At 53.7% G+C, this 66,021-nt stretch overlaps 5 protein-coding genes and 1 long non-coding RNA gene across 26 annotated transcripts in view; 3 read left to right on the forward strand and 3 right to left on the reverse strand.

Annotated features, from left to right (window-relative positions):
• Positions 1-2,771: 2,771 nt before the first annotated feature.
• LOC128850292 (methyl-CpG-binding domain protein 2-like) lies at positions 2,772-14,073 on the reverse strand. The gene is made up of 7 exons (XM_054053317.1): positions 13,847-14,073; positions 10,650-10,809; positions 9,347-9,484; positions 7,240-7,330; positions 5,935-6,112; positions 4,363-4,503; positions 2,772-3,085 (listed from the first exon to the last, which is right to left on the reverse strand). The coding sequence occupies exons 1-6, from the start codon at positions 14,056-14,058 to the stop codon at positions 4,374-4,376; spliced, it is 909 nt and encodes a 302-aa protein (XP_053909292.1). The 5' UTR covers positions 14,059-14,073; the 3' UTR covers positions 2,772-3,085; positions 4,363-4,373.
• Positions 14,074-18,108: 4,035 nt separating this feature from the next.
• Positions 18,109-27,135, forward strand: LOC104061415 (DNA polymerase iota). Of its 2 annotated transcripts, XM_054053314.1 has the most exons (10): positions 18,109-18,442; positions 20,691-20,804; positions 21,013-21,177; positions 21,261-21,407; positions 21,764-22,000; positions 22,177-22,355; positions 22,550-22,641; positions 23,129-23,262; positions 23,390-23,577; positions 23,679-25,147. In XM_054053314.1, the coding sequence occupies exons 1-10, from the start codon at positions 18,295-18,297 to the stop codon at positions 24,066-24,068; spliced, it is 1,794 nt and encodes a 597-aa protein (XP_053909289.1). In that variant the 5' UTR covers positions 18,109-18,294; the 3' UTR covers positions 24,069-25,147. The 2 variants fall into 2 exon arrangements, 1 of the variants encoding a protein (XP_053909289.1); XR_008447603.1 differs by lacking the exons at positions 18,109-18,442; positions 20,691-20,804 and adding an exon at positions 26,744-27,135 and having other exon boundaries at positions 21,042-21,177; positions 23,679-24,401.
• Positions 27,136-27,375: 240 nt separating this feature from the next.
• Positions 27,376-29,058, forward strand: LOC128850289 (uncharacterized). The gene is made up of 2 exons (XM_054053313.1): positions 27,376-28,200; positions 28,243-29,058. The coding sequence occupies exons 1-2, from the start codon at positions 27,376-27,378 to the stop codon at positions 29,056-29,058; spliced, it is 1,641 nt and encodes a 546-aa protein (XP_053909288.1).
• A 317-nt stretch (positions 29,059-29,375) lies between these two features.
• On the forward strand, positions 29,376-41,703 carry LOC128850290 (uncharacterized). Of its 2 annotated transcripts, XM_054053315.1 has the most exons (10): positions 29,376-29,515; positions 31,249-31,333; positions 32,869-33,093; positions 33,659-33,865; positions 35,002-35,235; positions 35,319-35,472; positions 38,541-38,650; positions 38,892-39,005; positions 40,155-40,301; positions 41,517-41,702. In XM_054053315.1, exons 2-10 carry the CDS (start codon positions 31,256-31,258, stop codon positions 41,631-41,633), a joined length of 1,386 nt encoding a protein of 461 aa, XP_053909290.1. In that variant the 5' UTR covers positions 29,376-29,515; positions 31,249-31,255; the 3' UTR covers positions 41,634-41,702. The 2 variants fall into 2 exon arrangements, with proteins under 2 accessions (XP_053909290.1, XP_053909291.1); XM_054053316.1 differs by lacking the exon at positions 40,155-40,301 and having other exon boundaries at positions 41,517-41,703.
• Positions 41,704-49,854: 8,151 nt separating this feature from the next.
• Positions 49,855-53,454, reverse strand: LOC128850215 (uncharacterized). Of its 10 annotated transcripts, XR_008447592.1 has the most exons (5): positions 53,036-53,454; positions 52,870-52,915; positions 52,712-52,779; positions 52,567-52,645; positions 50,787-52,465 (listed from the first exon to the last, which is right to left on the reverse strand). It is a non-coding gene; the product is annotated as an uncharacterized LOC128850215 (long non-coding RNA). The 10 variants fall into 10 exon arrangements; XR_008447594.1 differs by adding an exon at positions 49,855-50,773 and having other exon boundaries at positions 50,900-52,465; positions 52,567-52,733; positions 52,870-53,454; XR_008447597.1 differs by having other exon boundaries at positions 52,567-52,733; positions 53,298-53,454.
• A 17-nt stretch (positions 53,455-53,471) lies between these two features.
• The window catches only part of LOC128850214 (transcription factor 4-like), a 79,043-nt gene continuing 66,493 nt past the window's right edge, over positions 53,472-66,021 (reverse strand). For 3 of the 10 annotated variants that reach the window (XM_054053207.1, XM_054053204.1, XM_054053206.1), the window contains 6 exons: positions 65,461-65,637; positions 62,507-62,642; positions 60,802-60,958; positions 57,486-57,715; positions 56,304-56,449; positions 53,474-53,895 (listed from right to left, as the gene is read on the reverse strand). In XM_054053207.1, coding sequence (XP_053909182.1) covers positions 56,313-56,449; positions 57,486-57,715; positions 60,802-60,958; positions 62,507-62,642; positions 65,461-65,637 — 837 coding nt within the window. In that variant the 3' untranslated portion in view covers positions 53,474-53,895; positions 56,304-56,312. Of the gene's footprint in view, positions 53,896-56,303; positions 56,450-57,485; positions 57,716-60,801; positions 60,959-62,506; positions 62,643-65,460; positions 65,638-66,021 lie in introns of all 10 variants that reach the window. The other 7 variants (XM_054053205.1, XM_054053200.1, XM_054053203.1 and 4 more) reach the window with 4 other exon arrangements.

Below are 66,021 nucleotides of genomic sequence, written 5' to 3' on the forward strand. Positions count from 1 at the left end.
GCTCCTCAAGAACCTTTTTGAAGGTCTTCAAGAAGTTCTTGATGTTCCTCAGCCTTTTAATGGCTCTTTTGGAGCTCCTAAAGAACCTTTTGGAGCTCCTCGAGATGTTCCTCAGCCTTTTAATGGCTCTTTTGGAGCTCCTCAAGAATCTTTTGGAGCTCCTGGAGATGTTCTTGAGGCTCCTCAGCCTTTTAAGGGCTTCTTTGGAGCTCCTCAAGAACCTTTTTGAGGCCTTCAAGACCTTCTTGATGCTCCACAACCTTTTAACAGCTACTTTGGAGCTCCTCAAGAACCTTTTGGAGCTCCTCGAGATGTTCCTCAGCCTTTTAATGGCTTTTTTGGAGCTCCTCAAGAACCTTTTTGAGGCCTCCAAGACCTTCTTGATGCTCCACAACCTCTTAACAGCTTCTTTGTTGCTCCTCAAGAACCTTTTGGAGCTCCTCGAGATGTTCCTCAGCCTTTTAATGGCTTTTTTGGAGCTCCACAACAACCTTTTTGAGGCTTTCAAGACCTTCTTGATGCTCCTCAGCCTTTTAATGGCTCTTTTGGAGCTCCTCAAGGACCTTTTGGAGCTCCTGGAGATGTTCTTGACGTCCCTCAGCCTTTTAACGGCTCTTGTGGAGCTCCTCAAGAACCTCTTGGAAGGCCTTCAAGAAGTTCTTGATGTTCCTCAGTCCGTAGCGTCGTAAAACGAAGGAGAAGAACATCGGTGAGAGCTTCACATGGACCTTCCGGTCCAGAAGAAGAGAAGAAGATGTTTCAGGTGGACAACCAGAGACTGTTTCTCCACCGAGAACCATCTCCTCACCTTCGGCTTTGGTCAACCCCTGGAGAGAAGTCCCAGAGTCCTTTTTTTATAGACCTCTTCTCGCGACGGTGCGTTTTTTTGCTTTAATAAAGAACGTTTTGATACAAAAAAAAGAGGTCCTTTTGTCCTTCAAAGGTGGTGGGAACGAAGAGATGGAGAAGTTGGAGGTGGGTTGGAAGGGCCTTGAAGGTCGTGGGATGGGTTTGAAGGACCTTTGAAGGTCATGAGATGGGTTTGAAGGACCTTTGAAGGTCATGAGATGGGTTTAAAGGACCTTTGAAGGACCTTTGGAGGTCATGGGATGGGTTTGAAGGACCTCTGAAGGTCATGAAATGGGTTTGAAGGACCTTTGAAGGTCATGGGATGGGTTTGAAGGACCTTTGAAGGTCATGAGATGGGTTTGAAGGATCTCTGAAGCTCATGGAATGGGTTTGAAGGACCTTTGAAGGTCATGAGATGGGTTTAAAGGACCTTTGAAGGACCTTTGAAGGTCATGGGATGGGTTTGAAGGACCTCTGAAGGTCATGGGATGGGTTTGAAGGACCTTTGAAGGTCATGGGATGGGTTTGAAGGACCTCTGAAGGTCATGGAATGGGTTTGAAGGACCTTTGAAGGTCATGAGATGGGTTTAAAGGACCTTTGAAGGTCATGGGATGGGTTTGAAGGACCTCTGAAGGTCATGGGATGGGTTTGAAGGACCTTTGAAGGTCATAGAATGGGTCTGAAGGACCTTTGAAGGTCGTGAGATGGGTTTGAAGGACCTTTGAAGGACCTCTGAAGGTCATGGGATGGGTTTGAAGGACCTCTGAAGGTCATGGGATGGGTTTGAAGGACCTTTGAAGGTCATGAGATGGGTTTGAAGGACCTTTGAAGGTCATGGGATGGGTTTGAAGGACCTTTGAAGGTCATGAGATGGGTTTGAAGGACCTCTGAAGGTCATGGAATGGGTTTGAAGGACCTTTGAAGGTCATGGGATGGGTTTGAAGGACCTTTGAAGGTCATGGGATGGGTTTGAAGGACCTCTGAAGGTCATGAAATGGGTTTGAAGGACCTTTGAAGGTCATGGGATGGGTTTGAAGGACCTCTGAAGGTCATGAGATGGGTTTGAAGGTCCTTTGAAGGACCTTTGAAAGTCATGGGATGGGTTTGAAGGACCTTTGAAGGTCATGAGATGGGTCTGAAGGACCTTTGAAGGACCTTTGAAGGTCATGGGATGGGTTTGAAGGACCTTTGAAGGTCATGAGATGGGTCTGAAGGACCTCTGAAGGTCATGAGATGGGTTTGAAGAGAAGCTCCAAAGAGGTCTCAGGAGGTTCTCGGCATCTTCTGGTCACCACAAAGACACTTTGGTGAAGTGCTCACAAGAGATTTATTTCTCCTTCCAACCGCGGTGGAAGGACCTCCAGAGGCTTCACCCCCACCACAAGAGTCTCTTTTATAGCCACAGTGCTGAGAAGGTCGAGAAGAAGACATCTGGAGGTCCTCCGACCTCAACATCTTGAGGTCCTCCTCTTTCCCACCCCTAAAACCCCCCCCCATGAAACTCCCATCTTCTTCCCACCAAGAGGACTCCAGAAGGGTTTGGGACCTCAACTTGAGGTCCTCCTGTTCTCACCTCAACATCTGGAGGTCCTCTTCTTCTCCGCCTCAACATCTGGAGGTCCTCTTCTTCTCCACCTCAACATCTGGAGGTCCTCTTCTTCTCCACCTCAACATCTGGAGGTCCTCCAACCTCAACATCTTGAGGTTCTCCTCTTCTCCACCTCAACATCTTGAGGTCCTCCTGTTCTCATCTCAACATCTTGAGGTCCTCCAACCTCACCATCTTGAGGTCCTCTTCTCCACCTCCACATCTTGAGGTCCTCCAACCTCACCATCTTGAGGTCCTCTTCTCCACCTCCACATCTTGAGGTCCTCCAACCTCACCATCTTGAGGTTCTCCTCTTCTCCAGCCCCAAACCCCCCCCCGAAACTCCATCTTCTTCTCCTCAAGAGGACTCCAGAAGGGTTTTAGGACCTCTTCGTGAAGAGCTCAACGTCGGTTGGAAGATGAGAAGGTCCAAAAGATATCAAAAGAGGACTCAGAAGTCCTTTGGAGAGAAAATAAAGTGTCTTCTCGGAGAAGATCTCGACATCAAAAATAGGTCTTCTACAAAAGGCTTTAATGCTAAGTTTGAAGCTCTACAAATGTGCGTTGGGCGGTGTCTTCTCCAAAAGACCCCAAAAGAAAGTGCTGTGGACATCGAGGAGGTTCCTCCACCGATGGATCCAAAGTACCTGCAGAGAAGAACCCAAAAGGTTGAGTTGAGGTTCTCCAGAAGGACCCAATGAGGTCAAACCATGAGTTGAGGTTCTCCAGAAGGACCCAATGAGGTCAAACCATCAGTTGAGGTTCTCCAGAAGAACCCAATGAGGTCAAACCATGAGTTGAGGTTCTCCAGAAGGACCCAATGAGGTCAAACCATCAGTTGAGGTTCTCCAGAAGAACCCAATGAGGTCAAACCATGAGTTGAGGTTCTCCAGAAGGACCCAATGAGGTCAAACTATGAGTTGAGGTTCTCCAGAAGAACCCAATGAGGTCAAACCATCAGTTGAGGTTCTCCAGAAGGACCCAATGGGGTTAAACCATGAGTTGAGGTTCTCCAGAAGGACCCAATGGGGTTAAACCATGGGTTGAGGTTCTCCAGAAGGCCCCAATGGGGTCAAACCATGAGTTGAGGTTCTCCAGAAGGCCCCAATGAGGTCAAACCATCAGTTGAGGTTCTCCAGAAGGACCCAATGGGGTTAAACCATGAGTTGAGGTTCTCCAGAAGGACCCAATGAGGTCAAACCATCAGTTGAGGTTCTCCAGAAGAACCCAATGAGGTCAAATGACGAATTGAGGTTCTCCAGAAGGACCCAATGAGGTCAAACCATGAGTTGAGGTTCTCCAGAAGGACCCAATGAGGTCAAACCATGAGTTGAGGTTCTCCAGAAGAACCCAATGAGGTCAAACCATGAGTTGAGGTTCTCCAGAAGGCCCCAATGAGGTCAAACCATGAGTTGAGGTTCTCCAGAAGGACCCAATGAGGTCAAACCATGAGTTGAGGTTCTCCAGGAGGACCCAATGAGGTCAAACCATGAGTTGAGGTTCTCCAGAAGGACCCAATGAGGTCAAACCATGAGTTGAGGTTCTCCAGAAGGACTCAATGAGGTCAAACCATGAGTTGAGGTTCTCCAGAAGAACCCAATGAGGTCAAATGACGAATTGAGGTTCTCCAGAAGGACCCAATGAGGTCAAACCATGAGTTGAGGTTCTCCAGAAGGACCCAATGAGGTCAAACCATGAGTTGAGGTTCTCCAGAAGGCCCCAATGAGGTCAAACCATGAGTTGAGGTTCTCCAGAAGGCCCCAATGATGATGAGAAAGAGGGAATGGGATGAGTTGAAGGACCTTAAAAGGTCACAGATGGCTCAAAAAGCCCATTAAGGACCACGAAAGGAACCTGTGGAGAACCTTAAGCCATAGTCCAACCCCAGAAGGACCTTCTGGAGGCCCTCCAGGAGTTGACTCACCTGATTTCTCTTCATGCTTCATCTCCGTTGTCCATGTCCACCTCGAGGTCTCTGGTGGTATCGGCCGCTCGGGACAATATGTCGGCCATAAGTGCTTCTTCCAGTTTCTTCCGGACTTGTTGAACGCGTTCTTCTTGTTTTCTGGAGGACAGAAGAAAGGAGAGAACATGGACTTCATGTTGGAGGAAGCTCCAAAGCCAACCAGAAGCTCAAGACCATCACGAGGAGCAAAGGAGCCTCTTGAGGTCCTCCAGAACCCCCTTTGGTCCTCCAGGACCCTCTTGAGGACCTCCAGAACCCACTTGAGGTCCTCCAGAACCCCCTTTGGTCCTCCAGAACCCTCTTAAGTTCCCCCAGAAGCCTCTTGAGGTCCTCCAGGACCACCTTTAGATCCACCGGACCCTCTTGAAATCCTCAAGGACCCTCTTTAGGGCCTCCAGAACCCTCTTGAGAGCCTCCAGACCCTCTAGAGGACCTCCAGAACCCTCTTTGGGTCCTCCAGGACGATCTTTAGGTCCTCCAGACCCTCTTGAGATCCTCCAGAACCATCTTTAGGTCCTCCAGACCCTCTTGAGATCCTCCAGGACCTTCTTTAGGTCCTCCAGGACCATCTTTTAAGTCCTTCAGGGCCCTCTTGAGGTCCTCCAGGACCATCTTTTAAGTCCTTCAGGGCCCTCTTGAGGTCCTCCAGAACCTTCTTGAGGTCCTCCAGGAGCCTCTTGAGGTCCTCCAGGAGCCTCTTGAGGTCCTCCAGAACCTTCCTGAGGTCCTCCAGAAGCCTCTTTGGGTCCTCCAGAACCCTCTTGAGGTCCCCCAGGACCATCTTTAGATCCACCAGACCCTCTTGAAATCCTCAAGGACCCTCTTTAGTTCCCCCAGAACCCTCTTTTGGTCCTCCAGAACCCTCTCAAGGTCCTCCAGAACCCTCTCAAGGTCCTCCAGAACCCTCTTTGGGTCCTCCAGGCCCCCCTTTGGTCCTCCAGAACCCTCTTTAGGTCCTCCAGGGACCCCTTTGGTCCTCCAGGACCCTCTTTAGGTCCTCCAGGGACCCCTTTGGTCCTCCAGAACACTCTTGAGGTCCTCCAGGAGCCTTCTGAGGTCCTCCAGGAGCCTTCTGAGGTCCCCCAGAAGCCTCTTCAGGTCCTCCAGAACCCTCTTCAGGTCCTCCAGAACCCTCTTTCAGTCCTCTAGAAGCTTATTGAGGTCCTCCAGAACCCCCTTTGGTCCTCCAGAACCCTCTTTTGGTCCTCCAGAACCCTCTCAAGGTACTCCAGGCCCCCCTTTGGTCCTCCAGGACCCTCTTTAGGTCCTCCAGAACCTTCTTCAGGTCCTCCAGAACCCACTTTAGGTCCTCCAAGACCCTCTTTAAGTCCCTCAGGACCCTCTCGAGGTCCTCCAAAACCCTCTCGAGGTCCTCCAGAACCCTCTCGAGGTCCTCCAGAACCCTCTCGAGGTCCTCCAGAACCCTCTCGAGGTCCTCCAGAACCCTCTCGAGGTCCTCCAGAACCCTCTCGAGGTCCTCCAGGACCTTTTTGAGGCCGCAGGTGGTGTGGTGACCCCTCCAGAAGATACCTGATGTCCTCATCGGTGACGATGAAGGCCCTACAGAGCGGCTGCGCCGTATTGAGCCAAACCGCCGGGTTCTTCTCCACCGCCGCCGAGAGTTGTCCGGTGATGGGCGCCGAACTGGTGTGTAAAGCACTGGCGACGGCGGACAATAAAGTGTCATCGTTGTTCCCCGGACCAACTCCTGGAAGAAAGGAGAAGAAAGAGGTCCACCACGAGTCGGAGAAACCATCAGGAGGTGGAGGACTTCTCGGTGGAGGACGAAGAACGAAGAGGAAGTGGGAAAGGAGAAGAGAAAAAGATCTGCTGGAGGTTGGGATGGACTTCAAGAGAGCCAAAGGGGGGGGGAAGGATGAGGTGGAAGGACTTTGGAGGTCATGGGGTGGGTTGGAGGACCTTGAAGGTCATGAGATGGTTGGGTTGGAGGACTTTGGAGGTCGTGGAATGGGTTGGAAGGACCTCAAAGAAGATGGAATTACGGACTGAGATTGGGTGGAAGGACCTTGAAGGTCATGGGATGGTTGGGTTGGAGGACTTCGGAGGTCATGGGATGGGTTGGAGGACCTTTGAAGGTCATCAAATGGGTTGGAAGGACCTTAAAGGTCGTGAAATGGTTGGGTTGGAGGACCTTGAAGGTCATGGGATGGGTTGGAAGGACCTTAAAGGTTGTGGAATGGTTGGGTTGGAGGACTTTGGAGGTCATGGGATGGGTCAGAAGGACCTTGAAGGTCATAGAATGGGTTGGAAGGACCATAAAGGTTGTGGAATGGTTGGGTTGGAGGACCTTGGAGGTCATGGGATGGGTTGGAAGGACCTTAAAGGTTGTGGAATGGTTGGGTTGGAGGACTTAGGAGATCATGGAATGGGTCAGAAGGACCTTGAAGGTTGTGGAATGGTTGGGTTGGAGGACCTTGAAGGTCATGGGATGGGTTGGAAGGACCTTAAAGGTCATGGAATGGTTGGATTGGAGGACCTTGAAGGTCATGTGATGGGTTGGAAGGACCTTAAAGGTTGTGGAATGGTTGGGTTGGAGGACTTTGGAGGTCATGGGATGGGTTGGAAGGACCTTGAAGGTCATGGGACGGTTGGGTTGGAAGGGATCTCCAAGGCCAAACAGCCCCACGAGGATGAGGAGGTGCAGATGGCCCAGAGAAGTGGTTGACTCCTCCCTGGAGATCTTGAAGGCCACCTGAGATGGAGCTCAGAGGCCCTGAGGCGCAGGAGGTGGCCCTGTGTGTGGATTTGGGTGGACGCGGAGGTCCTTCTCGAGCCACGGTGGTGGAAACGGAGGAGAAAGAGAAGCTGAAGTACCTTGAAGACCTTTGGGGAGCTCCATGGACTTGATGATCTGCTCGGTGACGTCGGAGGCGCTCAGTCCTTGGAGCCTCTTCTCCCAGAAGAGCTGCAAAGAGGTGAGAAGATGTTGTTCCAACCACCAGGAGATGCGAGACTCATGGAGAACCACCCAAAACGGAGCTTGGAGCAACCGCTGGTGGACCTCCATAAGCTTTGAGGTTCTCCTCAACTCCTTAAATCCATCGTTTCTAAACTGGGGTTCACCTCAACCCATTCCAGGAGGTTCGAAGCTTCTCGAGAACCTTCTCAAAGAGCTTCTCAGATGGAATCCCACCAGGAGTTGAGGTTCTACCACGTGTGAGGAGAAATGGTGGGAAAGGAGCTCCTTCCTGAGGAGAAATGGTGGGAAAGGAGCTCCTTCCTGAGGAGCAATGGCGGGAAAGGAGCTCCTTCCTGAGGAGAAATGGCGGGAAAGGAGCTCCTTCATGAGGAGAAATGGCGGGAAAGGAGCTCCTTCCTGAGGAGAAATGGTGGGAAAGGAGCTCCTTCCTGAGGAGAAATGGCGGGAAAGGAGCTCCTTCCTGAGGAGAAATGGCGGGAAAGGAGCTCCTTCATCCCTCACTGAGGAGAAATGGTGGGAACGGAGCTCCATGAGGAGAAATGGCGGGAAAGGAGCTCCTTCCTGAGGAGAAATGGTGGGAAAGGAGCTCCATGAGGAGAAATGGTGGGAAAGGAGCTCCTTCCTGAGGAGAAATGGCGGGAAAGGAGCTCCATGAGGAGAAATGGTGGGAAAGGAGCTCCTTCGTGAGGAGAAATGGTGGGAAAGGAGCTCCTTCCTGAGGAGAAATGGTGGGAAAGGAGCTCCTTCCTGAGGAGAAATGGCGGGAAAGGAGCTCCATGAGGAGAAATGGTGGGAAAGGAGCTCCTTCCTGAGGAGAAATGGTGGGAAAGGAGCTCCTTCCTGAGGAGAAATTGGCGGGAAAGGAGCTCCTTCCTGAGGAGAAATGGCGGGAAAGGAGCTCCTTCCTGAGGAGAAATGGCGGGAAAGGAGCTCCTTCCTGAGGAGAAATGGCGGGAAAGGAGCTCCTTCCTGAGGAGAAATGGCGGGAAAGGAGCTCCTTCCTGAGGAGAAATGGCGGGAAAGGAGCTCCTTCCTGAGGAGAAATGGTGGGAAAGGAGCTCCTTCCTGAGGAGAAATGGTGGGAAAGGAGCTCCCTCCTGAGGAGAAATGGTGGGAAAGGAGCTCCTTCCTGAGGAGAAATGGCGGGAAAGGAGGTCCTTCCTGAGGAGAAATGGTGGGAAAGGAGCTCCTTCCTGAGGAGAAATGGCGGGAATGGAGCTCCATGAGGAGAAATGGTGGGAAAGGAGCTCCTTCCTGAGGAGAAATGGCGGGAAAGGAGCTCCTTCCTGAGGAGAAATGGTGGGAAAGGAGCTCCTTCCTGAGGAGAAATGGTGGGAAAGGAGCTCCTTCCTGAGGAGAAATGGTGGGAAAGGAGCTCCTTCCTGAGGAGAAATGGTGGGAAAGGAGCTCCTTCCTGAGGAGAAATGGTGGGAAAGGAGCTCCTTCCTGAGGAGAAATGGCGGGAAAGGAGGTCCTTCCTGAGGAGAAATGGTGGGAAAGGAGCTCCTTCCTGAGGAGAAATGGCGGGAATGGAGCTCCATGAGGAGAAATGGTGGGAAAGGAGCTCCTTCCTGAGGAGAAATGGCGGGAAAGGAGCTCCTTCCTGAGGAGAAATGGTGGGAAAGGAGCTCCTTCCTGAGGAGAAATGGTGGGAAAGGAGCTCCTTCCTGAGGAGAAATGGCGGGAAAGGAGCTCCTTCGTGAGGAGAAATGGCGGGAAAGGAGCTCCTTCGTGAGGAGAAATGGTGGGAAAGGAGCTCCTTCCTGAGGAGAAATGGTGGGAAAGGAGCTCCATGAGGAGAAATGGTGGGAAAGGAGCTCCTTCGTGAGGAGCAATGGCGGGAAAGGAGCTCCTTCCTGAGGAGAAATGGCGGGAAAGGAGCTCCATGAGGAGAAATGGTGGGAAAGGAGCTCCTTCATGAGGAGAAATGGTGGGAAAGGAGCTCCTTCCTGAGGAGCAATGGCTTCCCGGGCGCGGTGGTGGACCCGATGGGTTCCTCACCTGCCGAGGCTGTTCGGTCACTCGTTGCGGGTCCGTGCGGACTTTGTTGCTGGGGTGGTTGGTGACTTTGGTGACGGGTTGCTTGAAGATGGAGGCCGTCTGCCTGATGGGCAACGTGGTGTTGAGGTCCGGTTTGCCCTGAGAAGGAAGGAGAAGACAACGGAGGTCCTTCAGGAACCTCAGGAGACCTCAAAAGCTTCATTAACGAAGCTTAAAAGTCACTGAGGGAGAAGAAATTGGAGGTCTCATGTCCAAGAAGACGTGGCCACCAGGAAATGAGGTGCTCGAGAACCTCATCTACCTCATCTTTTAGGTCATCTTGAAGCCACCAAAGATGGAGGCTCCGTATCACCTTGAAGCCACCAAAGATGGAGACTCCGTATCACCTTGAAGCCTCCCAAGATGGAGGCTCCGTATCACCTTGAAGCCACCAAAGATGGAGGCTCCGTATCACCTTGAAGCCACCAAAGATGGAGGCTCCGTATCACCTTGAAGGCACCAAAGATGGAGGCTCCGCATCACTTTGAAGCCACCAAAGATGGAGGCTCCGTATCACCTTGAAGCCACCAAAGATGGAGGCTCCGTATCACCTTGAAGCCACCAAAGATGGAGGCTCCGTATCACCTTGAAGCCACCAAAGATGGAGGCTCCGTATCACCTTGAAGCCCCCAAAGATGGGGGCTCCGTATCACCTTGAAGCCCCCAAAGATGGGGGCTCCGTATCACCTTGAAGCCACCAAAGATGGGGGCTCCGTATCACCTTGAAGCCACCAAAGATGGAGGCTCCGTATCACCTTGAAGGCACCAAAGATGGAGGCTCCGTATCACCTTGAAGCCACCAAAGGAGGACATGGAGGGGAACATGGAGGAGAACCTGAAGAACCGGGAGGAGAACCTGGAGGGGAACCTGAAGAACCGGGAGGAGAACCTGGAAGGGGACATGGAGGAGGACATGGAGGAGGACATGGAGGAGGACATGGAGGAGGACATGGAGGAGGACATGGAGGAGGACATGGAGGAGGACATGGAGGAGGACATGGAGGAGGACATGGAGGAGGACATGGAGGAGGACATGGAGGAGGACATGGAGGAGGACATGGAGGAGGACATGGAGGAGGACATGGAGGAGGACATGGAGGAGGACATGGAGGAGGACATGGAGGAGGACATGGAGGAGGACATGGAGGAGGACATGGAGGAGGACATGGAGGAGGACATGGAGGAGGACATGGAGGAGAACCTGGAGGAGAACCTGGAGGAGAACAGGAGGTTTGAAGGCATCTCCGAGGAGGTCGTAACCCACCTTGGTTTGGTTGAGGGACTCGCTCCTTAGTCTTTGTTTGTTCTTCTGCAATTTACTGGGCATCATCTTCCCCGTCCGGAAGTCGAAGCTGCTGAGGTCCACCGTGTTGCCCAGGTATCTCGCCAGCTGAGGTTTGCTCCGGAACTTCTTCCCGCTTGGACTAGAAAGAAGAAAAGACCTTCATGAGCTTCACTGGAGAAGACACCACCCAGAACGCTCCAAAACCTCTTTTTTTATCTTCTCAAACCATCTAAAAACCTTCTAAAATGGTGGAATTTGGAGCTTTTCCAGGAAATTAAGGTCCTCTGTGTGGTGGGACTCATAATCGACGTGTCTACCAGGATCTAATGGACTTGGAGGCCATCTAAGGTGGCTTCTGGGATGGTTGACCACCACCAGCGTGGGTTCTTTAGGTTGCCTCCAAAGCAACGTGGCCACCAAGGGTTGTCCTCTGCTCTAAGAGGTCCCATTTAGAGGTCTCCGTCCACGTTTGGAGTCTCCAAGTGAAGATGGAGACTATCAAGATGAGGGCTGGAGGCCAATTGAGACTTTGAGGGGTGGTGAGATCGGAGGAGAAGACTCCAAAGAGAACTCGGAGCTCCAGGAAAGGTGGGGAAGGAGAAGACAAGGTGGCAAAAAAAGGGGCAGTAGAAGACAAAAAACACTTCTTCTCCAGCCCAAACCACCTCAGATGTCCCTCTGATGTCCCTCAGAACTTCTTCTCCAGCCCAAACCACCTCAGGTGGCCCTCAGATGTCCCTCAGAACTTCTTCTCCAGCCCAAACCACCTCAGATGGCCCTCAGAACTTCTTCTCCAGCCCAAACCACCTCAGGTGGCCCTCAAATGTCCCTCAGAACTTCTTCTCCAGCCCAAACTACCTCAGATGGCCCTAAGATGTCCCTCAGAACTTCTTCTCCAGCCCAAACCACCTCAGATGGCCCTCAGAACACTCGTTCTCCAACTCAGGTCCTCTAAGATGAAGGAGAAACAACGCAGAGAAGCTGAGGAGAAGAAGGTGGGACCTCCAACTTCTCCTCAAGGAAAGAAGGAAGATGGAAGAGGAGCAGCAGGAAGGAACGAAGAAACCTCTAAGGAGAAGACCTTCTTCCCTAAGTCCTCCCTCGTCCGTTAAGACAAAGGTGAAGGTCTCCTTAGAAGAAGGATTGAAGTAACCCAACCGGATTGTCTCCAGAGCTTCTCCAACCGACCAAACACAACCCGACCTTCAAAGGGACATCTCTTCGCCCCGAGGACAGAGAAGAGCTTTGTGGTCCCTCAGAAGAGCTTTTGTGGTCCCTCAGAAGAGCTTTTGTGGTCCCTCAGAAGAGCTTTTGTGGTCCCTCAGAAGAGCTTTTGTGGCTCCATGGTTTAATTAAGGATGGAGGAGCTCCGTGGATTAATTAAGGATGGAGGAGCTCCATGGCTTAATTAAGGATGGAGGAGCTCCATGGCTTAATTAAGGATGGAGGAGCTCCGTGGATTAATTAAGGAGCCATCCCTGGAAGATGAGGAGCTCACGGAGCTGATTTAGTGGTGGATACGTAGGGTTGGACTGGAAGCTCCGTGTCCTCTCATTGAGGAGAAATGGTGGGAAAGGAGGTCCTTCGTGAGGAGAAATGGCGGGAAAGGAGCTCCTTCCTGAGGAGAAATGGTGGGAAAGGAGGTCCTTCCTGAGGAGAAATGGTGGGAAAGGAGCTCCTTCCTGAGGAGAAATGGCGGGAAAGGAGCTCCTTCATCCCCTCACTGAGGAGAAATGGTGGGAAAGGAGCTCCTTCGTGAGGAGAAAAGGTGGGAAAGGAGCTCCTTCCTGAGGAGAAATGGTGGGAAAGGAGCTCCTTCATCCCCTCACTGAGGAGAAATGGTGGGAAAAGAGCTCCTTCATGAGGAGAAATGGCGGGAAAGGAGCTCCTTCCTGAGGAGAAAAGGTGGGAAAGGAGCTCCTTCCTGAGGAGAAATGGTGGGAAAGGAGCTCCTTCGTGAGGAGAAATGGTGGGAAAGGAGCTCCTTCCTGAGGAGAAATGGCGGGAAAGGAGCTCCTTCCTGAGGAGAAATGGTGGGAAAGGAGCTCCTTCCTGAGGAGAAATGGTGGGAAAGGAGCTCCTTCGCGAGGAGAAATGGTGGGAAAGGAGCTCCTTCATCCCTCACTGAGGAGAAATGGTGGGAAAGGATCTCCTTCGTGAGGAGAAACGGTGGGAAAGGAGCTCCTTCCTGAGGAGAAATGGTGGGAAAGGAGCTCCTTCCTGAGGAGAAATGGCGGGAAAGGAGCTCCTTCATCCCCTCACTGAGGAGAAATGGTGGGAAAGGAGCACCTTCATGAGGAGAAATGGTGGGAAAGGAGCTCCTTCATCCCCTCATTGAGGAGAAATGGTGGGAAAGGAGCTCCTCCTGAGGAGAAATGGTGGGAAAGAAGGTCCCTTCCTGAGGAGAAATGGTGGGAAAGGAGGTCCTTCGTGACGAGAAATGGAGGGAAAGGAGCTCCTTCCTGAGGAGAAATGGAGGGAAAGGAGCTCCTTCGTGAGGAGAAATGGTGGGAAAGGAGCTCCTTCCTGAGGAGAAATGGTGGGAAAGGAGCTCCTTCCTCAGGAGAAATGGTGGGAAAGGAACTGGGGAAACTGGGACTTGGGGAGAGGAAGGAGGCACTGGAGGAACTGGGAAACCAGGATGGGGGGGACTGGGAGGAACTGGAGCAACTGGGATGGGGGGAACTGGGAGACACTGGGAAATAGGGATGGGGGGAACTGGGAGACACTGGGAAATAGGGATGAGGGGAGCCAGGAGGCACTGGGACAACTGGGAAAGGGAGATGAAAGAAGCCGGAGAACTGGAAGAACCGGAGAAGCAAGGATAACAGGAACTGGGAGAACTGGGAAACTGGGATGCCGGAACTGGGAGACACTGGGACAACTGGGAAATGGGAATGGGGGAGTGTAGAGAAACCAGTGAGCGAGGATGACAGGAACTGGGAATACTGGGGAACGGGGATGAGAGGAGGCGGAGAACTGGAGGAACTGGAGAAGCAAGGATGACAGGAACTGGGGGAAGTGGGAAATGGGGGTGAGGGGAACTGGGAGACACTGGGAAATGGGGATGAGGGGAACTGGGAGGCACTGGGACAACTGGGAAATGGGGATAGGGGGAGCGGGACAAGCGGGAAACGGGGTGGGGGGGGTGGATGGAGGAAGCGCCGTTTCGGTACCTGAAATAGTAGACATCGCTCTTTCCTGCGCTGAGCCCCGACTTGCGGATGACCTCCTCCTTCTTCCAGCCCGGCGGCAGCGCGGGACAGTCCATCCTCCCCGGTTTGTCCATCCACCGGCGCTGCCTCCGCTTTCCCCGCGGCGATGGCGGCGGCTGCGCGCGCACCGCCCCCCCCCCCCCAACACCCCCAACAAACCCGGAAGCGGCCATGGCTACTAAGGGGAACGCGATGGGGAGCATAGAGACGGCAGAGCAGAGCGGCCACAGCGCGGCGGCCATGGAGTATTGCGCTGCATTAAGGGATCATAGAGAGGGAAGGGGCAGAGAGGCCACTGCGCCGCCGCCATAGCGCGGGTACTGTAAAGAGCGAAGGGGGGGGAATTCCTCTAGGACCTGCGCATCGCACCTAAACCCTCTTAGATCGGCGCTAGGACCTGCGCATGGCATTTAATCCAAGCGCTGCAGGCGGCGTTAGGACCCGCGCGTTGCCCATAGCGGCGGCGCTACACCCGCGCCTTGACCCATAGCGCCCAATGGGGCGACCATAGAGAGGGGGGGACAGAGCGGCCCCAGAGCGGCGGCCATTGCCTATAAGTGGCCAATGCGGCGACCATAGAGAGAGTGGGACAGAGCAGCCTGGAAGCCCAGTTCTAAGATTTGGCGTTGGATCTGAGGACCTCAATGGAGCCCGAAGAGGAGGAGGAGGAGGAGGAAGAGCGGTGGGACGGCGAAGGGCTGGGTAAGGGGTAGACAGAGGGGAAATGGAGCGGGGAGGGGGTAATGGCCGCCGCGTCGGGGGGTGATGGGAGCCGCTTTAGGGGTTGAGTGGCCGCCGCTGACGCTGAGGGGACAACGGGGCTGCCGGGGGCTGCGAGGGTGGCTCTGAGGGGACAGAGGGCGCTGAGGGCTCCGACGGTGGTTGGAAAGGGGGGAAAGGGGCGGTGTGAGGGGAAAAGGGGGCGGTACGGGGCGGTATGAGGGGGAAAGGGGAGGTGAGAAGGGCGGGAAAAGGGTGTGAGGAGAAAAGGGCGGGAAGAGGGGAGGTGAAAAGGGCGGGAAGAGGGGAGGGGAAAAAGGCGGGAAAAGGGTGTGAGGCGAAAAGGGCGGGAAGAGGGGAGGGGAAAAAGGGCGGGAAAAGGGGAGGCGAAAAGGGCGGGAAGAGGGGAGGTGAAAAGGGCGGGAAAAGGGTGTGAGGAGAAAAGGGCGGGAAGAGGGGAGGGGAAAAGGGCGGGAAGAGGGGAGGGGAAAAGGGCGGGAAATGGGGAGGGGAAAAAGGCGGGAAATGGGGTGTGAGGGCAAAAAGTGGGCCTTGAGGGTACCCATGATAGTGGCCACGAGGAAAGACGTGGTGGTAGCCATGAGTGGCCCCGAGGGGGGCAGTAAAGGTGGCCATGAGGGGGCGATGGTGGGACTGTGAGTGGCCACGAGGGGACAGTGGTGGCAGCCACGAGAGGGTGATGGTGGTGGCCAGGAAGGAAGCCATAGCAGTGGTTGTGAGGGGGCAATGGTGGTGGCCAGGAATGGCCATAAGGGCACTGATACTGGTGGCCATGAGGGCAGCCAGAGTGGTAGCAGTGAGGGGGTGATGGTAGTGGCCATGACGGGAGTAACAATGGTGGCCATGAGGGCAGCGATGGTGGTGGCCACAAGGGAGACAGTGGTGGGACCATGAGTGGCCATGAGGGCAGCGATGGTGGTGGCCATAAGGGAAACAGTGGTGGGACCATGAGTGGCCATGAGGGTAGCGATGGTTATGGCCAGGAGTGGCCATGAGGGCGTGGTAGTGGTGGCCCTGAGTGGCTACAAGGGCAGCCACGGTGGTGGCCGCGACGGGGCAATGGTGGGGACCAGGAGTTGGGGGGGCATCGCTCTGGGACCTGCACATCGCACCTAAAGCCGCTCAGGTCGGCGCTAGGACCTGCGCATCGCACCTAATCCAAGCGCTGCGGGCGGCGTTAGGACCCGCGCGTTGCCCCATAGCGGCGGCGCTACACTCGCGCCTTGGCCTATAGCACCCAATGGGGCGACCATAGAGAAGGGGGGACAGAGCGGCCCCAGAGCGGCGGCCATTGCCTATAGCGGCCAATGCGGCGACCATAGAGCGGGTGGGACAGAGCGGCCTGGAAGCCAGTTCTGGGATTTGGCCTTGGAGCTGAGGAGCTCAATGGAGCCCGAGGAGGAGGAAGAGCGGTGGGACGGCGAAGGGCCGGGTAAGGGGTAAACGGGGGGGAAATGGAGCGGGAACGGGGTAATGGCCGCCGTGTCGAGGGGTGATAGGAGCCGCTTTAGGGATTGAGTGGCCGCCACTGGCGCTGAGGGGACAGAGGGCGCTGAGGGCTCCGACGGTGGTTGGAAAGGGGGCGGTGTGAGGGGAAAAGGGGCGGTGAAAAGGGCGGGAAGAGGGTGTGAGAGTAAAAGGGCGGGAAGAGGGGAGGTGAAAAGGGCGGGAAGAGGGGAGGGGAAAAAAGGCGGGAAGAGGGGAGGGGAAAAAAGGCGGGAAGAGGGGAGGGGAAAAAGGGCGGGAAGAGGGGAGGAGAAAAAAGGGCGGGAAGAGGGGAGGAGAAAAAAAGGCGGGAAGAGGGGAGGAGAAAAAAGGGCGGGAAGAGGGGAGGGGAAAAAGGGCGGGAAGAGGGGAGGGAAAAAAGGGCGGGAAGAGGGGAGGGGAAAAAGGCGGGAAGAGGGGAGGGGAAAAAGGCGGGAAGAGGGGAGGAGAAAAAAGGGCGGGAAGAGGGGAGGAGAAAAAAGGGCGGGAAGAAGGGAGGGGAAAAAGGCGGGAAGAGGGGAGGGGAAAAAAGGGCGGGAAGAGGGGAGGAGAAAAAGGCGGGAAGAGGGAGGTGAAAAGGGCGGGAAGAGGCGGTATGAGGCGAAAAGGGCGGGAAATGGGGTGTGAGGGCAAAAAGTGGGGCTTGAGGTGAGCCACGATGGTGGCCATGAGGGAAGATGTGGTGGTGGCCCTGAGGGGGACAGTAATGGTGGCCATGAGGAGGCGATGGTGGGACTGTGAGTGGCCACGAGGGGACAATGGTGGCAGCCACGAGGGGGTGATGGTGGTGGCCAGGAGGGAAGCCATAGCGGTGGTTGTGAGGGGGCAATGGTGTTGGCCGGGACTGGCCATAAGGGCACTGATGGTGGTGGCCATGAGGGCAGCCATAGTGGTGGCCGTGAGGGGGTAACAGTGGTGGCTATGAGTGGGTAACGGTGGTGGCCGTGAGTGTCCATGAGGGAGACAGTGGTAGGAACATGAGTGGCCATGAGGGCAGCGATGGTGGTGGCCAGGAGTGGCCATGAGGGCGTGGTGGTAGTGACTCTGAGTGACCACAAGGGCAGCCACGAGGGCAGTGCTAGTGGTGGCCACGAGGGGGCAATGGTGGGGACCAGGAGTGGGGGGGGCATCGCTCTGGGACCTGCGCATCGCACCTAAAGCCGCTCAGGTCGGCGCTAGGACCTGCGCATGGCACCTAATCCAAGCGCTGCGGGCGGCGTTAGGACCCGCGCGTTGCCCCATAGCGGCGGCGCTACACTCGCGCCTTGGCCTATAGCACCCAATGGGGCGACCATAGAGAAGGGGGGACAGAGCGGCCCCACTGCGGCGGCCATTGCCTATAAGTGGCCAATGCGGCGACCATAGAGAGGGTGGGACAGAGCGGCCTGGAAGCCAGTTCTGGGATTTGGCCTTGGAGCTGAGGAGCTCAATGGAGCCCGAGGAGGAGGAAGAGGAAGAGCGGTGGGACGGCGAAGGGCCGGGTAAGGGGTAGACAGGGGGGAAATGGAGCGGGGAGGGGGTAATGGCCGCCGTGTCGGGGGGTGATAGGAGCCGCTTTAGGGGTTCAGTGGCCGCCGCTGGCGCTGAGGGGACAGAGGGCGCTGAGGGTTCCGACGGTGGTTGGAAAGGGGGGAAAGGGGCGGTGTGAGGGGAAAAGGGGGCGGAAAGGGGCGGTGTGAGGGGGAAAGGGGAGGGGAAAAGGGCGGGAAGAGGGGAGGGGAAAAGGGCGGGAAGAGGGTGTGAGGGGAAAAGGGCGGGAAGAGGGGAGGGGAAAAAGGCGGGAAAGGGCGGTGTGAGGGGAAAAGGGCAGGAAGAGGGGAGGTGAAAGGAGTAGGAAATGGTGTGTGAGGGGAAAAAGCGGGGCATGAGGTGAGCCACGGTGGTGGTCGTGAGGGAAGACGTGGTGGTGGCCATGAAGGGAGTGATGGTGGTGGCCACGAGGGGGCAATGGTGGGTACCAGGAGTGGGGGGGGGGCATCGCTCTGGGACCTGCGCATCGCACCTAAAGCCGCTCAGGTCGGCGCTAGGGCCCGCGCATCGCACCTAATCCAAGCGCTACGGGTGGCGTTAGGACCCGCGCGTTGCCTCATAGCGGCGGCGCTACACCCGCGCCTTGGCCCAGAGCGCCCAGTGGGGCGACCATAGAGAGGGGGGGACAGAGCGGCCCCACTGCGGCGGCGGCCATGGCCTATAGCGGCCAATGTGGCGACCATAGAGAGGGTGGGACAGAGCGGCCTGGAAGCCAGTTCTGGGATTTGGCCTCGGAGCTGAGGAGCTCAATGGAGCCCGAGGAGGAGGAGGAGGAAGAGCGGTGGGACGGCGAAGGGCCGGGTAAGGGTTAGACAGGGGGGAAATGGAGCGGGAGGGGGTAATGGCCGCCGTGTCGGGGGGTGATAGGAGCCGCTTTAGGGGTTGAGTGGCCGCCGCTGGCGCTGAGGGGACAGAGGGCGCTGAGGGCTCCGGCGGTGGTTGGAAAGGGGGGAAAGGGGCGGTGTGAGGGGGAAAGGGGAGGTGAAAAGGGCGGGAAAGAGGGGAGGGGAAAAAGGCGGGAAAGAGGGGAGGGGAAAAAGGCGGGAAGAGGGGAGGGGAAAAAGGCGGGAAGGGGGGAGGTGAAAAGGGCGGGAAGGGGGGAGGTGAAAAGGGCGGGAAAAAGGTGTGAGGAGAAAAGGGCGGGAAGAGGGGAGGGGAAAAAGGCGGGAAATGGGGTGTGAGGGAAAAAACTGGGGCTTGAGGGGAGCCTTATGGTGGCCGTGAGGGAAGACGTGGTGGTAGCCATGAAGGGAGTGATGGTGGGGACTGTGAGTGGCCGTGAGTGGGTAACAGTGGCTGCCATGAGTGGCCATGAGGGGGCAATGGTGTTGGCCATGAGTCAGTGATGATGGTAGCCATGAGAGGTCATAAGGGCAGCAATGGTGGTGGCCATGAGTCAATGATGATGGTGGCCATAAAGGCAGCGATGGTGGTGGCCATGAGTCAATGATGATGGTGGCCATAAAGGCAGCGATGGTGGTGGCCATGAGGGGGCAATGGTGGTGGCCATGAGTCAATGATGATGGTGGCCATAAAGGCAGCAATGGTGGTGGCCATGAGGGGGCAATGGTGGTGGCCATGAGTCAATGATGACGGTGGCCATGAGTGGCCATAAGGGCAGCGATGGTGGTGGCCATGAGGGGGCAATGGTGGTGGCCATGAGTGGCCATGAGGGCAGAGATGGTGGTGGCCAGGAGTAGCCATAAGGGGGAGATGGTGGCCTGAATGGCTGTGAGAGCAACCACAGTGGTGGCCATGAGGGCAGCAGGAAAGGAGAAAAGGGCGGGAAAGGGGTGGTGTGAGGGGAAAGGGGATGAAAAGGGCGGGAAGAGGGGAGGTGAAAAAGGCGGGAAAGGGAGGATGAAAAAGGCGGGAAAGGGGGTGGTGTGAGGGGAAAAGGGGAGGTGAAAAGGGTGGGAAAGGGGTGGTGTGAGGGGAAAGGGGAGGGAATGGGATGGGAGGGGAAAAGGGGGGCATGAGGGGAGCCATGATGATGGCCATGAGTGAGGTGATGGTGGTGGCCAGGAGTCACCCTGAGGGGGCAGTGGTGGGAGCATGATGGTGGCTATAAAGGAAGCCATGACGGTGGTGATCTTGAGTGGCTGTGAGGTGGCGATGGTGGTGGCCATGAGGGAGTGATGATGGGGACTGTGAGTGGCCATGAGCGGTGATGGCGGTGGCCAGGAGGGCAGCCATAGTGGTGGCCATGGGGGGGCAATGGTGGTGGTGGCCATGAGGGGGGCGATGGTGGTGGCCATGAGGGGGAAAGGAAGGGTGGCCCTGAGTGACCACAAGGGCAGCCATGCTGGTGGCCAGGAGTAGCCATGAGGGGGATGATGGTGGCCTGAGTGGCCATGAGGGCAGCCATAATGGTGGCCATGAGGGGGCAATGGTGGTGGCCATAAGGGGGACAGTGGTGGGACCATGAGTGGCCATGAGGGGGGCGATGGTAGTGGCCAGGAGTGGCCGTGAGGGTGGAGGCCCTGAGTGGCCACAAGGGCAGCCACGGTGGTGGCCACGAGGGGGCGATGGTGGGGACCAAGAGTGGCCATGAGAGCAGTGATGGTGGTGGCCATGAGGGGGTGATGATGGTGTCCAGGAGTTGCTATAAGGGAGTGATGGTAGTGGCCATGAGTGGCCATAAGGGCAATGGTGGTGGTGGCCAGGAGTGGCTATGAGGGCAGCAATGGTGGTGGCCATGAGTGGGCAATGGTGGGGCCTGTGAGTGGCCATTAATAGCGGTGGCCAGGAGTGGGCAGCCCTCAGGTCATCTCGGTGGCCTCCTCTGGCCTTGCTCCACCAGCCCCATGTCCTCCCTGCACTGAGGCCTTCACAGCTGAACACAGGACTCGGAGTGGGGTCTCCTGAGAGGAGCAGAGGAGGACAACAACCCCCTCCGTGGCCCTGTTGTCCCACCTCCAAAACGTGACCATCTTTAGGAGAAGGTGGAGTTGCTGTGGCCAATTTGTCCTCCTGGAATCAATTTGGCATCAGAATGAGGATAAAAATGATCTAAAAAGGCATTTTTTAATCCATTTTCTCCTTCCAGGAGGACACAACACATCCGTTTCAATGTCCCGAGTGATTGTCCACATGGACCTGGACTGCTTTTACGCCCAAGTGGAGATGATTCGGAAGCCAGAACTGAAAGACAAACCTTTAGGTAGGACTCATCGTTGTTCCTTTGGGGTTAAGGAGGTGGTGGATACGTCAGGATGGGCGAGATCTCTCCAAGGTTTCTCATCACCTCTTAGAGAAGCCTTTTGGGTGGTTGGTTTCTCGGTTCCGTGATGTTCTCACCACCTCGTGACCAAACCGTGGTCTCCTCTGAGGTTCTGACATCCCCACCCTTTAAACCATGTGACCTTTAGGTGTGCAGCAGAAGTCCATCGTGGTCACCTGTAACTACGTCGCCAGAAATCTCGGCGTGAAGAAACTGATGGCGGTGAAGGCCGCCAAGGAGATATGTCCTCACCTGGTCCTGGTTAACGGAGAAGACCTGACGCCCTACAGAGAAACGTCCTACAAGGTTACAGGTAGACAAACCCAATCGCTGAGCCCGTGGAGACCTCCTGGGAGTGCTCCTGTCCTGATTGTCCATCCGTATTCCTTCTTCTAGAGTTGTTGGAGGAGTTCTGTCCTCTGGTGGAAAGGCTCGGCTTCGATGAGAACTTCGTGGACGTCACAGAGATGGTGGAGAAGAGACTAAAGCAGCAGAAGACTTCTTCTGACCTCGTCGTGGCCGGTCACGTCTACAACAACCACGGTGAGTCCAACCCGTGGCCTTCGGCACCGCCTTCCAAGTCTTTCGGAGCCCAAAGGTTGGAACTGGGTGGCTTTTGAAGGCCATTCCATGATCCTGAACGTCCCTCCAACTCAATCCATTCCATCAGTCCACCATCTTGAAGGTCCCTTCAACGCAACCCATTCCATGACCTTCAAGATCCCCTCCAACCCACCCCATTCCATCATCTTGAAGGTCTTCAGAAGACTTTGAGATGCTTTTTAGGACCTAAGAGCGGGCTTGATGGAAGCTGTGGTGATCCCACCTGGTCCAGAAGCCCCTCAGCTGGAAGGTGACAACCATTGTTGCTAACGAGGAGCCTTCGTTTGTCTCGGCAGCCATCGATCTCCACGACAGAACCCACGTGGCGCTGGTTCTGGGCTCTCAGATCGCAGAGGACATCAGGCGAGCCGTGGCCACCACCCTGGGCCTCACCAGCTGCGCGGGAGTGGCCTCCAACAAACTCTTGGCCAAACTTGTCTCCGGAACCTTCAAACCCAACCAACAAACCGTTCTCCTGCCACAAAGCCGACAAGATCTTCTCCGTGCTCTTCGTGGTGTCCAAAAGATTCCTGGTGAGTCTTCTCCCCGTGGATCTCGTTGGGTTTTGAGGTCCTTTCCCACCCAAACCGTCGTTCTCTGATCTTTTGAGGTCTCTTCCGCCCCATCCCAATCCCACAATCCCCGGAGAAAGTCACCTTTTTGTTTCTTCTTTGTCCTTTTCTCCACGGTTCTCCACCGCTTCTTCCAGGCATCGGCTACAAAACAGCCAAACGCTTGGAAACGTTGGGAATCGAGAGCGTTTGGCAGCTCCAAACCTTTCCGGCCACCGCGTTGGAGAAGGAATTGGGCCTTTCTCTCGCTCGGCGCATCCAGAAGCTCAGCTACGGCGATGACGACTCTCCGGTGACTCCATCAGGTCCTCCTCAGGTTGGTGGTTTCTTCTCAATCCTTCTCGCGGGGCCAAAAATAGACCTCGGAGGCGTTTCTCCAACGCAAACCGTGTGTTTTGGAGGAACATCTCAAAGCCTTTCGCCCCTTCAGTTGAGGTCTCGGCCTCATCTCAGTGATGATTCTACTCGTGGACATCTAAACCTCAAAGGTCTCCTTTGGCTCTTCTTTAGTCCTTCAGCGACGAAGATTCCTTCAAGAAGTGCTCAACGGAAGCAGAAGTCAAAGAGAAACTTCTGGAGCTGCTCCCGAACCTCTTAGAAAGGTGAGGACCTTCTGTGACTCTTTATGGTGAGGGATGGAGAAGCCACCGCTTCTCTGGACAACCCCTCCCTCCCAGGAGGACGTTTCTCCCCAAGATCTCATCCGTAGGAGCTTCAAAGCGTTCCCCCTTTGGCCTTCGAAGCGTTCCCCCTTTGGCCTTCAGAGCGTTCCCCCTTTGGCCTCCGAAGCGTTCCCCCTTTGGCCTCCGAAGCGTTCCCCCTTTGGCCTCCGAAGCGTTCCCCCTTTGGCCTCCGAAGCATTCCCCCTTTGGCCTCCGAAGCGTTCCCCCTTTGGCCTCCGAAGCGCTCCCCCTTTGGCCTTCAAAGCGCTCCCCCTTTGGCCTCCGAAGCGTTCCCCCTTTGGCCTTCAAAGCGCTCCCCCTTTGGCCTTCAAAGCGTTCTCCTCTTTGGCCTTCAAACCGTTCTCCTCTTTGGCCTTCAAACCGTTCTCCTCTTTGGCCTTCAAACGTTCCTCCTTTTCTCCTCCAGGGTCTACAAAGATGGCCGACGACCTCACACGTTGAGACTCACCATCCGCCAGAGCTCCTCCAGCGAGCGATGGTTCCACCGCGAGAGCCGCCAATGTCCAATCCCTCCTCATCTCCTTCAACGCTTCGGTCAAGGTAGACGTGAAGGATCTCCCTGGGCTTTGAGGTCCCTTCCGAGCCATTCCATGATCCCTGGAGGTGGCCAAGATGACCCTTGGAGCAACCAAGGGCTGGTGGGACCTCATGGTATCTTCTCTTGTAGGTAACGCCAACCTTCTCTCGCCGTTGGTGGACGTCTTGATGAAGCTCTTCCATAAGATGATAAATGTGGAGGTCCCGTTTCATCTCACCCTTCTAAGCGTGACCTTCTCCAACCTCAAAGAACTTCCCAGCACCAAGAAAGGATCCATCGGTTTCTACCTCAAGGAGATGCCACCAAAACGTGACCGGGTAATCGACGGAGGACCTCTGGAGAACCTGTGAGCCAATGGCCGCGGCCTTCTGGAGAACCTCAACGCTTCATGTCTGTCTTGTTTTTTTCCCCCCTCCAGGAAGTGGACGATGGAGATGCCGTGTGGCTCCAGAGCCACTGGAGAACCAGAGCCACCAAAGCCAGGAGACATCTGGAGGAGAAAGATGTCCCCGAAGCCCAAGTTCTAAATGGTCCGGTTCCTTTTTCTCCTCATCCCGTTGACCACCTTGAAGATACTCCAAAGGCGATGGTCTGCGGACAACCAGAACCGACGGAGGTGGTGGTGTTTCCTCCTGACGTCGATCCTCAAACGTTCTCCGAGCTCCCTCCAGATGTCCAAGAAGACCTGATGGCCCAATGGAAGAGTCAAGAAGCCATCTCCAAACCTCTGGAGAAGCCCAAAGCCACCAACGAGAAGAGGTCTTCAGCACAAGTCAACACCTTATTGAGGTATCTAAAACCCCGATGAGACCACTGGGATGCGGTGGAAGACGGTGGACTTGGGAGGACTACAATCAAAGATGGATGAGTGCCACGTGGTGATGGTTCTCCACCTCTTCGGTGATGGTTCTTCAAGGTCTTTGTCCCGGTTGCTTGGAAAAGCACTTTGAGATCATGGAGTCCAAGCGGCCGTGGCCACCGGAGCTCTTCTCCAGCGCTGGTGGCCACCACCGACCTTCCCCGATGGCCACTGGGTGATGAGCCAAAGGCTGGAGAACCTCATGGATGAGGCCACCATGGGACAGTCGGGCCTTGGCCAGGATGGAGAAGGCTTCCGGGGGACCTCAGAGGCCCTTCCAGGGTGGGAAGGAGCACCGGGAAGGGTGTGATGGGAGTTGCAGTCCTGGTTGTAATGGGGCTCTATGCAGGCGCGGGGCGTCATGGGAGTTGGAGTCCTGGTCAAAAAGGGCGTCTATGAAGGCGCGGGGCATGATGGGAGTTGGAGTTCTGGTTATAAAGGGTGTCTGTGCAGCTGCGGGGTATGATGGGAGTTGGAGTCCTGGTTATAATAGCGTCTATGCAGGCGCGGGGTGTGATGGGAGTTGGAGTCCTGGTTATAATAGGGTCTATGCAGGCGCGGGGTGTGATGGGAGTTGGAGTCCTGGTTATAATAGGGTCTATGCACACGCGGAGCATTATGGGAGTTGAGTTCTGGTCATAAAGGGTGTCTATGCAGGCGCGGGGCATGATGGGAGTTGTCCTGGTTATAACAAGGGAGTGTCTATGGAGCCGCGGGGCATGATGGGAGTTGGAGTCCTGGTTATAAAGGGTGTCTGCAGGTGCGGGGCATCATTTGAGTTGGAGTCCTGGTTACAATAGGGTCTATGCACACGCGGGGCATCATGGGAGTTGGAGTCCTGGTTATTATGATAGCATCTATATAGGCACGGGGCATGATGGGAGTTGGAGTCTTGGCTATAATAAGGGTGAGGTCTATGCAGGCGTGAGGCTTGATGGGAGTTGTCCTGGTTATAACAAGGGAGTGTCTATGGAGCCGCGGAGCATGATGGGAGTTGGAGTCCTGGTCATAAAGGGTGGCTATGCAGGCACGGGGTGTGATGGGAGTTGAGTCCTGGTTATTGGGGGGGGGGGGGGGAATCTGTGCAGGCGCGGGGCATGATGGGAGTTGGAGTCCTGGTTATAAAGGGTGTCTAGGCAGGCGCAGGGTATGATAGGAGTTGGAGTCCTGGTTATTATAGCATCTATGCAGCCGCGGGGCATGATGGGAGTTGGAGTCCTGGTTATAATAAGGGTGAGGTCTGTGCAGTCTTGAGGCATCATGGGAGTTGTCCTGGTTATAGCAAGGGGGTGTCTATGCAGGCGCGGGGTATGATGGGAGTTGGAGTCCTGGTTATAATAGGGTCTATGCAGGCGCGGGGTGTGATGGGAGTTGGAGTCTTGGTTATTATAATACATCCCATGCCTGCATAGATGCTGATGGGAGTTGGAGTCCTGTTCATAAAGGGTGGCTATGCAGGCGCGGGGCATCATGGGAGTTCGAGTCCTGGTTGTAAAGGGTGTCTATGCAGGCACGGGGTGTGATGGGAGTTGAGTCCTGGCTATAATGGGAGGGGGGGGCGTCTATGCAGGCACGGGGCATCATGGGATTTGGAGTCCTGGTTATAATGGGGGTCTATACAGGCGCGGGGTGTGATGGGAGTTGGAATCCTGGTTATAATGGGGGTCTATACAGGCGCGGGGTATGATGGGAGTTGGAGTTCTGGTTATAAAGGGTGTCTATGCAGCTGCGGGGTATGATGGGATTTGGAGTCCTGGTTATAATAGCGTCTATGCAGGCGCGGGGTGTGATGGGAGTTGGAGTCTTGGCTATAATAAGGGTGAGGTCTATGCAGGCGCGGGGCATGATGGGAGTTGTCCTGGTTATAATGGAGTCTGCAGGCACAGAGCATGATGGGAGTTGCCCTGGTTATAAGGCTACATGCGGCCGCGGGGCATGATGGGAGTTGGAGTCCTGGTTATAATGGGGGCTATGCAGCCGCGGGGCATGATGGGAGTTCGAGTCTTTGTTATGGGGGGGGTCGGTCTGCAGGCGCAGGGCATGATGGGAGCTGTCCTGGCTATGGAGGGGGGCGGGGCCTGCAGGCGCGGGGCGTGATGGGAGTTGGAGTCGTGGGTATAATTGAGTCTGTGAAAGCGCGGGGCATGATGGGAGTTGGAATCCTGGTTATAATTGGGGGGGTCTATGCAGGCGCGGGGCATGATGGGAGTTGAGTCCTGGTTATAATGGGCTCTATGCAGCCGCGGGGCATGATGGGAGCTGTAGTCCATTCTCTAACGTTAGAAGGCACCCGGGGGGTGTCTCCCAGCCGCCGCGCGGGGCATGCCGGGAGTTGTAGTCCCAATTCCCTCGCGAGAGACGAGCGGGAGCGGTGCGGGTGGTGCCGCCGCGGGGCATGACGGGAGTTGGAGTCTCCGCCCTCTCCCTCCCGTGAGTGCGGACTCCAAATCCCGGCATGCCCCGCGGCTTCCCGCCTTTTCCATGAGGGGGTTGAGGTGCTTCTCCTTCAGAGCCTCTTCTTCTGAGGTCACCATTGTCCTTTGGCCATAGAAAACCTTCTGAGCGTCTCCTTTCCCCGTGGAGACCCTTCCGCTGACTCTTATCCGACGTTGTCTCCCCCACAGGAAGCGGAGAAGGTCTTCTCCACCGCCTTCTCCCTTTGCTTTCCACCATCTGGAAGAAGGGGACCCCTCCAGCTCTTCGCTTCGGGCGGTTCTTTGACCCCAAAGGACCAAACCGTGTGGACACCACCACTCCGAGAGCTTCTCAAGTAGCTTCGAAGTACCTCGAGATCATCCGGTGGTGGGAAAGGACCTTCAAGTCCATCCGACTCCACTTCCCACCAAATCGGGTTCCTCCAAGGCCCGTCCAATGGGGCCTTCAACATCTCCACAAGTCTACAGCTCCGCTTCCGAAGCTTTGGACGCTTCCATGGAGGACTTCCATCTGAGTCACATCTCTTTGGATAGAAGATCTGGAAGAATCCACCTGTGGTCAAGTCCATCCACATCTCCTGGAGGTGGTTCCACATCTCCTGGAGGTGGTTCCAGATCTGGAGGTGGTTCTAGAGGTGGTTCCACATCTTCTGGAGGTGGTTCCGGATCCCCTGGGGGTGGTTCCACATCTGAAGGTGGTTCTGGAGGTGGTTCCACATCTCCTGGAGGTGGTTCCACATCTCCTGGAAGTGGTTTCATGTCTCTTAGAGGTGGTTCCACATCTGGAGGTGGTTCTAGAGGTGGTTCCAGATCTCCTGGAGATGGTTCTAAGCCTCATAGAGGTGGTCCCACATCTCCTGGAGATGGTTCCGGATCTCCTGGAGGTGGTTCTGGATCTCTTGGAGATGGTTCCAGATCTGGAGGTGGTTCTAGAGGTGGTTCCACATCTCTTGGAGGTGGTTCTGGATCTCCTGGGGGTGGTTCCACATCTGAAGGTGGTTCTGCAGGTGGTTTCACATCTCCTGGAGATGGTTTCACATCTCCTGGAGGTGGTTCCACATCTCCTGGAGGTGGTTTCATGTCCCTTAGAGGTGCTTCCACATCTGGAGATGGTTCTAGAAGTGGTTCCACATCTTCTGGAGGTGGTTCCACATCTGGAGGTGGTTCTAGAGGTGGTTCCACATCTCTTGGAGGTGGTTCTGGATCTCCTGGGGGTGGTTCCACATCTGAAGGTGGTTCTAGAGGTGGTTCCACATCTCTTGGAGGTGGTTCCACATCTGGAGGTGGTTCTAGAGGTGGTTCCACATCTCTTGGAGGTGGTTCCAGATTTGGAGGAGGTTCTAGAAGTGGTCCCACATCTCCTTGAGGTGGTTCTGCATCTCCTTGAGATGGTTTCACATCTCCTGGAGGTGGTTCCACATCTGAAGGTGGTTCTAGAGGTGGTTCCAGATCTCCTGGAGATGGTTCTAAGCCTCATAGAGGTGGTTCCACATCTCCTGGAGGTGGTTCCGCATCTCATAGAGGTGGTTCCACATCTGGAGGGGGTTCTAGAAGTGGTCCCACATCTCCTCGAGATGGTTTCACATCTCCTGGAAGTGGTTTCATGTCTCTTAGAGGTGGTTCCACATCTGGAGGTGGTTCTAGAAGTGGTTCCGGATCTCCTGGAGATGGTTCCGGATCTCCTGGAGATGGTTCTGGATCTCCTGGAGATGGTTCTGGATCTCCTGGAGGTGGTTCCGGATCTCCTGGAGGTGGTTCTGGATCTCTTGGAGATGGTTCCAGATCTGGAGGTGGTTCTAGAGGTGGTCCCATATCTCCTGGAGGTGGTTCTGGATCTCCTGGGGGTGGTTCCACATCTGGAGGTGGTTCTGGAGGTGGTTTCACATCTCCTGGAGGTGGTTCTAAGTCTCATAGAGGTGGTTCTGGATCTCTTGGAGGTGGTTCCGCATCTGGAGGTGGTTCTAGAGGTGGTTTCACGTCTCCTGGAGGTGGTTTCACGTGTCCTGGAGATGGTTTCAGATCTGGAGGTGGTTCTAGAGGTGGTTCTGGATCTCTTGGAGGTGGTTCTGGATCTCTTGGAGGTGGTTCTGGATCTCCTGGGGGTGGTTCCACATCTGAAGGTGGTTCTAGAGGTGGCTCCAGATCTCCTGGAGATGGTTCTAAGCCTCATAGAGGTGGTTCCACATCTCCTGGAGGTGGTTCTGCATCTCCTGGAGATGGTTTCACATCTCCTGGAGGTGGTTCTGCATCTCCTCGAGATGGTTTCACATCTCCTGGAGGTGGTTCTCATGGAAATGGGTCGGGAGGACCTCAAAACTCAAAGGAACCACCGGGTTCTCCTCCTTCCTGGAGAAGATGGAGGTGAAGAAGAGGTCTTCTTGAAGCTCCGGATGTTCTCTTTGGACCACGACGGCATTGGACAACTGAAAGGCCTCAACTTCTCTTTCCTTGATGGGACCTCAGGAGCTCAGATGGGACCTCTCCAACCCTGGAGAAGGCTCTGAAGAACCATCAAAGCAGATGCAAAGAAGCTCCGTCCAAGCTGACCTTCAACCTTTCCAAAGATGGAGCAAACGAGGACCTCTGGAAGATCTCCTGGAGGTTATATCTCTCCTGGAAGCTGCTCTGATGGCTCCTCAGAACCTTCTGGAGGTTCTCAGAGCTCTGTTTCTCCTCTTGAAGGCCACCGCTTGTCTTAAATGGACATCCAAATGCTCTTTGTGTGGAGGAAACATCTCAAAGGAAGAGGACCTCTTCTCGGAAGGTCCCAAAGTTTGTTTGTTCCTCATTGTCTTCAGGAAGATTTGCATATCTTGAAGATCTTTGACCAGGAGGACACTTCCTCCACCACCAGGAGGTTCATATAGGACCAAAACCACCTCCAAAGCTTCAGAAGAACCCGAGAGAAGAAGAAGAAGATCGAGTGTTTTGTGGTAACATCTCCTGAGGGACCTCCTGGAGGTGAGATGGGTGGAGAAAGGGGTGGGATTGGCCTTCAAAGAGGGGCAGAAGGAGACCTGGGAGGTGGTGGAAGGGGTTGGAGGGACCTTAATGGTCATGGAATGGGGTTGGAAGGACCTTTGGAGGTCATGGGATGGGTTGGAAGGACCTTTGGAGGTCATCAAATGGGTTGGAAGGACCTTAAAGTTCATGGAATGGGTTGGAAGGACCTCAAAGATGATGGAGTGGTTGGGTTGGAGGGACCTTAAAAGTCATGGGATGGGTTTGAAGGACCTTTGAAGGTGATGGAATGGGTTTGAAGGACCTCAAAGATGGTGGAATGGTTGAGTTTGAGGACCTTAAAGGTCATGGAATGGGTTTGAAGGTCATCAAATGGACCTTAAAGGTCATCAAATGAGTTTGAAGGACCTCAAAGATGATGGAATGGTTGAGTTTGAGGACCTTTGAAGGTCATGGGATGGGTTTGAAGGACCTTTGAAGGTTATAGGGTGGGTTTGAAGCACCTTAAAGGTCATCAAATGGGTTTGAAGGACCTCAAAGATGATGGAATGATTGGGTTGGAGGGACTTAAAGGTCATGGAATGGGTTGGAAGGACCTTTGGAGGTCATGGAATGGGTTGGAAGGACCTTTGAAGGTCATGGGATGGGTTGGAAGGACCTTTGGAGGTCATGGGATGGGTTGGAAGGACCTTTGAAGGTCATGGGATGGGTTTGAAGGACCTTTGGAGGTCATAGAATGGGTTTGAAGGACCTTTTGAAGGTCATGGGATGGGTTTGAAGGACCTTTGAAGGTCATAGAATGGGTTGGAGGGACCTTTTGAAGGTCATGAGATGGGTTTGAAGGACCTTTGGAGGTCATGGGATGGGTTTGAAGGCCCTCAGAGCTTCTGGAGTGGTTGGTGGCAGAAGGACCTTAAAGAGCAGAGAAGGAAGTAGAAGTTTCTCCTCAAGATGAGTCACTTTGGGGGTTTTTTTGGGCCAAACCCAAAGTTGAGAAACCTGAACTGAGAGGAGGAAGAACTTGAGAAGGTCCAACCCCACCCCTGAGGTCCTTTATCTCCTCCTTCCACCACCAGGAAGTCCTTCTTGGTGGGGAAAAAGGTGGAGTGACACCAAGCGAGGACCTTCCTGGAAGGCCATAAATGACATCAGCGGTGACCAAAGTCCAAAGTGACGTCACCAAAAGTGGGAGTGGAGTCAAAAAGGACCTTTAAAGCCCCATTAGATCCACCTCAAACCCTTTCAAGTGTCTCCAAACCCACCTTCAAGACCTCCAGGGATAGGACAACCAGGAGAAGACCTTGTGGTTGTCCTCTCCACCACCACCAGGGGGTGGAAGAGGTCACGAGAGACCTCAGAGGTTGAGAAGCTCCAAAGAAGAGAAGAAAAGAAGGAAATGACTTCCGAAAGATCTCAAGAACCTCAAGGGGTTCGTGGTTGGAGATGACCCAAAGTGAGAGAGGACCTTCTCGTTTGGTCCTTCACCCCAAGCTTTGCTTCGTTCTTCTCCAGATGGTTCAGATTTGGGGTCACTGTTGGGTTTTGAGGTCCACGTGAGGCTTGAAGACCGTTTTTGGTCCACGTGGACCTTCTTTGGTGGCATCAAAGAGGACTTTCTGGTGTTGCTTCACGGTGGTGGGACAGGAGATGACGGGACAGGAACTGAGTGGCTTCTTTGGTCGCAATGACTTTGGATTTCACCTTCTTCTCCGTCTTCTTCTCCTCCGTTCCAGCTGCCAAATGGACAACCAAACCTTGGAGATGGATGGAGAAGACCTTGCGCGGCCTTCGAGGGACAAAGAGGGGCCAAAAAAGGAGGTAGAGGTCTTTCTTTATCTTCTAGAAGGTCAAAGAAAGACATCGTCTTGGAGATAAGACCTCGAATGGGGGGGTGGGGTGGGGTGGAGGGACCTTCAGAGGTTCTGGAAGGGGTTTGAAGGACCTCAAAGCTCATGGAAGGGGTTTGAAGGACCTTCAGAGCTTCTGGAAGGGGTTTGAAGGACCTTCAGAGGTTCTGGAAGGGGTTTGAAGGACCTTCAAAGCTCATGGAAGGGGTTTGAGGGACCTCAAAGATGATGGAATCATGGATTGAGTTGGGTTGGAAGGACCTTCAAAGCTCTTGGAAGGGGTTTGAAGGACCTTCAGAGCTTCTGGAAGGGGTTTGAAGGACCTTCAGAGCTTCTGGAAGGGGTTTGAAGGACCTTCAGAGCTTCTGGAAGGGGTTTGAGAGACCTTCAGAGCTTCTGGAAGGGGTTTGAAGGACCTTCAGAGGTTCTGGAAGGGGTTTGAGGGACCTTCCGAGCTTCTGGAAGGGGTTTGAAGGGCCTTCAAAGCTCATGGAAGGGGTTTGAAGGACCTTCAGAGCTTCTGGAAGGGGTTTGAGGGACCTTCAGAGCTTCTGGAAGGGGTTTGAGGGACCTTCAAAGCTTCTGGAAGGGCTTTGAGGGACCTTCAAAGATGGTGGAATCATGGATTGAGTTGGGTTGGAAGGGCCTTCAAAGCTCTTGGAAGGGGTTTGAGGGACATTGAAGGTCATGGAATGGGTGGGAAGAACCTTCAAGGTCTTGAAATCATGGAATGAGTTGGGTTGGAAGGACCTTCAGAGCTCCTGGAAGGGGTTTGAAGGACCTTCAGAGCTCCTGGAAGGGGTTTGAAGGACCTTCAGAGCTTCTGGAAGGGGTTTGAAGGACCTTCAAAGCTCTTGGAAGGGGTTTGAAGGACCTTCAAAGCTCTTGGAAGGGGTTTGAAGGACCTTCAGAGGTTCTGGAAGGGGTTGGAAGGACCTTCAAAGCTCCTGGAAGGGGTTTGAGGGACCTTCAAAGGTGATGGAATGGGTTTGAAGGACCTTCAAAGGTTCTGGAAGGGGTTTGAAGGACCTTCAAAGGTTCTGGAAGGGGTTTGAAGGACCTTCAAAGGTTCTGGAAGGGGTTTGAAGGACCTTCAAAGCTTCTGGAAGGGGTTTGAAGGACCTTCAAAGCTCTTGGAAGGGGTTTGAAGGACCTTCAAAGCTCTTGGAAGGGGTTTGAGGGACCTTCAGAGCTTCTGGAAGGGGTTTGAGGGACCTTCAGAGCTTCTGGAAGGGGTTTGAGGGACCTTCAAGGCTTCTGGAAGGGGTTTGAAGGACCTTCAGAGCTTCTGGAATGGGTTTGAAGGACCTTCAAAGCTCCTCAACCTTCTCAGGAGCTTCATTCTAGAGGAGAAGAGGCTGAGGAGGACCTCGTGATGGTTTCCACCTTCTCCCCCCGAGGAGAAGAAGCCATTCCGAAGGACCATCAGAAGCTGCTTCTGGAGTGGCTGAAGTTGAACCTCAGGAGGTTCTTCTTCCCCCAAAGGTTCTTTTCCGTTCTTTGCAGGTCCAGAAGATGAAACGGTCCCTCCTGAAGGTCTTCTTGATGTGTCTTCTGGCGTGTGTGGTCACCACAACTCTCGGAGTCCTCATCCTCTCCTTGGTCTACTTGAAGAATCCCCTTTATCTCCAAGTGGTGGACCTCAAAACTGAAGGTCCACCTTCTCCCAAACCAGAAGAAAACAACGTGGACATCAAATTCCAGTTCCTCAATCATCTCCAAACTTCAAAGGTACCTTCTGGAGATGTTCCTCCACCTCCGCGTGAGCTCTTTGGAGGTTCCTCCACCTCCGCGTGAGCTCTTTGGAGGTCCCTCCACCTCCACGTGAGCTCTTTGGAGGTTCCTCCACCTCCGCGTGAGCTCTTTGGAGGTTCCTCCACCTCCGCGTGAGCTCTTTGGAGGTTCCTCCACCTCCGCGTGAGCTCTTTGGAGGTTCCTCCACCTCCGCGTGAGCCCTTTGGAGGTTCCTCCACCTCCGCGTGAGCCCTTTGGAGGTTCCTCCACCTCCGCGTGAGCCCTTTGGAGGTTCCTCCACCTCCGCGTGAACCCTTTGGAGGTTCCTCCACCTCCACCTGAGCTCTTTGGAGGTTCCTCCACCTCCGCGTGAGCCCTTTGGAGGTCCCTCCACCTCCGCGTGAACCCTTTGGAGGTTCCTCCACCTCCGCGTGAGCTCTTTGGAGGTTCCTCCACCTCCGCGTGAACCCTTTGGAGGTTCCTCCACCTCCACGTGAGCTCTTTGGAGGTTCCTCCACCTCCACGTGAGCTCTTTAAGGTCCATTTCTTGGTGGCCTTTCAGGTCCACCGTTATCCCGGTGGAGAGATCCAATGGGGGAGGTTCCGAGAGGACCTTGGACAATACGATAGTCCTCAAGAGATGACTTTTGGCCAAAGTCTCAACCGCCATCGCTCGAAGATGACTTTCGCAACGTTGAAGATCAAATCTCGAGGCCTTCGAGTCCCTCATTGGCATTTCAACGCCAACGAACACGGATACGTCCTCCAGGTACCGTGGAGAAGACCTCAAAGCTCCTCCACACCCACCACCACCTTCCAACCCAACCATTCCATGACCTTTGAGGTCCTTCCAACCATCTCATGACCTTCAAGGTCCTCCAACCCAACCATTCCATGACCTTTGAGGTCCTTCAAACCCATCCCATGACCTTCAAAGGTCCTTCCAACCCATCCCATGACCTTCAAGGTCCTCCAACTCAACCATTCCATCATCTTTGAGGTCCTTCCAACCCATCTCACAACCTTCAAAGGTCCTTCAAACCCATCCCATGACCTTCAAAGGTCCTTCCAACCCACCTCAGTCCATGACTCCATCATCTTTGAGGTCCTTCCAACCCATCCCATGACCTTTAAGGTCCTTCCAACCCATCCCATGACCTTCAAAGGTCCTCCAACCCACCTCAGTCCATCATTCCATCATCTTTGAGGTCCTTCAAACCATCTCATGACCTTCAAGGTCCTCCAACCCAACCATTCCATCACCTTTGAGGTCCTTCCAACCCATCCCACGACCTTCAAAGGTCCTTCCAACCCACCTCAGTCCATCATTCCATCATCTTTGAGGTCCTTCTGACTCATTCCATGACCTTTAAGGTCCTTCAAACCCATCCCATGACCTTCAAAGGTCCTTCAAACCCATCCCATGACCTTCAAAGGTCCTTCAAACCCATCCCATGACCTTCAAAGGGCCTTCAAACCCATCCCATGACCTTCAAAGGCCCTTCAAACCATCCCATGACCTTCAAAGGTCCTTCAAACCCATCCCATGACCTTCAAAGGTCCTTCAAACCCATCCCATGACCTTCAAAGGGCCTTCAAACCCATCCCATGACCTTCAAAGGGCCTTCAAACCCATCCCATGACCTTCAAAGGGCCTTCAAACCCATCCCATGACCTTCAAAGGTCCTTCCAACCCATCCCATGACCTTCAAGGTCCTCCAACCCAACCATTCCATCACCTTTGAGGTCCTTCCGACCCATCCCATGACCTCCAAAGCCCTCCAACCCCTCTCAATCCACCATTCCATCACCTTCGAGGTCCTCCATGACCTTCCAAGGTCCTTCCAACCCACCCCCCGAGCTCCGAGATCTCCGTTGAGGTCTTCTCCTTCTCCTTCTCCTCAGGGCTCGGTCTGGGTTGGAGTCATCTCCTCCGAGGACCCAACGGTCACCACCTACACGGTCAGCGCTGGACAGGTCTTCTTCTTCCCCCGAAACACCGTCCATTGGTTGAAGAACGTTGGCCTTCAAGACTGTGTCCTTCTGCTCTTCTTCTCCACCCACCACGAACTTCAGACCATGGACGTGGACGATGCCTTCTTCTCCACTCCAGAGGACATCGTGGCGAGAGCTTTCAAGGTAGGCTTCGAGGAGACCTTCTGCTCCACCATCTTCTCTCCATCTCAGGTGACTTCAACCTTCTCTGTGGTTGTCTTCTTCAGCCTCGCGGTGGTGTCAACTTCATCCGTACCTTCAAGAAACAACTTGAAGACCAAGCGGTCAATTTACCGCCCAACTTAGACCTTCTCCTTCACAACGTCACCTACGGACAATCTCCGGCCGAGAAGGTCTGGAGATACTTCTATGATCTTCAAGGTGAGCACTGCAGAGAGGGCAAAGGGCTCCACAAGGACCTCACAACGTTGGGTTGAGGTTCTCCTTGAGGTTCTCCTTGAGGTTCCCCCTGAGGTTCTTCTGAGGTTCTCCAGAGGTTCTTGACCAGTTTGGGCCAATGTTCCTCTGAGGTTCCTCTGAGGTTCCTCTGAGGTTCCTGACCAGTTTGGGCCAATGTTCTCCAGAGGTTCTCCAGAGGTTCTCTTGAGGTTCTCCTGAGGTTCCTCTGAGGTTCTCCTGAGGTTCTTGACCACATTGGGCCAATGTTCTCCAGAGGCTCTCCTGAGGTTCCTCTGAGGTTCCTCTGAGGCTCTCCAGAGGTTCCTCTGAGGCTCTCCTGAGGTTCCTGAGCAGATTGGGTCAGTGTTCTCCAGAGGTTCTCCAGAGGTTCTCCTGAGGTTCCTTTGAGGTTCTTCTGAGGTTCCTGAGCAGATTGGGCTGAGGTTCTCCTGAGGTTCTTGACCACATTGGGCCAGTGTTCTCCAGAGGCTCTCCAGAGGTTCCTCTGAGGCTCTCCAGAGGTTCCTCTGAGTTTCTCCTGAGGTTCCTGAGCAGATTGGGTCAATGTTCTCCAGTGGTTCTCCAGAGGTTCTCCTGAGGTTCTCCAGAGGTTCCTCACCACATTGGGCCAATATTCTCCTGAGGTTCTCCTGAGGTTCTCCTGAGGTTCTCCTGAGGTTCTCCTGAGGTTCTCCTGAGGTTCTCTTGAGGTTCCCCTGAGGTTCCCCTGAGGCTCTCCTGAGGTTCTCCTGAGGTTCCTGACCAGGTTGGGCCAATGTTCCCCTGAGGTTCCTCTGAGGTTCTCCTGAGGTTCCTCTGAGGTTCTCCTGAGGTTCTTGACCACATTGGGCCAATATTCTCCCGAGGTTCTCCTGAGGTTCCTGACCAGGTTGGGCCAAGGTTCCTCTGAGGTTCCTCTGAGGTTCCTGACCAGATTAGGTCAATGTTTTCCTGAGGTTCTTGACCACATTGGGCCAATGTTCCCCTGAGGTTCTCCTGAGGTTCCTCTGAGATCCTCCTGAGGTTCCTTTGAGGTTCTTCTGAGGTTCCTGAGCAGATTGGGCCAATGTTCCCCTGAGGTTCCCCTGAGGTTCTCCTGAGGTTCTTGACCACATTGGGCCAATGTTCTCCAGAGGCTCTCCAGAGGTTCCTCTGAGGCTCTCCAGAGGTTCCTCTGAGTTTCTCCTGAGGTTCCTGACCACGTTGGGCCAATATTCCTCTGAGGTTCCCCTGAGGTTCTCTTGAGGTTCCTCTGAGGTTCTCCTGAGGTTCTTGACCACATTGGGACAATATTCTCCTGAGGTTCTCCTGAGGTTCTCCTGAGGTTCTCCTGAGGTTCCTGACCAGGTTGGGCCAATATTCTCCTGAGGTTCCTCTGAGGTTCTCCTGAGGTTCTCCTGAGGTTCCTGACCACATCGGGCCAATATTCTCCTGAGGTTCTCCTGAGGTTCTCCTGAGGTTCCTCTGAGGTTCCTCTGAGGTTCTCCTGAGGTTCCTGACCAGTTTGGGCCAATGTTCTCCAGAGGTTCTCCAGAGGTTCTCTTGAGGTTCCCATGAGGTTCCTCTGAGGTTCTCCTGAGGTTCTTGACCACATTGGGACAATGTTCTCCAGAGGTTCCTCTGAGGCTCTCCAGAGGTTCCTCTGAGGCTCTCCTGAGCTTCTCCAGAGGTTCTCCTGAGGTTCCTGACCAGGTTGGGCCAATGTTCTCCTGAGGTTCCTCTGAGGTTCCTCTGAGGTTCCTGACCAGATTAGGTCAATGTTCTCCTGAGGTTCCTCTGAGGTTCTCCAGAGGTTCCTCACCACGTTGGGCCAATGTTCCCCCTGAGGTTCCCCCTGAGGTTCCCCCTGAAGTTCTCCTGAGGTTCTTGACCAGTTTGGGCCAATATTCTTTTGAGGCTCTCTTGAGGTTCCCCTGAGTTTCTTCTGAGGTTCTCCTGAGGTTCCTGAGCAGTTTGAGCCAATGTTCCCCTGAGGTTCCCCTGAGGTTCTCCAGAGGTTCTTGACCAGTTTGGGCCAATGTTCCTCTGAGGTTCCTCTGAGGTTCCTCTGAGGTTCTCCTGAGGTTCCTGACCAGTTTGGGCCAATGTTCTCCAGAGGTTCTCTTGAGGTTCCCATGAGGTTCCTCTGAGGTTCTCCAGAGGCTCTCCAGAGGTTCCTCTGAGGCTCTCCTGAGGTTCCTGAGCAGATTGGGTCAATGTTCTCCAGAGGTTCCTCTGAGGTTCTCCAGAGGTTCAGGACCACATTGGGCCAATATTCTCCTGAGGCTCTCCTGAGGTTCCTCTGAGGTTCTTCAGAGGTTCTCCTGAGGTTCCTGACCAGATTAGGTCAATGTTTTCCTGAGGTTCCCCTGAGGTTCTCCAGAGGTTCCTCACCATATTGGGCCAATGTTCCCCTGAGGTTCCCCCGAGGTTCCCCCTGAGGTTCTCCAGAGGTTCTTGACCACGTTGGGCCAATATTCTCTTGAGGTTCTCTTGAGGATCTCCTGAGGTTCCCCTGAGTTTCTTCTGAGGTTCTCCTGAGGTTCCTGAGCAGTTTGAGCCAATGTTCCCCTGAGGTCCCCCTGAGGTTCCACTGAGGTTCTCCTGAGGTTCATGACCACGTTGGGCCAATATTCTCCTGAGGTTCTCCTGAGGTTCTCCTGAGGTTCTCCAGAGGTTCTCCAGAGGTTCTCCAGAGGTTCTTGACCAGTTTGGGCCAATATTCCCCTGAGGTTCCCCTGAGGTTCCCCTGAGGTTCTCCTGAGGTTCCTGACCACATTTGGGCCAATGTTCTCCTGAGGCTCTCCTGAGGTTCCTGACCAGATTGGGTCAATGTTCTTTTGAGCTTCTCCAGAGGTTCTCCAGAGGTTCCTGACCAGGTTGGGCCAATGTTCCTCTGAGGTTCTCCAGAGGTTCTCCTGAGGTTCCCCTGCGGTTCTCCTGAGGTTCCTGACCACGTTGGGCCAATATTCTCCTGAGGTTCTTCTGAGCTTCTCCTGAGGTTCTCCAGACCTTCTCCAGAGCTTCCTGACCACGTTGGGCCAACCTTCTCCTCCTTATCTCCACCCAAGGGTCGGCCACGTTTCCTTTCCCCGGAGGCCTCTTCCAGTGGGCTCCTTACCAGAGAGACACCACCACCTTCACCCACCTGGAGAAGATCTTCAGCGACTCCTTGAACACGGTGGGTCTTTCTGAGGTCCTTCAATGCCATCTCCTGATCTTTGAGGACCTTCAAAACCATCTCCTGATCTTTTTGAGGACCTTCAAAACCATCTCATGATCTTTCTGAGGTCCTTCAAAACCATCTCCTGATCTTTGAGGACCTCCAACGCCATCTCCTGATCTCCAAAGCCCAGAGTTGAAGGTATCAGGAGATCCTTTGACCTCAGGTGGACCTTCACCTCTTGTTCTTCTCCTTCCAGCATGAAGACACTCTGACCTTGGCCACTCTCCGCATCTTCAGCAACTCTTTGGGTCAACCTCATTACCACTTCAACGCTAACGAGATGGGTTACGTCGTCAGCGGCTGCGGAGAGGTACAGCGCTGCCACCGCTTGGGGGGACCTCCGGGGGACATCTCGGGAGGTTTTGATGGACCTTTAGTGGAGATCTCTAAAGGTTTGATGGACCTCTGAGGTTTGAAGGATCTCTAATGGAGATCTCTTGAGGTTTGAAGGACCTCTAATGGAGATCTCTGAGGTTTTATGGACCTCTAATGGAGATCTCTTGAGGTTTGATGGACCTCTGAGGTTTGATGGACCTCTGGTGGAGATCTCTTGAGGTTTAATGGACCTCTAATGGAGATCTCTTGAGGTTTGAAGGACCTCTAATGGAGATCTCTGAGGTTTTATGGACCTTTATTGGAGATCTCTTGAGGTTTAATGGATCTCTGAGGTTTAATGGACCTCTAATGGAGATCTCTGGAGGTTTAATGGACCTTTAGTGGAGATCTCTGGAGGTTTAATGGACCTCTAATGGAGATCTCTTGAGGTTTGATGGACCTTTAATGGAGATCTCTTGAGGTTTGAAGGACCTCTAATGGAGATCTCTGGAGGTTTAATGGACCTTTAGTGGAGATCTCTTGAGGTTTAATGGATCTCTGAGGTCTGAAGGACCTCTAATGGAGATCTCTGGAGGTTTAATGGACCTCTAATGGAGATCTCTTGAGGTTTAATGGATCTCTGAGCTTTGAAGGACCTCTAATGGAGATCTCTTGAGGTTTGATGGACCTTTAATGGAGATCTCTTGAGGTTTAATGGACCTCTAATGGAGATCTCTTGAGGTTTGATGGATCTCTGAGGTTTGAAGGACCTCTAATGGAGATCTCTTGAGGTTTGAAGGACCTCTGGTGGAGATCTCTTGAGGTTTGATGGACCTTTAGTGGAGATCTCTGGAGGCTTAATGGACCTCTGAGTTTTGAAGGACCTCTGGTGGAGATCTCTGAGGTTTTATGGACCTCTAATGGAGATCTCTTGAGGTTTAATGGACCTCTGAGGTTTGATGGACCTCTAATGGAGATCTCTTGAGGTTTGAAGGACCTCTAATGGAGATCTCAGAGGTTTGAAGGACCTCTGGTGGAGATGTGTGGAGGTTCGATGGCCTCTGCGCTTTGGTGGTCCTCCGTGGTGCCGTTGCGTTGAAGCTCCACCCCTGGGAGGTCACCCGGAGCTCCTTCTCCTCCTCAGGTTGGCCTCATTCTCTCCGGTGTCTCCTCCAACTTCAACATCGCCATCGGAGATGTCTTCTTCTTCCCCGTTGGAACTCAACACTACATCAAAAGCACCTGCGAGGAGGACCTTCTCCTCCTCCTGGCCTACAGCACAGGAGAGCAGGTGAGGACTTCCTGCCCTGGACCACCTCCAGGAGAACCTCTTCATGGGCCTCCAAACCCTTCTATGACCTTCAGAGGTCCTTCTATGACCTTCAAAGGTCCTTCTATGACCTTCAAAGGTCCTCCAAACCACTCTATGACCTTCAAAGGTCCTCCAAACCCTTCCATGACCTTCATGGTCCTTCAAACTTGGACCTTCAATGGTCCTCCAAACCCTTTTATGACCTTCAAAGGTCCTCCAAACCCATTCTGTGACCTTCAAAGTCCTCCAACTCAACCATTCTATGACCTTTAAGGTCCTCCAAACCCTTCTATGACCTTCAAAGGTCCTTCAAACCACTCTATGACCTCCAAAGGTCCTCAAACCCTTCTATGACCTTCATGGTCCTTCAAACTTGGACCTTTAAAGGTCCTTCAAACACTTTTATGACCTTCAAAGGTCCTTCTATGACCTTCAAAGGTCCTTCAAACCCTTCTGTGACCTTCAAAGGTCCTTCTATGACCTTCAAAGGTCCTTCAAACCCTTCCATGACCTTCGTGGTCCTTCAAACTTGGACCTTCAAAGGTCCTTCAAACCATTCCATGACCTCCAGAGGTCCTCCAAACCCTTCTATGACCTTTAAAGGTCCTCCAAACCCTTCCATGACCTTCAAAGTCCTCCAACTCAACCATCTCATGACCTTCAAAAGTCCTCCAAACCCTTCTATGACCTTCAAAGGTCCTTCTATGACCTTCAAAGGTCCTTCAAACCCTTCCATGACCTTCATGGTCCTTCAAACTTGGACCTTCAAAGGTCCTCCAAACCATTCCATGACCTTCAGAGGTCCTTCAAACCATTCTATGACCTTTAAAGGTCCTCCAAACCACTCTATGACCTTCAAAGGTCCTTCAAACCCTTCTATGACCTTCGTGGTCCTTCAAACTTGGACCTTCGAAGGTCCTCCAAAGCCTTCTATGACCTTCAACAGGTCCTTCTATGACCTTTAAAGGTCCTCCAAAACCCTTTTATGACCTTCATGGTCCTTCAAATTTGGACCTTCAAAGGTCCTCCAAACCCTTCCATGACCTTCAAAGTCCTCCAACTCAACCATCTCATGACCTTCAAGGTCCTCCAAACCCTTCTATGACCTTCAAGGTTCTCCAACCCTTCCGTGACCTCCAAAGGTCCCTCCCAAGTCCTTCTCCGACGCTGTGTCCGTTGTCTTCTCCTCCGTAGTTGGAGACCCTTCGCATGAAGGACTATTTCCGCCTCACGGTTGACCACGTTCTGGCTCAGCTCTTCTGGAAGGACCAAAAGGACTTCCAGAACTTCTCCGGATCTTCTCGGAAATGACCTCCAAACCCCTTTGGAGGTCCTTTTGGACCATCTCAAAGGACTTTGGCCTCTTGGAAGAGATTAAAAGCCGTTCCCACCGCTCTGAGCTCCGTCTGCTTTGGACTTCCCCCTCAGGTGGAGGTGACCCCGAGAGGTCCCCAAAGCTCCTGCAGAGCTGGTGGTGCTCCAGGAACCCCTGGGGCTTCTCCACAGCTTTGGATGAACCTCAGGGCTTGGTCCCTCCGGTCCGTGGATCCTCGGTTCCTCGGTTCCATGGTCCTTTGGTTCCATGGTTCCATGGTCCTTTGGTTCCTGGGTTCCTCAGTCCCTCGGTTCCTCAGTTCCATGGTCTTTTGGTTCCTGGTTTCCATGGTTCCATGGTCCTTTGGTTCCTCAGTTCCTTGGTTCCATGGACCTTTGGTTCCTGGTTTCCATGGTTCCTCAGTTCAATGGTTCCATGGTTCCTCGGTTCCTCGGTTCCTCAGTTCCATGGTCCTTTGGTTCCATGGTTCCTCGGTTCCATGGTCCCATGGTTCCACGGTTCCTCGGTTCCTCAGTTCCACGGTCCTTTGTTTCTTCAGTCCCTCAGTTCCATGGTCTTTTGGTCCATCAGTTCCATGGTCCATTGGTTCCTCAGTTCCTCAATTCCATGATCCTTTGGTTCCTCAGTTCCATGGTCCTTTGGTTCCATGGTTCCTCAGTTCCATGGTTCCGTGGTCCTTTGGTTCCTCAGTTCCATGGTTCCATGGTCCTTTGGTTCCTCAGTTCCATGGTTCCATGGTCCTTTGGTTCCTCGGTTCCTCAGTTCCATGGTCCTTTGGTTCCATGGTTCCATGGTCCTTTGGTTCCTCAGTTCCATGGTTCCATGGTCCTTTGGTTCCTCAGTTCCATGGTCCTTTGGTTCCTCGGTTCCTCGGTTCCTCGGTTCCTCGGTTCCATGGTTCCTCGGTTCCATGGTTCCTCGGTTCCATGGTTCCTCAGTTCCATGGTTCCATGGTCCTTTGGTTCCTCGGTTCCATGGTTCCTCGGTTCCATGGTTCCTCAGTTCCATGGTTCCATGGTCCTTTGGTTCCTCAGTTCCATGGTTCCTCAGTCCCTCAGTTCCTCAGTTCCATGGTCCTTTGGTTCCATGGTTCCTTGGTCCCTCGGTCCTTTGGTTCCTCAGTTCCATGGTTCCATGATCCGATGGTTCCTGGTTTCCATGGTTCCTCGGTTCCTCAGTTCCATGGTCCATTGCTTCCTCGATTCCATGGTTCCTCAGTTCCTCGATTCCATGGTTCCTCAGTTCCTCAATTCCATGGTTCCTCAGTTCCTCAATTCCATGGTCCGATGGTTCCTGGTTTCCATGGTCCCTCGGTTCCTGGGTTCATGGTTCCTCGGTTCCTCAGTTCCATGGTTCCATGGTCCTTTGGTTCCTCGGTTCCTCAGTTCCATGGTTCCATGGTCCGTTGGTTCCTCGGTTCCATGGTTCCATGGTTCCATGGTCCTTTGGTTCCTCAGTCCCTCAGTTCCATGGTTCCATGGTCCTTTGGTTCCTCAGTTCCATGGTCCTTTGGCTCCTGGTTTCCATTGTTCCTCAGTTCCATGGACCTTTGGTTCCATGGTTCCTTGGTCCATCAGTTCCTCGGTTCCTCAGTTCCATGGTTCCGTGGTCCTTTGGTTCCATGGTCCGTTGGTTCCTCAGTTCCACGGTCCTTCGATGGACCGTGAAACTTGGACTGCTTCAACCTCAGGAAGGGTTTCCTGGAGGCCTCGGGGACCTCCTGGAGAGGCGGTGGACCTTTTAGGTGGGTGGTGGTCCTTTTAGGTGGGTGATTGGACCTTCTGGAGGTGCTGTGGACCTTCTGGGTGGGTGATTGGACCTTCTGGAGGAGTATTTGGACCTTCTAGAGGACATTTGGACCTTCTGGAGGAGCATTTGGACCTTCTGGAGGGGTTGTGGAACCTTCTGAGTGGGAGTTTGGACCTTCTGGAGGGGTGGTGGGACCTCCTGGAGGTGCTGTGGACCTTCTGGGTGGGTGGTGGGACCTTCTGGATGGGTGGTGGGACCTTCTAGAGGGGCATTTGGACCTTCTGATTGGGCAATGGACCTTCTGGGTGGGAGGTTGGACCTTCTGGAGGGGCAATTGGACCTTCTGGAGGGGCAATTGGACCTTCTGGAGGGGTGGTGGGGCCTTCTGGAGGGGCGATTGGACCTTCTGGGTTGGTGGTGGACCTTCTGGATGGGTGGTGGGACCTTCTGGAGGGGCAGTTGGACCTTCTGGGTTGGTGGTGGACCTTCTGGAGGGGTGGTGGGGCCTTCTGGAGGAGCTGTGGACCTTCTGGGTGGGTGTTGGACCTTCTGGAGGAGTATTTGGACCTTCTGGAGGAGTATTTGGACCTTCTGGAGGAGCATTTGGACCTTCTGAGTGGGAGTTTGGACCTTCTGGGTTGGTGGTGGACTTTCTAGAGGGGCGGTGGGACCTCCTGGAGGTGCTGTGGACCTTCTGGGTGGGTGGTGGGACCTTCTGGATGGGTGGTGGGACCTTCTAGAGGGGCATTTGGACCTTCTGATTGGGCAATGGACCTTCTGGGTGGGAGGTTGGACCTTCTGGAGGGGCAATTGGACCTTCTGGAGGGGTGGTGGGGCCTTCTGGAGGAGCTGTGGACCATCTGGGTGGGTGGTGAGACCTTCTAGGGGGCAATTGGACCTTCTGGAGGAGCATTTGGACCTTCTGGGTGGGTGTTGGACCTTCTGGAGGAGCATATGGACCTTCTGGAGGGGTTGTGGGACCTTCTGGAGGAGCTGTGGATCTACTGGAGGGGTGGTTGGACCTTCTGGGTGGGTGGTGGGACCTTCTGGAGGAGCAATGGGACCTTCTGGGTGGGCAATGGACCTTCTGAATGGGCAGTTGGACCTTCTGGAGGAGCATTCGGACCTTCTGGAGGGGCTGTGGGACCTTCTGGGTGAGTGGTGGACCTTCTAAAGGGGCAATTGGGCCTTCTGGAGGGGCGATTGGACCTTCTGGGTTGGTGGTGGACCTTCCAGATGGGTGGTGGGACCTTCTGAAGGGGCAGTTGGACCTTCTGGAGGAGCATTTGGACCTTCTGGGTGAGTGGTGGACCTTCTGGAGGGGCAGTTGGACCTTCTGGAGGGGCATTTGGGACCTTCTGGAGGGGCATTTGGACCTTCTGGGTTGGTGGTGGACCTTCTGGAGGGGCATTTGGACCTTCTGGAGGGGCAGTTGGACCTTCTGGGTGGGTGGTGGACCTTGAACCAAAAACGGTTCAAACTCTCGGTTTCTCAGAGGGGAAGAACCTCTCGTCTGGACCTGCTGGAGGTGGACCTCCTGTGGTGCTTCCATGGACCTTCTGAAGCTCCTGTGGTGCCTCCATGGACCTTCTCTGGTGGATTGTCCCATCTCTGGAGGTCCTCCAGACCACGGTGGATGGAGGTCCTGAAGCAGCGGTGGCTTTGCTCCCAACGCCTTTATAAGGGGCAGATGGACCTCCCACCACCTGAGAAGGTCCTCAGAAGGTCCTGAGGAGATCCTGAGAAGCTCCTCAGAAGATCCTGAGAAGCTCCTCAGAAGATCCTGAGAAGATCCTCAGAAGCTCCTGAGTAAATCAGAACCTCCTGAGGAGGTCCTGAGGAGATCCTGAGAAGGTCCTGAGGAGATCCTCAGAAGATCCTGAGAAGATCTTCAGGAGGTCCTGAGAAGATCCTTAAAAGGTCCTGAGAAGATCCTGAGTAGAAGATCCTCAGAAGGTCCTGAGAAGATCATTAGAAGGTCCTAAGGAGATCCTGAGAGATTCCTGGGAAGGTCCTGAGGAGATCCTGAGAAGGTCCTGAGGAGATCCTCAGAAGATCCTGAGAAGAAGATCCTTAAAAGGTCCTGAGGAGCTCCTGAGGAGATCCTGAGAAGCTCCTGAGAAGGTCCTTAGAAGGTCCTTAGAAGCTCCTGAGTAGAAGATCCTGAGAAGATCCTTAAAAGGTCCTGAGGAGATCCTCAGAAGGTCCTGAGAAGATCCTGAGAGGCTCCTGAGAAGGTCCTGAGTAGAAGATCCTCAGAAGGTCCTGAGAAGCTCCTTAAAAGGTCCTGAGGAGATCCTCAGAAGATCCTGAGAAGGTCCTGAGAGGCTCCTGAGTAGAAGATCGTCAGAAGGTCCTGAGAGGGTCCTTAAAAGATCCTGAGAAGCTCCTCAGAAGATCCTCAGAAGCTCCTGAGTAACTCAGAACCTTCTGAGAAGGCCCTGAGGAGATCCTCAGAAGATCCTGAGAAGCTCCTGAGTAGAAGCTCCTTAAAAGGTCCTCAGAAGCTCCTTAAAAGGTCCTCAGAAGCTCCTTAAAAGGTCCTCAGAAGCTCCTTAAAAGGTCCTCAGAAGCTCCTTAAAAGGTCCTCAGAAGCTCCTTAAAAGGTCCTCAGAAGCTCCTTAAAAGGTCCTCAGAAGCTCCTTAGAAGCTCTTGAGTAGAAGATCCCAAGAAGCTCCTCAGAAGCTGCTGAGAAGCTCCTGAGATGCCACCAGGTAAGAGAGCGGTTCCTCCCGGTCCTAAAGCGCCTCCAGGAGAGCTGTGGAGGACCTCCTGATGGTGAAGAGCTCCGGAAGGATGGGCAGAAGCTTCGCTGGAGGCCGTGTCCTCTCCTCTTGGTCCTCAGGAGAAGATCCACCACCTCCACAGCTGCTCCTGAAGGTCAGAGCTCCTCTGGGTCTCCTCCCAAACCACCTCCAGATCCTTCAGCCACCTCCGAGGTGGCTTTTTCTCCATCTTGGTCGCCCGAAGCCCCCCCAGATCCTCGTGGCCTTCACCAGGTGACCTCTTTGGGTCTTCTCCAACCCAAAGCCAAGAGTTATCCTTCTGGAGAGACCTTCTGGGATGGGTTGGAGGGACCTTTGAAGGTCATGGGTTGGGTTTGAAGGACCTTTGAAGGTCATGGGATGGGTTTGAAGGACCTTTGAAGGTCATGGAATGGGTTTGAAGGACCTTTGAAGGCCATGGGATGGGTTTGAAGGCCCTTTGAAGGTCATGAGATGGGTTTGAAGGCCCTTTGAAGGTCATGGGATGGGTTTGAAGGCCCTTTGAAGGTCATGGGATGGGTTTGAAGGCCCTTTGAAGGTCATGAGATGGGTTTGAAGGCCCTTTGAAGGTCATGGGATGGGTTTGAAGGCCCTTTGAAGGTCATGGGATGGCTTTGAAGGCCCTTTGAAGGTCATGGGATGGGTTTGAAGGCCCTTTGAAGGTCCTGGGATGGGTCTGAACCCCCTGAGAGGATCGGTTCGTGGGGCAACCCGCAGCTCTCAACCGCCCCACGGCTCCGACAGCACCGGAACACCTCCGGAGAGACCTCTGGAGACGCCTCCAGAGACGCCGCGACCAACGCCACAACACCTTTTCTCCCCCCTTTTCTCCCCCCTTTTCTCCTCCTTTTTCCTTTCTTTCCCCCTTTTTTCTCCCAATTTCCTCTTTTCCTCTCATCATATTTTCTCCTTTTCCCCCTTCTCCTTTTCCCCCTTTTCCCTCTTTCAGTCCTTTTTGTCCTTTTCCCCCTTTTTTCTCCCTTTTTTCCTCTTTTTCCCTTTTTGGTCCTTTTCCTCCCTTTTCTTCTTTTCCCTTTTTTCCCTCTTTTTTCTCCTTTTTTTGTCCCCTTTCCCATTTTTCTCCATTTCCCCTTTTTCTCCTTTTCTCTCCCCCTTTTCCCGCCTTTTTCCCCTTTTCCCCGCCTTTTCCCCTTTTTTCCCGCCTTTTTCGCACCTTTTTCCCCCCTTTCCCGCCTTTTTTCCCCCTTTTCCCGCCTTTTTCCCCCTTTTCCCGCCTTTTTCCCCCTTTTCCCGCCTTTTTTCCCCCTTTTCCCGCTTTTTTCCCCCTTTTCCCGCCTTTTTTCCCCCTTTTCCCGCCTTTTTTCCCCCTTTTCCCGCCTTTTTTTCCCCCTTTTCCCGCCTTTTTCCCCTTTTCCCGCCTTTTTCCCCCTTTTCCCGCCTTTTTTCCTCCTTTTCTCTCCCCATTTTCCCGCCTTTTTTCCTCCTTTTCTCTCCCCATTTTCCCGCCTTTTTTCCCCCTTTTCCCACCTTTTTTCCTCCTTTTCTCTCCCCCTTTTCTCACCTTTTTCCTCCTTTTCCCACCTTTTTTCCCTTTTCCCCCCTTTCCTGCCTTTTTCCCGCCTTTTTTCCCTTTTCCCGCCTTTTTTCCCTTTTCCCGCCTTTTTTCCCCCTTTTCCCGCCTTTTTTCCTCCTTTTCCCGCCTTTTTTCCTCCTTTTTCCACCTTTTTCCCGCCTTTTCTCCCCCTTTTCCCGCCTTTTTCCCCCTTTTCCCAGTTTTCCCCCTTTTCCCACTGTTTTCCCCCTTTTCCCCCTTTTTCCCGCCTTTTTCCCCCTTTTTCCCGCCTTTTTCCCCCTTTTCCCGCCTTTTTTCCTCCTTTTCTCTCCCCATTTTCCCGCCTTTTTTCCACCTTTTCCCGCCATTTTTCCCCCTTTTCCCGCCTTTTTCCCCCTTTTCCCGCCTTTTTTCCTCCTTTTCTCTCCCCCTTTTCCCGCCTTTTTTCCCCCTTTTCTCACCTTTTTCCTCCTTTTCCCACCTTTTTTCCCTTTTCCCCCCTTTCCTGCCTTTTTCCCGCCTTTTTTCCCTTTCCCCGCCTTTTTTCCCCCTTTTCCCGCCTTTTTTCCCCCTTTTCCCGCCTTTTTTCCTCCTTTTCCCACCTTTTTCCCGCCTTTTCTCCCCCTTTTCCCGCCTTTTTCCCCCTTTTCCCACTGTTTTCCCCCTTTTTCCCGCCTTTCCCCCTTTTTCCCCTTTTCCCGCCTTTTTCCCCTTTTCCCGCCTCTTTCCCCCTTTTTCCCGCCTCTTTCCCCCTTTTCCCGCCTCTTTCCCCCTTTTTCCCGCCTCTTTCCCCCTTTTCCCGCCTCTTTCCCCCCTTTTCCCGCCTCTTTCCCCCTTTTTCCCGCCTCTTTCCCCCTTTTTCCCGCCTCTTTCCCCCTTTTCCCGCCTCTTTCCCCCTTTTCCCGCCTTTTTCCCCCTTTTCCCTCCTTTTTCCCTTTCCCCGCCTTTTCTCTCCCCCGTTTTCCCGCCTTTTTCCCCCCTTTTCCGCCCCTTTTCCCCTCACACCCACGTTTCCCAACCCCCCCCTTTTCCCCCCGACACAAATCACCGCCTTTGAAATACTTCAAAGAAAGTAACAAATTTTCACTTCTCTTTTTTTTTCACCATTTTTGCTTTTTTCAATATTTTTTCAATATTTTTTTTTCAATATTTTCCAACAGTTTTTCACTATTTTTCAACACTTCTCAACAGTTCCCAACACCTTTCGACACTTTTCCCAACAGTTTCCAACACTTTCTGGGATTTTTTTTTTCCAATATTTTCCAATATTTTTCAGTATTTTTGAATATTTTTCAGTATTTTCAATAATTTTCAGTATTTTTCAATATTTTTCAAAATTTTTCAATATTTTCAATATTTTTCAATATTTTTCAACATTTTTCAATATTTTCAACATTTTCCAATATTTTTCAGTATTTTTCAATATTTTCCAATATTTTCCAAATTTTTCAAATTTTTCAATGTTTTTCAAAATTTTCCAATATTTTCCAAATTTTTCAATATTTTTCAACATTTTCCAATATTTTCAATATTTTTCAAAATTTTTCAACATTTTCCAATATTTTCAATATTTTTCCAAATTTTTCAATATTTTTCAAAATTTTCCAAATTTTTCAACATTTTTCAAAATTTTTCAATATTTTCCAAATTTTTCAATACTTTTCAAAATTTTCCAACATTTTCAATATTTTTCAACATTTTTCAATATTTTTCAATATTTTTCAAAATTTTCCAGTATTCTCAACATTTTTCAAAATTTTTCCAATTTTTCAAAATTTTTCGAAATTTTTCAAATTTTTCAAAATTTTTCAAAATTTTCTAATATTTTCAACATTTTTCAAATTTTTCAATATTTTCCAAGTTTTTTAATATTTTTCAACATTTTCCAATATTTTCAACATTTTTCAACATTTTCCAATATTTCCCAATATTTTCCACTATTTCCCTTTTCCCGCTCTTTTCCGCACTTCTTTGCCATTTTCCCACCATTTTCCTTCCCCCTTTTCCCCCCTTTCTCCCCTCCTCTCGGCCGCACCCCCCCCACCCCCCCGCACCACCCGCCGCTCCCCCTCCTCTCTCCTCTCTCCACCCCCATCTCCGCCGTAGAAAAACCCCCAAAATCGCCAAATATAAGACTTTTTCCCTCAGAAATTCCACTTTTTTGGGGGTTTTTAACCCCTTTTCGGGGGATTCCGGGTTTTTTTTGTAGTATTTTTTGTAGCAAAAAGCAAAGCACAACCAAAAGGGAGGCACTGAGTGGGCGCCTTTCGGGGGACGTCGTGAAGGCCACGAGGGGACGCGGGCGGTTCCTCTCCCACCGGCGCAGAAGACACCTTCTCAACTCCTTCTCCAGAACCTCCAATCCCAAAGGATCTCTCATTCCGACGCAGCGGAAAACCCTCGGAAGCCTCAACTCACGTCACGGCGAGGATGGAGCCCTTCTTTCCATCTCGGAGATGTTCTCCACGCAGCGCCTTTGAGGTGGAGAAGGTCCAAAAATGGCTCCGAAATTCCCATTTCCTTCTTTTTTTTCTTGGAAGAACCTTCAGGGATTGTCTCAACCCCTTCGGAGGAAGCAGCTGAGATGTCTCCACCACCCAAGAACCGCCTCCACAAAGCCTTTAAGACCTTCTCAAGAGGAGAAACCAACCCAGAGCTCCTCAGCGCCTCTTGGAGAGCGTCTCCTCCACCTCCAGGACCATCACCATCGCAACCTGAGGTCTTCTTCACCTCAACGGTGGTTTCTTCAGCGCTGGACCATCCCAAGGACCACGGTTTCTCCTCAGTTTCCACCGCTCTGGGACGTAGCGATGAGTTTGGAGAACTTTCAACCACGTTTTGGTCTTCAGAGCTTTGGAGGAAAGAACCTTCAAAGTGAGATCTTCAGAGCTTTGGGTTCTTCAGACCTTCTGGTGGGGTTGAGCACCGCTCGGATGAGGTCGGAGACCCTCAAAGGGTGGATTCCAGCGTTGAGTAGAAACGAGGAGGAGGACTTGGACCTCAAAGAGGCTGAAGATCCACCACCTTCAGGTGGAGAACCACCACCTTCAGGTGGAGAACCACCACCTTCAGGTGGAGAACCACCACCTTCAGGTGGAGATCCATCACCTTCAGGTGGAGAACCACCACCTTCAGGTGGAGATCCATCACCTTCAGGTGGAGAACCGTCACCTTCAGGTGGAGATCCATCACCTTCAGGTGGAGAACCGTCACCTTCAGCGCTCGTTGTGTCATAATGGACAAACTGTCCCTCTCCGACCATCGAGAAGGACCTCAGGAGAGCGGATGGGACCATTGAGGACCTCAGGAGAGCGGATGAGACCATTGAGGAGGACCTCAGGAGAGCAGATGGGACCATTGAGGACCTCAGGAGAGTGGATGGGACCATTGAGGACCTCAGGAGAGCAGATGAGACCATTGAGGACCTCAGGAGAGCGGATGAAACCATCGAGAAGGACCTCAGGAGAGCAGATGGGACCACTGAGGACCTCAGGAGAGTGGATGGGACCACTGAGAACCTCAGGAGAGCGGATGAGACCATCGAGAAGGACCTCAGGAGAGCAGATGGGACCATCGAGAACCTCAGGAGAGTGGATGAGACCATCGAGAAGGACCTCAGGAGAGCGGATGGGACCATGGAATCACCGTGGAGAGCTTGGAAGGACCTCCTGGAGAAGGAGTTGTCCTCAGAGGGCTGAGAAGGGCTGATTTGAGGGCCAGAAGGTCGCTGAGATACCTCTTTCCACCATGAAGTCCACCCCTTGTGGGAAAGAGGGTGGATTGAGGTCTTCTCGGAAGAGGAGGAGCTCCAGGTCCACCTCGGTCGGAGCCGTCACCTTCTCAGTGGCGAACGAAGTGCGACGTCGCCTTTGGAGGACACCACCAATGGTCTTCAAGAAAGAAACACCGTTGAGATTCGGTCCCGTGGAGACAACCGAAGACCCAACTCAACCCCATAACCACGTATCCACCACCTCCAGGAGGTCCAAGGAGGGCGGTGGGATGTCCCAAGTCCCGTCGGGCTCCGCGTGACGGCGTTAGAAAGGCACAACGGTAACAACAGAGTGGACCTCAGAGCTCCTCAGAGCTCCTCAGAAGCCCAAGGAAAGAGTGGGACATCTCCACAAGCGTCTGAAGACCAAAAGAAACCATCTCTCCACCTTCATTCCGAGGGCGAAACGACCGTCGAGGAGGTCCTTTGGAGAGCTCCACCGGTGGAGAAGATCAGAAACGTCTCCTGCGGTGACCGCTGAGGAGAAACGTCCAAAGCGGAGGAGGACAAAGCGCCGCTTTTTGGGGCATCTTCTGGTGGTGCTTCGGAGAAGGTCCAACAAAAAAGGGGGCAAAGATGAGGGAGGAGGAGAAGGACCACCACAGCTTCTCCAGAAGAAGTCACTAAATTTCTCATATATCTTTTATATATATATTTCTCTATTTCTCGGCTTTGTTTTTGGACAAAGGGTCCATCGCGGCCTTCAACCCCTCCGGGAACGGCTCCACCACCACCACCGACGACAACGACGATGACGCACCGACCGCCCCACCGGCGCCGAGGGAGGAACCCCGGGAGGAACCCCCAGAAACCTCTTGAGGAACATCTTGAGGAGCCTCTGAGAACCTCTTGAGGAACCCCTTGAGGAACCCCTTGAGGAACCCCCAGAAACCCCTTGAGGAACCTCTGAGAACCTCTCAAGGAACCTCTCAAGGAATCCCTTGAGGAACCTCTTGGAACCCCTTGAGGAACCTCTCAAGGAACCCCTTAAAGGACCCCTGAGGAACCTCTGAGGAACCTTTTGAGGAACTTCCGAGAACCCTTTGAGGAACCTCTGACAACCCCTTGAGGAACCCCTTGAGGAACCTCTTGAGGAACCCCTCAGAACCTCTGAGAACCCTTTGAGGAACCTTTTGAGAACCCCTTGAGGAACCCCTCATGGAACCTCCAAGAACCTCTTGAGGAACCTCTGAGAACCCCTTGAGGAACCTCTTGAGGAACCCCTCGGAACCTCCAAGAACCCTTTGAGGAACCTCTGAGAACCCCTTGAGGAACCTTTTGAGGAACCTCCAAGAACCCCTTGAGGAACCTTTTGAGGAACCTCTGAGAACCCCTTGAGGAACCCTTTGAGGAACCTTTTGAGGAGCCCCTTGGAACCTACAAGAACCCTTTGAGGAACCCCTTGAGGAACCTTTTGAGGAACCTCTGAGAACCCCTTGAGGAACCCCTTGAGGAACCTCCAAGAACCTTTTGAGGAGCCCCTTGGAACCTACAAGAACCCTTTGAGGAACCCCTTGAGGAACCTCTTGAGGAACCCCTCAGAACCTCTGAGAACCCTTTGAGGAACCTCTGAGAACCCCTTGAGGAACCCCTTGAGGAACCTCTTGAGGAAACCCTCAGAGCCTCCGAGAACCCCTTGAGGAACCTCTGAGAACCTTTTGAGGAACCCCTTGAGGAACCCCTTGAGGAACCCCTCAGAACCTCCGAGAACCCCTTGAGGAACCCCTTCAGGAACCTTTTGAGGAACCCCTTGAGGAACCTCTTGAGGAACCCCTTGAGGAACCTCCAAGAACCCTTTGAGGAACCTCTGAGAACCCCTTGAGGAACCTTTTGAGGAACCTCTTGAGGAACACCTCCAAGAACCCCTTGAGGAACCTCTGAGAACCCCTCGAGGAACCCCTTGAGGAACCCCTTGAGGAACCTCAGAACCCTTTGAAGAACCCCTTGAGGAACCTCTGAGAACCTCTTGAGGAACCTTTGAGGAACCCCTCTTGAGGACCCCCTCTTGAGGACCCCCTCCTGAGGACCCCCGGCGACGCCGGCCGTTCCGGGGGTGGTTTTTCGCCACTCCTTTGGAGTTTGAGGTCCATTTTCTCATCGCGGTCGCCCTCAATTCCATTCTTTTTTGTTTTTTCTCCACCGTTTTCTTCTCATTTTGGGGTTTTATTTTCAGTTTTTTTTGTGGTTTTTTTTTTCCCCCAAAAATGAAAGAAAAAAAAAAAAAAAACTCCAAAATAAACCCCCAAAAAAAAAACCAAAGAAGAACTTTTGAGGCACAACAAAAAAAACCTCCGCTTTGTCCTCCAGGGGAGGTCTGGGAGGACCTCTTTGGCCACCGCGGCCGCTGTCCCATCTTCCAGGGGAGGAGGAGGAGAGGAGGAGGAGGAGAGGAGGAAGTGGACATCTCCGTTGCCACCACCAAGGGGTCACCACGGCCCTGGAGGAGAAGGAGGAGGAGGAGAGGACATCGTGAGGAGGGGGGAAAAAGCCCTCGGAGATCATCTGATCCCAACGGTATGGGGGACATCAACCACGGGGGCAGTGGGAGGACCTTCGAGGTCATGGAGGTCCACTCGAAGGTCATCGTGATGGTGTCCATCAACTGTGGAAGCATTTGGATGACCTTCAAGGTCATTCAGGTTGACCATAAGGTCACCATTATGGTGTCCATCAGCCATAGAGCCATTGAGAAGACCTTCAAGGTCATCCAATCCAACTCTATGGTCACCATTATGGTGTCCATCAACTGTGGAAGTGTTTGGGAAGACCTTGAAGGTCATTGAGGTCCACTCTAAGGTCACCATTATGGTGTCCATCAACTGTGGAAGCGTTGGGGAAGACCTCAAAGGTCATTGAGGTCCACTCTAAGGTCACCATTATGGTGTCCTTCAACCATAGAAGCATTGGGAAGACCTTGAAGGTCATTGAGGTCCACTCTAAGGTCACCATTATGGTGTCCTTCAGCCATGGAACCATTGGGAAGACCTTGAAGGTCATCCAATCCCACTCTAAGGTCACCATGATGGTGTCCCTCAACCACAGAAGCACTGTGAAGGCCTTCAAGATCATTGAGGTCCACTGTAAGGTCATCGTTATGGTGTCCATCAACTGTGGAAGCGTTGGGGAAGACCTCAAAGGTCATTGAGGTCCACTCTAAGGTCACCATTATGGTGTCCATCAACCATAGAGCCATTGAGAAGACCTTGAAGGTCATCCAATCCAACTTAAAGGTCACCATTATGGTGTCCATCAGCCATAGAACCACTGAGAAGACCTTGAAGGTCATCCAATTCATCTCTAAGGTCACCATTATGGTGTCCATCAACTGTGGAAGCGTTGGAGAAGACCTCAAAGGTCATTCAGGTCCACTCTAAGGTCATCATTACGGTGTCCATCAACTGTGGAATCGTTGGGGAAGACCTTCAAGGTCATTGAGGTCCACTCTAAGGTCACCATTATGGTGTCCTTCAACCATAGAAGCATTGGGAAGACCTTGAAGGTCATCCAATCCAACTCTAAGGTCACCATTATGGTGTCCATCAACCGTGGAACCATTTGGAAGACCTTCAACATCATTGAGGTCCACTCTAAGGTCACCATTACGGTGTCCCTCAACTGTGGAACCATTTGGAAGACCTTGAAGGTCATTCAGGTTGACCATAAGGTCACCATTATGGTGTCCTTCAACCATAGAAGCATTGGGAAGACCTTGAAGGTCATTGAGGTCCACTCTAAGGTCACCACTATGGTGTCCATCAACCATAAAACCATTGAGAAGACCTTGAAGGTCATCCAATCCAACTTAAAGGTCACCATTATGGTGTCCATCAACTGTGGAAGCGTTGGAGAAGACCTTGAAGGTCATTGAGGTCCACTCTAAGGTCATCGTTATGGTGTCCATCAACCACAGAACCATTGAGAAGACCTTGAAGGTCATCCAATCCAACTTAAAGGTCACCATTATGGTGTCCTTCAGCCATAGAAGCATTAAGAAGACCTTGAAGATCATTGAGGTCCACTCTAAGGTCACCATTATGGTGTCCATCAGCCATAGAACCACTGAGAAGACCTTGAAGGTCATCCAATTCATCTCTAAGGTCACCATTATGGTGTCCATCAACTGTGGAAGCATTGGGGAAGACCTTGAAGGTCATTGAGGTCCACTCTAAGGTCATCGTTATGGTGTCCCTCAACTGTGGAAGCGTTGGGGAAGACCTTGAAGGTCATGGAGGTCCACTCTAAGGTCACGATTATGGTGTCCTTCAGCCATAGAACCACTGAGAAGACCTTGAAGGTCATCCAATTTAACCCTAAGGTCACCATTATGGTGTCCATCAACTGTGGAAGTGTTGGCGAAGACCTCAAAGGTCATTGAGGTCCACTCTAAGGTCACCATTATGGTGTCCATCAACTGTGGAAGCGTTGGGGAAGACATTGAAGGTCATTGAGGTCCACTCTAAGGTCACCATTATGGTGTCCATCAACCATAGAACCATCAGGAAGACCTTGAAGGTCATCCAATCCAACTTAAAGGTCACCATTATGGTGTCCTTCAGCCATAGAAGCATTGGGAAGACCTTGAAGGTCATTCAGGTTGACCATAAGGTCACCATTATGGTGTCCATCAACCATAGAACCATCAGGAAGACCTTCAAGGTCATCCAATCCATCTCTAAGGTCACCATTATGGTGTCCATCAACCATAAAACCATTGGGAAGGTCATTGAGGTCCACTCTAAGGTCACCTTTATGGTGTCCCTCAACCACAGAAGCACTGGCAGATGGTTCCTCCTGGTGGATCTCCTCCCCAACCCCTGTCCCAACCCCGGTGGCGTTGGTCCTCACCTCCTCTCTCTACATCTGTCCCATGTGGTTGGAGGCGTCTCCCATGCCGGGGTGAGGTCCCGCCAGCGAGAGCGGTGGAGGATCTGAGGAGACCTTCTCTTCTTCTCTCCGTTTGAGACACGCGGCTTTCGGGTTCAGGTTGCGTTCTGGGGACCACCAAAAAAGAACCCCATCAGAGAGTGGAGAAGACCTCAAAGCTCCTCTGAGCTCCTCCAAGAGCTCTTGAAGAACATCTCAAAGGGGTTGGAAAGCAACGATGGGGTCTCCACCTCTCTGGAGAGCTTCGAGAAGGGCTTCCTCCATGTGGAACCACTGGGAAGACCTTCAAGATCATTGAGGTCCACTCTGAGGTCACCGTTATGGTGTCCATCAACTGTGGAACCATTGGGAAGACCTTCAAGATCATTGAGGTCCACTCTAAGGTCACCATTATGGTGTCTGTCAACCATAGAAGCATTGGAAAGACCTCAAAGATCATTGAGGTCCACTCTAAGGTCACCATTATGGTGTCCCTCAACCACAGAACCATTGGGAAGATCTCAAAGGTCATTGAGGTCCACTCTAAGGTCACCATTAAGGTGTCCCTCAACCATAGAACCATTGGGAAGACCTTCAAGGTCATCCAATCCAACCATAAGGTCACCATTATGGTGTCCATCAACCACAGAACCATCGGGAAGATCATTGAGGTCCACTCTAAGGTCACCATTATGGTGTCCATCAACTGTGGAACCATCAGGAAGACCTTCAAGGTCATCCAATCCAACCCTAAGGTCACCATTATGGTGTCCATCAACCGTGGAACCATCGGGAAGACCTTCCAGATCACTGAGGTCCACTCTAAGATCACCATTAAGGTGGAGAAGAAGCCCCAACCCCCCCATGAGGAGGTCCCTCCTCGGCTTCACCTTCTCCACAAAGTCCTCCTCGAGGTTCCTCCGCCCCAACCCATGAGGGGAAGACCTCCAAGATCCCTCCTTGGAGAGAGAAACCCATGTTTGGAGACCACCACGAAGGAGCTCCACCACCACCACCTTCTCCAAAGCCCTCCATGTTGAAGCACTGAAGCTCCAGAAGGTTCTTAGACCTTCTCAAAGCACCACCTGTGATGTCCTCAAGCCCTGAAGGACCTCGGATGGAGCCCTCGGAGCTGGAGGAGGCCCTCGGGTGGTGGCCACTGACCTCGGACCTGCTGCTCGAGGCTGAGGATGACGGCCACGGCCTGGTGGAGGATGAGGAGCTTGGTCTGGGGTTTGTCGCTCTTGAGGTGGAGCTGCACCATCCGCCCCAACTCTTTGAAGGCTTCGTTGATGTCGCGGACGCGGAGGCGCTCGCGGGCGTTGTTCGCCATGCGCCGCTCCTTCTCCCGCTCCGCCTTCTGCTCCGGGGTCAGATCCTCATCGTCGTTATTGCTGCGAGACAACCCAGAAGAGCCTTCCACTGCCAGGCCACCAGCGAGGGCGGGCCAAACCCCGCCAAGATGGCCGCCGCCAACTCCGGGGGGGGGGGGAACACCTACACCTTCCAGAAGGTTCCTCAACATCCTCTAAGGTTCCTCCTCAACGTCCCCAAAGGTTCCTCCTCAACGTCCCCTGAAGGTTTCTGCTCAACCTTCCCAGAAGGTTCCTCAAAGGTTCCTCCTCAAAGGTTTCTCCTCAACCTTCCAGAAGGTTCCTCAACTTCCTCAAAGGTTTCTCCTCAACCTCCTCAAAGGTTCCTCCTCAAAGGCTTCTCCTCAACCTTCCAGAAGGTTCCTCAACCTCCCCAAAGGTCTCTCCTCAACCTCCTCAAAGGTTCCTCCTCAAAGGTTCCTCCTCAAAGGTTCCTCCTCAAAGGTTCCTCCTCAAAGGTTCCTCCTCAAAGGTTCCTCCTCAACATCCCCAAAGGTTTCTCCTCAAAGCTCTCTCCTCAAAGGTTTCTCCTCAACATCCCCTGAAGGTTTCTGCTCAACCTTCCAGAAGGTTCCTCAACTTCCTCAAAGGTTTCTCCTCAACGTCCCCTGAAGGTTTCTGCTCAACCTTCTAAAAGGTTCCTCAATGGTTCCTCCTCAAAGGCTTCTCCTCAACCTTCCAGAAGGTTCCTCAACCTCCCCAAAGGTCTCTCCTCAACGTCCCCAAAGGTTTCTCCTCAACCTCCCCTGAAGGTTTCTCCTCAACCTCCTCAAAGGTCTCTCCTCAACCTCCTCAAAGGTTCCTCCTCAACCTTCCAGAAGGTTCCTCAACCTCCTCTAAGGTTTCTCCTCAACGTCCCCTGAAGGTTTCTCCTCAACCTTCCAGAAGGTTCCTCAATATCCTCTAAGGTTTCTCCTCAACGTCCTCAAAGGTTCCTCCTCAAAGGTTTCTCCTCAACCTTCTAAAAGGTCTCTCCTCAACCCCCTCAAAGGTTTCTCCTCAACCTCCCCTGAAGGTCTCTCCTCAACCTCCTCAAAGGTTCCTCCTCAAAGGCTTCTCCTCAACCTTCCAGAAGGTTCCTCAACCTCCTTAAAGGCTCCTCTTCAAAGGGTTCCTCTCAACCTCCTCAAAGGTTCCTTCTCAACCTTCCAGAAGGTTCCTCAGCCTCCTCAAAGGTTTCTCCTCAACATCCCCTGAAGGTTTCTGCTCAACCTTCCAGAAGGTTCCTCAATGGTTCCTCCTCAAAGGTTCCTCCTCAATGGTTTCTCCTCAACCTTCCAGAAGGTTCCTCAACTTCCTCTAAGGTTTCTCCTCAACCTTCTAAAAGGTCTCTCCTCAACCCCCTCAAAGGTTCCTCCTCAAAGCTCTCTCCTCAAAGGTCTCTCCTCAACCTCCCCTGAAGGTTCCCTCTCAACCTTCCAGAAGGTTCCTCAACCTCCTCTAAGGTTTCTCCTCAACGTCCCCAAAGGTTTCTCCTCAACCTCTTTCAAGGTTCCTCCTCAACCTTCCCTGAAGGTTTCTCCTAAACCTTCCAGAAGGTTCCTCAACATCCCCAAAGGTCTCTCCTCAACCCCCTCAAAGGTCTCTCCTCAACATCCCCAAAGGTTTCTCCTCAAAGCTCTCTCCTCAACCCCCTCAATGGTTCCTCCTCAAAGGTCTTTCCTCAATGTCCCCAAAGGTCTCTCCTCAACCTTCTAGAAGGTTCCTCAACCTCCCTGAAGGTTTCTCCTCAAAGGTCTCTCCTCAACTTCCTCAAAGGTTCCTCCTCAACGTCCTCAAAGGTTTCTGCTCAACCTTCCAGAAGGTTCCTCAAAGGTTCCTCCTCAATGGTTCCTCCTCAACCTTCCAGAAGGTTCCTCAACTTCCTCAAAGGTTTCTCAACGTCCTCTGAAGGTTTCTGCTCAACCTTCTAAAAGGTTCCTCAAAGGTTCCTCCTCAACCTCCCCAAAGGTCTCTCCTCAACCCCCTCAAAGGTTCCTCCTCAAAGGCTCCTCCTCAACCTTCCCTGAAGGTTTCTCCTCAACCTCCCCTGAAGGTTCCTCCTCAACCTTCCAGAAGGTTCCTCAACCTCCTCAAAGGTTTCCCCTCAAAGGTTTCTCCTCAACCTCCTCAAAGGTTTCCCCTCAAAGGTTTCTCCTCAACCTCCTCAAAGGTCTCTCATCAACCTCCTCAATGGTTCCTCCTCAAAAGTTCCTCCTCAACCTTCCAGAAGGTTCCTCAACCTCCTCTAAGGTTTCTCCTCAACCTTCTAAAAGGTCTCTCCTCAACCTCCTCTAAGGTTCCTCCTCAACATCCCCTGAAGGTTTCTGCTCAACCTTCTAAAAGGTTCCTCAAAGGTTCCTCCTCAATGGTTCCTCCTCAACCTTCCAGAAGGTTCCTCAGCCTCCTCAAAGGTCTCTCCTCAACGTCCCCAAAGGTTTCTCCTTAACCTCCTCAATGGTTCCTCCTCAAAGGTCTCTCCTCGCGCTCCCGAAGGTCTCTCCTCAAGGTCCCACCTCAACCTTCTCCCTTCTGAGCTCGGAGCGCTTCTTCTCGACCCATCCCACCGCTCGCAGCCGTGTCCGGCGGCACCGGAGCCTCCCGAGGCCGTGTCCTCCTCCAGGACCTTCTCCACCCACCCTTTACATTGAGAAGAAACCTTCTGGAGAGGTGACGATGGAGTTCCACCACCTCCGAACAAAGACCTCACGGACCCATTTCTACTGGTGAGGAACCTTCTCAAGACCTTCTGTCCCTCAACCCCTTTTCCACCCGGACGTTCCTCCATCGTTCCATGGAATTGAAGTGGGACAACCCCAGAAGGGACCTCGGAGACCACCACCCACCTCCACCCAAGCGCCTCTCCAACATCTCCAGGGATGGACGGAGAGCTCAGAGGAGCTCAAAGGTCCTCCTGAGCCGCCCCAACGCCTTCTCCAGAGGCAGAAGAAGCCCCTCAAGATCTAAAAGCGTTGAGTTTTGGGGCCTCCTGGAAGCCCCAAAGGTGGCTTCTTCTGGAACCATCTCCCCTGAGGTCCTCTTGGGGGAGGAGAAGACCTCCGCGGGTTCCCCCCACCCCTGGGGAAGGCCAGGAGGACCTCGTGAGGCCCCCGTGGGTGGCCCGTTACCTAGATCTTGACCTAGTAATGGATTTGAGCTCCTTCTTGTCCTCCTCCAGCTTCTTCTCCTCCGTGGATTTGGGGTCCTGAAGGTTCTCATCTCCTTCGTCGTCCGATTTGATCTCGGAGCTTCCCGACGACGACGCTGGGAGCCCCGCGCCCAGCCCTGCGCACCACCCACCGTCCAGGGCCACCGGGGACCTCCAAAGGTCCCCCAGATGCCTCCAACCCATCCTCCAAAGGCCCTCCAGATGCCTCCAACCCATCCTCCAAAGGCCCTCCAGATGCCTCCAACCCATCCTCCAAAAGCCCTCCAGATGCCTCCAACCCATCCTCCAAAGGCCCTCCAGATGCCTCCAACCCATCCTCCAAAAGCCCTCCAGATGCCTCCAACCCATCCTCCAAAGGCCCTCCAGATGCCTCCAACCCATCCTCCAAAGGCCCTCCAGATGCCTCCAACCCATTCCATGAAGATCCCTCCAACCCATCCTCCAAAGACCCTCCAGATCCCTCCAACCATCGTCCAAAGGCCCTCCAGATGCCTCCAACCCATCCTCCAAAGGCCCCCAAGATCCCTCCAACCCATTCCATGAAGGTCCCTCCAACCCATGATATGAAGACCTTAAAGATCCCTCCAACCCATTCCATGATTGAAGACCCCGAAGGTCCCTCCAACCCCAGATCTGAAGGTCCCTCCAACCCATGATCTGAAGACCCTGAAGAACCCTCCAACCCATCCTTCCAAGACCCAAAGGTCCCTCCAACCCATAATCAAAGACCCTGAAGATCCCTCCAACCCATTCCATGAAGATCCCTCCAACTGATTCCAAGAAGGTCCCTCCAACCCATGATTTGAAGACCCTGAAGGTCCCTCCAACCCATTCCATGATATGAAGACCTCGAAGATCCCTCCAACCCATGATCCAAAGACCCTGAAGAACCCTCCAACCCATCATTCCAAGACCTTGAAGATCCCTCCAACCCATAACTGAAGACCTCGAAGGTCCCTCCAACCCATTCCATGAAGATCCCTCCAACCCATGATCCAAAGACCCCGAAGGTCCCTCCAACCCAACCCACGACTCAAAGACCTCGAAGATCCCTCAAACGCATGATATGAAGGTCCCTCCAACCCATTCCATGATTGAAGACCCTGAAGAACCCTCCAACCCATGATCTGAAGACCCTGAAGAACCCTCCAACCCATCATTCCAAGACCCAAAGGTCCCTCCAACCCATAATCAAAGACCCTGAAGATCCCTCCAACCCATTCCAAGAAGGTCCCTCCAACCCATGATTTGAAGACCCTGAAGATTCCTCCAAGCCCAGATGTGAAGGTCCCTCCAACTCCAGATCTGAAGATCCCTCCAACCCCAATCTGAAGGTCCCTCCAAGCCCTGATGTGAAGGTCCCTCCAACCCATTCCATGAAGGTCCCTCCACCCCCAATCTGAAGGTCCCTCCACCCCAGATGTGAAGGTCCCTCCACCCCAGATGTGAAGGTCCCTCCACCCCCAGATGTGAAGGTCCCTCCCCCCCGAGATGTGAAGGTCCCTCCACCCCCAGATGTGAAGGTCCCTCCACCCCCAGATGTGAAGGTCCCTCCACCCCCAGATCTGAAGGTCCCTCCAAGCCCAGATGTGAAGGTCCCTCCACCCCAGATGTGAAGGTCCCTCCCCCCCAATGAAGGCCCCGGCGGTGGGTGGAGGTCTCACCTCGGAAGGGGTCCTGGGGGGGGTTGATGTCGGGCGAGGCGGCCGTCGGGAGGGGACACTGCGGCCCCGAGACGGCGTTGGGCGCCACCGCGTGGCTCCCGCGCAGGGGGACACCGTCCTCCCGGTGAGACCCCACCTGTGGGCCACAACCGGGACAACCTGCAGCCCCACCACCGCCCAGGAGCTCCAGGAGGACCTCCGGGAGGAGCTCAAGGGTGGGAATAGAGGTGGAAAGTGAAGGAGAACCTCAAGGAGGACCTCCTGGGTGGGAATGGAGGGAGGAGGTGAAGGAGGACCTTGAGGAGGAGGTCAAGGAGGACCTCAGGGAGGAGCTCGAGAAGTATTTTGAGGAGGACCTCAGGGAGGACCCCAAGAAGGAGCTCAAGGAGGACCTCAGGGAAAACTCTGGGTGGGAACGGAGGTGGAAGGTGAAGGAGAACCTCAAGGAGGACCTCAGGGAGGACCTCAAGAGTGGGAATGGAGGGAGAAAGTGAAGGAGGACCTCAAGGAAGACCTTATGGGTGGGAATGGAGGGAGAGGGTGAAGGAGGACCTTGAGGATGAGCTCAAGGAGGACCTCATGTGTGGGAACAGAGGTAGAAGGTGAAGGAGAAGCTCAAGGAGGAGCTCAAGGGTGGGAATGGTGGCAGAAGGTGAAGAAGGACCTCAGGGAGGAGCTCAAGGAGGACATCAAGGAGGACCTCAGGGAGAACCATAGATGGGAATGGAGGAAGAAGGTGAAGGAGCACCTTAAGGAGGACCTTATGGGTGGGAATGGAGGTGGAATGTGAAGGAGGACCTCAAGGAGGAGCACCTCAGGGAGGACCATGGGTGGAAATGGAGGTGGAAGCTCAAGGAGGACCTCATGGGTGGGAATGGAGGGAGAAGGTGATGGAGGACCTCAAGGGGGACCTCAAGGGTGGGAATGGAGGTGGAAAGTGAAAGAGGAGCTCAAGGAGGACCTCCAGGAGGACCTCCTGGTGGGAATGGAGGTGGAAGGTGAAGGAGGAGCTCAGGGAGGACCTTATGGGTGGGAATGGAGGCAGAAAGTGAAAGAGGACCTCAAGGAGGACCTCATGGGTGGGAATGGAGGGAGGAGGTGAAGGAGGAGCTCAAGGAGGACCTCAGGGAGGACCATAGGTGGGAATGGAGGGAGAGGATGAAGGAGGACCTCAAGGAGGACCTCATGGGTGGGAATGGCGGCAGAAGGCGAAGGAGGACCTCAGGGAGGACCTTATGGGTGGGAATGGAGGACCTCCTGGGTGGGAATGGTGGTAGAAAGTGAAGGAGGATCTCAAAGAGGACCTTATGGGTGGGAATGGAAGTAGAGGGTGAAGGAGGACCTCGAGGAGGATCTTGAGGAGGAGTTCAAGGAGTACCTCAGGGAGGACCATAGGTGAGAATGGAAGTAGAAGGTGAGGAGGACCTTAAGGAGGACCTCATGGGTGGGAATGGAGGTGGAATGTGAAGGAGGAGCTCAAGGAGGAGCTCATGGGTGGGAACGGAGGGAGAAGGTGAAGGAGGAACTCCAGGAGGAGCTCAAGGGTGGGAATGGAGGTGGAAAGTGAAAGAGGAGCTCAAGGAGGACCTTATGGGTGGGAATGGAGGGAGGAGGTGAAGGAGAACTTCAAGGAGGACCTCAACTGTGGGAATGGAGGCAGAAGGTGAAGGAGAAGCTCAATGGGAATGGAGGTAGAAACTCAAGGAGGACCTCAAGGGTGGGACCAGAGGTGGAAGGTGAAGGAGGACCTCAGGGAGGACATTATGGGTGGGAATGGAGGTAGAAGATGAAGGAGCTCCTGGAGGACCTCCTGGTGGGACCGGAGGTGGAAGGTGAAGGAGGAGCTCAAGGGTGGGAATGGAGGGAGAAACTCAAGGAGGACCTTAAGGAGGACCTTATGGGTGGGAACAGATGTAGAAGGTGAAGGAGGAGCTCAAGGAGGACCTCAAGGGTGGGAATGGCGGCAGAGGGTGAAGGAGGACCTTGAGGAGGATTCTTGAGGAGGAGCTCAAGGAGGACCTCGAGGAGGACCTCCTGGGTGGGAACAGAGGTGGAAGGCGAAGGAGGAGCTCAAGGAGGACCTTATGGGTGGGAATAGAGGGAGAGAGTGAAGGAGGACCTCAAGGAGGAGCTCAGGGAGGACCTCGTGGGTGGGAATGGTGGTAGAAGGTGAAGGAGGACCTTGAGGAGGATTCTTGAGGAGGACCTCATGGGTGGGAATGGAGGCGGAAGGTGAAGGAGGAGCTCAAGGAGGACCTCATGGGTGGGAATGGCGGCAGAGGGTGAAGGAGGAGCTCAAGGAGGACATTGAGGAGGACCTCAGGGAGGACCTTATGGGTGGGAACAGAGGTAGAAGGTGAAGGAGGAGCTCAAGGAGGACCTCGTGGGTGGGAATAGAGGTGGAATGTGAAGGAGGAGCTCAAGGAGGACCTCATGGGTGGGAATGGAGGGAGAAAGTGAAGGAGGACCTCAGGGAGGACCTCGTGGGTGGGAACGGAGGTGGAAAGTGAAGGAGGAGCTCAAGGAGGACCTTAATGAGGATCTTGAGGAGGAGCTCAAGGAGGACCTCAGGGAGGACCATAGGTGGGAATGGAGGGAGAAGGTGAAGGAGGACCTCAAGGAGGACATTATGGGTGGGAATGGAGGGAGAGGGTCAGGAGGACCTCAGGGAGGACCTTATGGGTGGGAACAGAGGTAGAAGGTGAAGGAGGACCTCAAGGAGGACTTCCTGGGTGGGAATGGAGGTGGAAGGTGAAGGAGGAGCTCAGGGAGGACCTCCTGGGTGGGACCTGAGGTGGAAGGTGAAGGAGGAGCTCGGGGAGGAGCTGGGGGAGGACCTCCTGGGTGGGACCGGTGGTGGAAGGTGAAGGAGGAGCTGGGGGAGGAGCTCCTGGGTGGGAATGGCGGCAGAGGGTGAAGGAGGAGCTGGGGGAGGAGCTGGTGGCCGTGCTCACCATGAGGCCGTGGCGGTTGGCGAGGAGCGCGGGCCCGTAGGCGGCGCCGAGGCCGCCCATGGCGCCGTTGGCGGTGGGCGCCATGAGGGCGTGGCCGTCGCCGTGCCCCACCGCGTGGTTGCGCAGAACGTGGATGGCGTCGTCCAAGCGCTCCAAACGGTCCTCGATGCGGCTTTGCTGCGCGAGAAGAAAGAGGAGAAGACCATCGTCAGAGTCTCCTCCCAACGTTGAGACCTCTTCTTCTCCACAGGGGTCGAGCGGAGGCCGTCGGGGAGAGGAGAAGACCTCCGAGGTCACCACCGGGTTTGGATTTTCATGGGCAAAAGAGGGTTCAATGGTTCCTCATGACCACGCGTCCTCCTCGAGGTGGGGCCGACGGCCACCGCCCAACGCGGCCGAGAAGGAGAAACCATCTCCGAGAGCCGTGGAGACACCACCGCCTCCAGGAATGGACCACCCGGAGGAGCTCCTGGAGAGCAGCGGAGGAGTCCCAGCACCGACCCCCCAAGGAAGGACCGGGCGGTTCCTCACCTCCACCGAGCGACAACCGACCACGAAGGA

The sequence above is a fragment of the Cuculus canorus genome, chromosome W, assembly GCF_017976375.1.
Source record: "Cuculus canorus isolate bCucCan1 chromosome W, bCucCan1.pri, whole genome shotgun sequence".
Lineage (NCBI taxonomy): Eukaryota > Metazoa > Chordata > Aves > Cuculiformes > Cuculidae > Cuculus > Cuculus canorus.

Excerpts from the sequence above, each read along its gene's own strand:
- LOC128850292 (XM_054053317.1), bottom strand. The coding sequence starts at position 14,058 with ATGGCCGCTTCCGGGTTTGTTGGGGGTGTTGGGGGGGGGGGGGCGGTG. Across the intron at positions 7,331-9,346 it reads TGACCGAACAGCCTCGGCAG|CTCTTCTGGGAGAAGAGGCT; the intron begins GTGAGGAACCCA and ends ACCTCTTTGCAG. Across the intron at positions 4,504-5,934 it reads GTCACCGATGAGGACATCAG|AAAACAAGAAGAACGCGTTC; the intron begins GTATCTTCTGGA and ends TCTGTCCTCCAG.
- LOC104061415 (XM_054053314.1), top strand. The coding sequence starts at position 18,295 with ATGGCCTATAGCGGCCAATGTGGCGACCATAGAGAGGGTGGGACAGAG. Across the intron at positions 20,805-21,012 it reads ACTGAAAGACAAACCTTTAG|GTGTGCAGCAGAAGTCCATC; the intron begins GTAGGACTCATC and ends TGTGACCTTTAG. Across the intron at positions 22,642-23,128 it reads CTCCCGAACCTCTTAGAAAG|GGTCTACAAAGATGGCCGAC; the intron begins GTGAGGACCTTC and ends TTTCTCCTCCAG.
- LOC128850289 (XM_054053313.1), top strand. The coding sequence starts at position 27,376 with ATGGTTCTAAGCCTCATAGAGGTGGTCCCACATCTCCTGGAGATGGTT. Across the intron at positions 28,201-28,242 it reads ATCTGGAGGTGGTTCTAGAA|ATGGTTCTGGATCTCCTGGA; the intron begins GTGGTTCCGGAT and ends GATCTCCTGGAG.
- LOC128850290 (XM_054053315.1), top strand. The coding sequence starts at position 31,256 with ATGGACAACCAAACCTTGGAGATGGATGGAGAAGACCTTGCGCGGCCT. Across the intron at positions 31,334-32,868 it reads AAGAGGGGCCAAAAAAGGAG|GTCCAGAAGATGAAACGGTC; the intron begins GTAGAGGTCTTT and ends CGTTCTTTGCAG. Across the intron at positions 33,094-33,658 it reads ATCATCTCCAAACTTCAAAG|GTCCACCGTTATCCCGGTGG; the intron begins GTACCTTCTGGA and ends GTGGCCTTTCAG.